Below are 70,644 nucleotides of genomic sequence, written 5' to 3'. Positions count from 1 at the left end.
AGACCTTGTCCAGCAGCGCGATCTCCAGGGCTGCGCTGGTGCCGTGGGGCTGCGGGAGGAGCACGATGCCGTCAGTGGGGCTGATGCCGTGCCGGGGGTCGGGAACCCCTCAGCCAGCCCGGGATGCTCTGCGCCTTGCGCTGGCCCCACGCCCGCTCTCCCTCCAGGTGTCCTGGCATCTCTCACCCTGCTGGGCCCCGGCTCAGCCCCGCCCGGCACGGCCCGGCTTCTGCCACTGCCCCGCTCAATCACCAACTCGCCGCAATGCCGGACACTTTCGCTGCTTTCACCGCTTTCGCTGCCACTGCTGCCGCTGCAGCTGAAGCTCCATGTCCATGTGTCCCCGTGTCCTTAAGTCCCCGTGTCCGTATGTCCCTGTGTCCCTGTGTCCCCGTGTCCATGTGTCCCTGTGTCCATGTGTCCCTGTGTCCATGTGTCCCATGTCCATGTGTCCCCGTGTCCATGCGTCCCCATGTCTGTGCGTCCCCATGTCCGTGTGTCCATGTGTCCGTGTGTCCCCGTGTCCGTGTGTCCCCGTGTCCGTGTGTCCCTGTGTCCCGTGTGTCCCTGTGTCCCCGTGTCCCCGTGTCCATGTCTCCCAGTGTCCATGTGTCCCAGTGTCCATGCGTCCCCATGTCTGTGCGTCCCCATGTCTGTGTGTCCATGTGTCCGTGTGTCCCCGTGTCCGTGTGTCCCTGTGTCCCGTGTGTCCATGCCCGTGTGTCCCGTGTGTCCGTGTGTCCGTGTGTCCGCTGCCCGCTCGCCCCCGCGCCCAGCCCCGCGCTCCCCGGGGCAGCCCCTGAGCCTGTCCAAACACGGGAACTTTGCCGTGTCCAGCCCAGACCCAGAGCCTGGACTCCTGCCCAGGGACACAGGAATCCCCTCGGTCACTGCTGTGTGTTGTCCTTGCTGAGGGTTGAACACTATGGGAGCGCATTCCCTCAATGCTGAATTTGTGCCTGACCCAAGAACTGCACTTAGACCCCAGCACTGATCTCCAAAAAAAAAACCAAAAAACAAACCAAAACAGGGGAAGGCAAACTGTGTGTAGCTCATGGTATTTTACACTGTCTAAAACTTGCCACGTGGTGGATCATAAAAGTGAGATCCACTTGCAATTAGTGGGAAGGAGAAGTAGTGAAAGATAGAAAAAGACAGCCTAAAAGTAAACATAGAAAAACATCTTGGATTGTTTCTTTCCATTTTAATTTCATTTCTTAAAAGCTGTTTCAGTTTTCCTAGAATCTTCTCCACAGTCTTGTTTGCTGTTTCCAAGAACCTTTGCTGGAGAAGGAGGAAGCTTTGAGCAGCTTCTGTCACAAGATGTGCCACCAGCTGCAGCTTCTCTTGGCTTTCCACACCATGTGTGCAGCTCGACTCTTGCAGAAAAGCGGGACAAATAGTTGAAGAACTTTACAATTTGTTCTTTCTTTTCCTTGTGGGCTGGGCAGTTAGGCCATTGGTGAGATTTTCACTGTTATTGTTCTACCCTAAGAAACCATGATGGGCTACCAGGAATTGTCAGGGAATGCAAGCCTGACTGAATGCAGAGAAAGAATCTCCAGAGCCTGCAGCCAGAAATGGGGAGCTGTGTGATAATCATTCCAACATCCCCATGGACAGCTTGAAAGTGATGTAGAAGATGAAAATGGGCTGACAGAGGGAGTTTGTTTCTGTGTTCATTTTAGAAGCTTCCACATCTCATGCACTGATATATATCAAGAGTTCAATCAGTTCATGAAAAGCACCAGAACAATCTGGACTTCTCAGGAGATGACTGTAAGAATCTGAAAAGGAGAAATGCAGGCAATGACTTGATGAACTTTGTCTGGAAGAAGAGTCACTTTTTCCAAATAATTTCTAATCCATCTCCTCTGCATTTGTCTTTCTGAAAAAGGCCATTTTCATCCCAGATTCGCCATGAAATGGGAACCCTGAGCTTGTGGAAGTGCCTGAAAGATGCCCTGTTCCTCTGCAGGGACACTCAGGCTGAACAGGAGCCGGAGCCCTCTCTGGGGAAGCCTCCTCCAAGCTGGAATTTGTGCCGTGCTGGGAGAGGAGGAGGAGGGGAGAAGGCTGGCGCTGTGTGGCAGGAGCAGGAGGTTTGGGCCGCAGGACATTCCGTCTGCACCGCTGCCCTGCAATGGGTGGGAACGCTGTGGGGAAGACTGGGGGACACTGGAGCAGGATATGGATGACACTGGGGGGACTGGGAGGGCCTAGGAATGAACTCAGGTGTATTGGGAGGGACTGGGCTGTACTGGGAGGGACTGGAGGGGCACTGGGGCTGTACTGGGCTGTACTGGGGATGAACTGGGCTGTGCTGGGAGGGACTGGAGGGGTTGAATAGCTGTTCCCGCCCTCACTGCCTCCCATTGGCCGAGGCTCCCGCCCATCACGGCTCCAACCAATCAGCACCAGGGATCATGGCTTTGGGGGCGGAGCCTGGGGCCTGCGCCATCTTTTCTTTTGCCTACAAGTCCCGTCATGCTCTGCGGCCCCATGGAGCCCCATTAAAGCCGGGACTACAACGCCCGTCATGCCCCGCGCTCCACAGAACCCCGGTACCGCCCCCATCTGTCCCATCAGTGTCCCCCAGACCCTCCGGGACCCCCAAGTGCCCCTCAGCGCCCATTCCGGACCCCCAGAATTTTACTGACAAAGTACAAAAGAACAAGGAACTTTGTAAAAGTGTTTAATGCAAATCCAATCCAACTTAAATCACTTGTCACAGCTGTAACTTCATTCCCTCAGCCCATTTAGCCTGCAAAGCCCTAAACACTGAAGTTGTTCAGGTACCCACAAATGTTCCGTATAAAGAGCATTAGAAGGAGAGGAAAGAGAGAGAGAGACAGGAAGACAGAAGCTCCACAGAAAGACACACATGTGGCTCCGAGCTCCTGGGGCTCCAGTGTGGGTGAGACACAAACCCCAGGAGAAGGCAGAGTCCATACCAGGGGCTGACCTTGTGCTCCTTGGTTTTAAGCCCCTGGGCCTTCGTGGGCCTCCCCCCAGCTGGGACTTCTGATATCTCAGGTGTTCAGAGCTGGGTGAGTGCTGTCCCATCTGTGTGACTGATTGACAGCTCAGCCCAAGGTGTCTGGGGACATTGATCTCATCCAGCCTCTGACAGCGACCACGGTGACACTGGGGAACCTAATGGAGCCTCATGGAGCCATGGGTCAGTTGTGACAAGGCAGGTCCAAGGACACCCTGGTGACACTGGGGAACCTCATGGAACCATGGGTCAGTTGTGACACTGTGGGGACCTTGTGGAATCAGAGGGGACCATTGGTAAACTCCCATGGAACCAAGGGCCCAGGGTGACACTGTGCAGCCCAGAGTGTCACGAGGAGCCATTGTGACACTGTGTGTCCCCATGGAAGCAAGGGAACATGGGACAGGCTGATGCCTTAAGTTTTAGCTTTCATATTTTCCAGATTATGTCCTGCATCAGTCTGTAACTCTGAACTTCATGCAGAGTGTCAGCAAGTACTCTTCACAGTGTAGTCAGACAAAACAATCCTTTTACAGCCCAAGAACCAAGGACACCGCTGCAGCTTCGGGCCCAAAAAGTGAAAATAACAGCGAATTGAGGAGAGCAGACTGGGAGGGTGGGGCTGCATAATCTGAAGGTGTAATTGGACAATTAACCCCAACATGTAAATGAACCAAAACTTATAAAAGTGTGAAAATATTGTCATAGTTTGACACTGGCACAATGCCAGCACCCTCATGAAATGCAACCTCTCAATTGAATGCTGAGAAGTGCGATCGGCAAAAGAGCAAAGCAGGCCCAAGCTTAATAACAAGGGAAAAAAACTTATTAAGCTACTACTACTACACTACTATAAAAGGAAATCAGGAGGAAAACACACACAAAATCCAAAATGAAAACCTTACAAAATGGCAGGTCCAAGGGACAATTGTGACACTGTGGGGCACCATGGAACCAAGGAGATCATTGTGACACTGAGGCAACTCATGGGATCATGGAATACATTGGGACACTATGAGGCCCCATGGAATAAGCAGAGCATTGTGACACTGTGAGGCCTCATGGCACCAGTGAGACCATTGTGACCCTGGAGGTCCCCACAGGACCAAGAGGACCATTGTGACACTGTGGGGCCTCGTGAAACCAAGAGGCCTTTGTGGCACTGCAGGGCTGCAGGGAACAAAAGGTCCATTGTGACACTGCAGGGCCTCGTGTCATCAGTGCTCCATTGTGACCCTGTGGAGCACAAAGGAGACCATTGTGACATTGCAAACCCCCAGGGTCCAAAGGTCCATTGTGACATTGTGGCCTCATGGAACAGAGGAGTCCCGTGACATTGTGGGGCCTGAGGAACCAGAGAGACCATTGGGACACTGTGGGGCCCCAAGGAACCAAGGGAACACGGAACAGGTCTGGCTGGTTTGGCCTCCAGGGGCTGCCTGACAGCTTGGCACCTGCAGGGTCTCTTCTCATCTGCTATTGAAACACTGGGGCACGAGGCTTTCCTTCCCATGGAAAAGAACTCTCCTTCTCCTCTAGGCACACATGGCCAGAATTGGGATTTCACCTCCATTTCCTTATATCCAGGGATTGTTCCCATGGACATATTGCCAGGACAAATCTGCCAGGCAGTCATTTGGTAAGGGTCACTGCTTATCTGCCTCCAAAACACAGGGGAAGGCTCCACGCTTTCCTTCCTTTGGGAAAGAACTGTCCTGCTTCTCCAGGTGCTCATGGCCAAAATTGAGATTGTCTCCAAAATTCCCTATCTCCAAAGATTGCCCCCAGACAAAATCTGCCTCTCCTGAAAAGTCTGGCTGGCCTTGGCCTAATGAGGCTCTCACCTGCCTTCCAAACAGTGGGAGTCTGTGCTTTCCTTCCTATGGAAAAGAACTGTCCTTCTCCTGCACGTGCCAATGGCCATATTGGGATTTCACCTCCAATGTTGACTGTTGTGACAGACTGGAGGAGATTGTTGGCTGGAAACATTTCATGTGTGGGGGAGGAAGGGGCAGGTCCAGCCTTGCCCTGCCCTGGAACCCCAGCACTGCCCTGCCCGGGAACCCCAATCCCCCCAGAGCCTCTATCCCAGCCCAGCAGTGTCTGCCAGTCCCTGGCACAGCACAGGCAATGCTCCACAGCCACCTGTGGAGCCCCAGCCCAGCTCCTGAGTGACCAAATGACCCCAGGTCCCACCTGGGGGAAGAGCCCAGGAAGACCAAGGGGTATTTAAGGCTGACCACAAGGCAAGCACACATCTTGACCCTACCTCCTCTTGGAATTTCCATCTGAATATTGCTGGAATCCAGGAGTCGGTAGCTGTGTGTATGCTTCTCTGTATCTCACTTTTCTCTCTTTCTGTATCTATTTCTTCTATTTCTGTATTCTTGCAAATATTGATTAACATAAAATTGAACAGGCTAAGAGTTTGTGAAGTTGAGTGGGCCAAGTTAATGCTTTGAGTTTCTTTGGTTGTTTGAATGCCATATTAAAATGTTTGCCAAAGTTTCACTGATTTTTCTAAATTTCCCAGTAAAGGCAGTTTTGTTGTTTAGAGCTCCTGAGAAACTCTTGATAGTATTGCTCCAGTGCATCCAACTCAGAGGACACAAATTATTATCATTCCTTTCAAATGTCTCCTTGAGAGAGTTTTTTTAATGGATGGGGGTCAGGGCTTGTGTGTCCTGCTTGGCACAGCCCAGGCAGGGCTTTCACAGCCCCATCCCACACTCTTTCCCAGCTGGAGCTGCTGGTGCCTCTGAGTTCTGCTGCCCCAGCCCCAGGGACGCTCTCCTTGTCTGCCCATTCCCCCAGGGTCTCTGGACAGGGATGGCCTCAGTGGGGGCTGTGACATCCTCAGCAACTTGGAGGCTGCTGCTGAATTTTACTGCTCCAGAGGCTTCTTCAGCCTTCAGGAATTCATTTCAGGAATTCAGTGCCCCAGGGCTCATTAACATTCAGAACACCTTAACAAGCTAAGCCTCTGGAAATAATTTGATTTAAGCTTTCAAATCCTTTGTGGTTGGTTAGGCGGATTCCATTAGTGTAGTTGAAATGAATGAATTTTATTTACACAGGGAGAGAGAAACCATTTTTAGGTCCCGTTTTGATTTTTTAGTTAATACATTGATATGTGCCATCTCCAATTGACACTGAATCCAAGTACCTCCTCCTGCAGTTTGAATAGATATGAAAATCAAGACCTTTTATGGCTGACAATCCATCAGATTCTGTCCCTACCCCCACCCCACCATTTCCCCCATCCAAGCCCTGGCACTCAGAGCAGTCTGTGCAAATCTGAGCTCCCTCCAGCCCAGGCTGCACCTGCTGGTTTCAGCTCCTTGGCTCCAGCTCCCACCTGCTTTCCTTGGAGAAGGAGCTGCCCCAGACACAGAGGGATGTTCATTTATTGCCAGCCAACAAAGCCAAGGGAAGGCACAGCTCCATCCAATGCAAAAGTCATTCCTCTGCTGGATATTAAATCCATTGTGCACAGCAGACAGTCTCAGAGCAATGGAAAACACCTTCTGTGCCCAGCACAGATCCCAAAGTCCCCCTAAACCCTCCCTGCCCCAATTCTGCCCAGATTTGCTCTTTGCACACACAAGTCACAGGCTGAAGGCAGGAGCTGCCTCCATGCCCAGAGGGAGGAAAAGAGGGAAAGTGGATGAAGAGCTCTCCTGTGCAGAGCCAAGGTCCAAGTGCCCCTGCGCTGGGAACCACAACTCATCAGGTTTGTGTCCTTTGGGCTCAGGGACTGGTGACACTCAGAGGCACAGAAAGGTTTCTTGTCAGCTAACACAAGTTGAACATTTGAACAATTTAATAATCATCACAACTCTTCCCTCAGCTCTCTGGGATGTCCCAGCAGCATCTGACATGTTCCCCGTCCCCAAGGGATTTCTATACAGGGACAGTTTTAGACAAAGACATAAGAAAAGGCAATTCTGTGATGGACAAAAACACAATTACAATGTTGACTAATGTGATATTTATTTGAACTTCTGAAAGAGTGGACAACTCCCTGAAGCTCAAAGCATGAAACCAGTCAGTGGAGAGGCACTTGAATGACCTGAGAGCACCTAGATGAGGAAATCTGGGAGCACCAGGAAGGACATAGATCCAGTTGGTCTAGTGAAGAGATGTCCTTAGACATACCCATTTCAACAGAAGACTTGGAAAATCCTGAAGGAAGAGGGAGGCGATATAATAAATTGAATATTGGTGATGCAAATAGAAGGCAAGATCAGTATTTCTCCTCATGCCATCAGTACACTTCCAGGAAATTCCTGATCCTTGTGGGAAAACTTTGCCATTTCTTAACCATTCTAAAGTGACCCAGAAAAAAAAAAAAAAATTTGTAATATGAAATGTACAAGTAATAACATCTGTGGCCCTTTTCCAGGCAGACATCAGTTGTGTGCCCATGACCAGGCAGTGCCACTTGTGCCCTGAGGTGCCGAGCTGGGATTGGATCTCTCAGAGAGGAGCTGAGGGAGAGCAGAGCACCTTGCAAGCTGCAGGTCCCTGCCAGCCCCGCAGGGCTCCTGTGCCATCAACATCTGCTCTGCTCCAGTCTGGAACAGGGCCCAGCACGGTGCCGGGACCATCAGAGAGCTGAGGTGTGTGCTGGAATTCCATGCCCTCCCCATGGCTCAGCAGCCCTGCATTTCCCTGCTCCAGCCTTGGTCTCCAGCACAGCCATGGACACTGATGGTTTCTGTGCCAGGCTCTCCCAGCCCAGCCCAGCTCCCTGCCAGCTCTGCCAGCTGCCCTGAGCTCTGGGCAGCACCAAGGGCCTCTCCCCAGCACAGCCCAGCCGGCTCTGGCCCCACAGCTCTGCTCAGCCCAGGCTGCTCTGGGCACTGCCCCACGGCCTCAGCCCCTGCCAAGGGCACAGCAGCAGCTGCAGCTCAGCCAGGACTCAGCCCCACCATGGGGGAAGGGGCTTGGCCAAGGCCAAAGGAGCTCCCTGGCTGCCCTGCTCCCCTCTGCCTGAGGTGCTGAGAGCTCTGCAGCCCCTCCTGCCATCCCATCTGCCCAGGCCAGCACAAGAGCCCCGGCCCTGGGGCCCTCCAGAGCTGCTCCTGCTCCAGGCCCAGGGCCCATCCCAGAGCTGGGGCAGCCACAGAGCTGTGCCCATTTATGCTCATTGCTGCTCTGATGGGGATGGATCCTCAGCCCCTTGGGGGTTGATGATGAATTTTACTGCTCCAGAGGCCCCTTCTTTCTTGAGCTCTTCAGTTCAGGAATTCAGTGACAAAAGGCTTCTAAACATTTGTTCAAAGTGCCATAACAATGAAAAACCCATGGGAATAATTCAAGTCCTCAATTCTTCAGTGGTTAATTAGACAGATTTCAGAAATGTGTACAAAGGGAATATACTATATTGAAAACAGGGCAGAGAGAATTGTTATTTTCCTGTTAATAGACTGATATCAGCAATGTCCAATTTATATTTAGCCCCAGCACCTTTTAACGCTGTCTGAACATATATGAAACTCAAGACCCTTCATGACTGACAATCAGTAACAGTTTGTCCCCACCCCTCCCCACCAATTCCCCCATCCACCCCCTGGCACAAGAGCAGCTGAGGAATGGCATCACATCCAGGGGTGTCCCCAGGGCTCAGGACTGGGGCCAGGTCAGTGAAATCTCTTTATTGCTGATCTGGACGAGGCCATCGAGGGCACCCTCAGGCAGTTCCAGGTGAGCCCAGGCTGGGTGGGAGTGTGGCTGTGCTGGAGGGCAGGAAGCTCTGCAGAGGGATCTGGACAGGCTGGAGCCATGGGCCCAGGACAATGGGATGAGGTTCACCAAGGCCAAGGGCCGGGTCCTGCCCTGGGCTCACAACCACCCCAAATGCCTGGCCGTGCCCTGCCCCTGATCCCCACAGCCTGTTTCCTTCATCCCTGCATTACCAGGGACTTTCTGGGACAAGGGAGCTCTGCTCTGGGGATGGAGGGAGGGCCCAGTGCCACCACTGGAGTGGGAACCACAACTCATCAGGTTTGTGTCCTTTGGGGGTCAGGAACTCGTGAGACTCAGAGGCACAGAAAGTTTCTCTTCATGGCCAACAGACCATGGTTGAACTATGTGCATGATTCCAGCAGTGTCTGATGAGTCCACCATCCACAAGTGTTTTTCATGCTAGAATGAATTTCTGACAAATGTGGTTCTGTGATAGATATAAACACAGTTAGGTTCTTGTATCAGGATGCTCATGCTGAAGTGGGGGCAAAACAGCTCAAATAATTCCTGATGTGCAAAGCTGTCAGTGGTGGATGGAGAAGGGAGGTCAGGCTGCTTTTGGTGCTGAGGAAATGCTGAAACCACCCTGACTCATTTCATCTCCTCCTGGCCTGGCTGATCTCCCCTCTTTCCCCTTACACCCATTGGCTTTTGTCTCCCACCAGGCCACCGGTGAAGAGCCTGGCTCTGTGTTCTCCATCCCCTCCTCGCTGGCACTGCCAGGCTGGGATGAGGAGCCCCTCAGCCTTCCCTGCTCTGGGCTGGACAAGCCCAGGTCCCTCAGCCTCTGCTCACAGCCCAAGGGCTCCAGCCCCACTTTGGAGGCCCTTCCCTAAGCCTGCTCCAACTGCCAGACATCTTTCCTGCCCTGGGGAACGCAACCCAGGCCACAGGCACCTGGATAATCCACGTCCTTGATGTCCTGGTCACACAGCCCTGGCCCCTTGTCCCCATGTCAGGCTCTTTGGTAGATCCTGTGGAACATCCTTTGGTGGAGGCTGTGGCTCCAGGGGGACTGGGGGGATACCGGGGGACAGGGATCCTGCTGGGCATGAACAGCATTGGACTTGTTGGGAGAAACTGTGAGGGGGACCTGGGGCGGAGTGACCAACCCAGTGACCTCACAGAGCCCTCCTGGGATGTCACACAGCCCCTCTGGGATGTCACAGGGCCTCTCTGAGATGTCACAGCCCATTCTGTAATGTCACACAGCTGGTCTCTGATGTCACAGCCAACTCTGTGATGTCACAGTCTGCTCTGCAATTTCAGAGCTCTGTCCTGTGATCTCTAAGCCTGCTCTGTGATGTCACAGAGATGGCCTATGATGTCATAACTTCTTGATGACACCACATTAACCACTCTGTGATGTCATGGACCATTCTGTCACAGATCACTCATATGATGTCATAGACCACTCTTTGACCTCATGTAACCAGATGATAAATTGTCTCCAGCAGGTGAACTAACACCTGGAGCTTGTTCTCCAAAACCCCTGGCCTATGGAGACCACACAATGCCCATTGTGGGACAAGGGGAACTGGAAGTTCACCAGCCTCAGTCTCCTGCCAGCTCAGCCAGGCCCACGGGAACATTGGGGTCCACGACCACCAGGGACCACCAGAGAGACCCCCAGGACAGAAGGACACATGGGTAAAGGGGAGGGGAAATATGTTAATGAGTCTGGGGAAATGATTATCAGATGTGAGTTTAGTCCAGCACAATCAATTAATATGTGTATGTACAGAAGATGAACAGAAACTTTCCTGTACTCAGCATGCTCGGCTTTGGGAGGAGCTATCCCCCGTGCATCCCCCTGAATAAAGAATGCTGCTTCTTAATGCTGCACTGGTGTTAAGGAGTTTTCTGTTTTAGCGATTTTTTGGTAACACTCCACTCCCAAGGAAAGCTCTGTCTGCTGCTGCTCACAAACAGAGAAGGGCTGGTGGCAGATGTGGGGGTTGGAGGCTGCCTGGGGAACAGTGACCATAAAATAATCAAGTTTTCAATGATCTGTGAAAGAAGGAGGGGCAGCAACAAAACTTCCACACTGGAATGAGGAAGGGCAGACTTTGGCCTACTTAGGATGCAGATTTGGGGAGTACCAAATCAGGTACTGATTTTTTTAATGGGAAACAGCCCTTAAAAACCAAGGGGTCCAGGGAGGATGGACACAGTTCAAGACAGTAATCTTAAGGGGGAAGGAGCAGCCTGTCCTAGTGTGGCAAAAGATGAGGTGGTGAGGAAAATGACTGTCCTGGTTGCCCATGGAGCTTTTGTGGGAACTCAAGGGAAGGAAGAAGGTGTATTAACTTATGACAGAAGATCAGGCAGCTTAGGAATTGTTTAAGAATGTTGTTAGGTCATGCAGGAAAATAAAGGAAAGAGGTAAAAATCTCAATAAGAGATTAACCTGGCCACTTCTGTGAAAAATAATAAAAAGTGTGTCTATGAATAAATTCATAAGAAAACGTGGAATAAGAAGAACCTCTACCCTTTTTTGGATGCATTGGAAAATAGAGTAACTAAAGATAAGGAAAAGGTTGAGCTACTTAAGACCTTGTTTGTCTCAGTTTTCAATATTTGGACAGGTTGTCCTCAGGACAAGAGTTCTCCTGAGCTGGTAGATGGGCACAGGGAGCAGAACAGGCCCCTGTAATCCAGGAGGAAGCAGCTGCTGACCTGCTGAGCCACTCAGATGCTCACAGGTGGATGGGATGGGATGGGATCCATCCTAGGGGGATGAGGGAGCTGGTGGATGAGCTCCCCAAGCTGCTCCCCATCATTTGCCATCAGTCCTGGCTCACCAGGGAGGTCCCAGAGCACTGGAGGTGCCAGTGTGAGCTCATCCCCAAGAAGGGCTGGAAGGAGGATCTGGAGAACTCCAGACCTGTCAGCCTGACCTCGGTGCCCGGCAAGGTTATGGAACAGATCACCTTGAGAGCCACCACAGGGCACCCACAGGATGGCCGAGGGGTCAGAGCCAGCCAGCGTGGATTTAAGAGGGGCAGGTCCTGCCTGAGCAACCTGATCTCCTTTTATAACCAGGTGACCCACCTGTGGATGTGGGAAAGGCTGTGGATGTGTCCATCTGGACTTCAGAAAAGCCTTGGACACTGTCTCTGACAGCATTCCCTGGAAAAGCTGCAGCCCACGGCTTGGGCAGGTTCCCTCCTGGCTGGGAGATGGAAGAGCTGGCTGGAGGCTGGGCCCAGAGAGGGGTGGGGATGGTGCTGCACCCAGCTGGTGTCCAGTCCCTGGTGCTGTCCCCAGGGATCTGTGTTGGGCCCAGTCCTGTTTAACATCTTCACCGATGATCTGGGGGAGGGGATCGAGCCCACCATCCCCAGATTTGCAGGTGACACCAAACTGGGTGTGAGTGTGGATCTGCTGGAGGGCAGGACAAGAAGACACAGCCTCCAGCTGCACCAGAGGAGGTTTAGGCTGGACAAGAGGAAGAAGTTCTTCACAGAAAGGGTGAGTGGGCATTGGAATGGCAAGCCAGGGGGCAGGTGGCAGAGTCACTGTCCCTCTCCAGTGGCACTCAGTGGCATGGTCTGGGTGACAAGGCGGTATTAGGGCATTGGTTGGACTTGGTGATCCCAAAGGTCTTTTCCAGCCTATTTTATTCTGTCAGTCTGTGATGACTGGGACACTCTGGGGCCATTGTGACCCTGCAGGGCCTCGTGGAACTAAGAGGACCATGGTGACACTGTGCAGCCCCATAGAACCAGGGCTCCATTGTTGTGCTTTGGGGCCAAATGGAACCAGGGAGTCCTTGTGACACTGGGTCCTGGTGGAACCACAGAGGCCATGGTGACACTGCGGGGCCTCGTGTGACTGAGGCGTTTCACCACTGTGACACTGCCAAACCAAGGAGAGCATTGGGAGAGTCCAGGGCCCAGTGGAACCAAGGGGACATTGTGACACTGAAGGGACTTGTAGAAGCACAGAGAGCATTGTGACAGTGTGGAACCTCATGTGACCATGGGGCCTTTGTGACACCCTGGGGCCCCATGGAACCAAGGGGCCACTGTGAAACTGTGGCACCAACGAGAACATTGTGACACTGTGGAGCTCCATGGAACCAAGGAGTCCATTGTCAAATTTTGGAGCTCCACGGAACCAAGGAGACCAGTGTGACAGTGCAGGGCCTGGTGTAACCAAAGGGACATTGTGACACTGAGGGGCCCATGGAACCAAGGACAGCTTTGCAGATGACACCAAACTGGGTGTGAGTGTAGATCTGCTGGAGGGTAGGAGGGCTCTGCACAGGGACCTGGACAGGCTGGATCCAGGGCCCAAATCCAACAAGGTGAGGTTTAACAAGTCCAAGTGCCGGGTCCTGCACTTTGGCCACAACAACCCCTGCAGTGCTATAGGCTGGGGACAGAGTGGCTGGACAGCAGCCAGGCAGAAAGGGACCTGCAGGGACTGATGGACAGCAGGCTGGACATGAGCCAGCCGTGTGCCCAGGTAGGCAAGAAGGCCAATGGCTCCTGACCTGGATCAGGAATGGTGTGGCCAGCAGGACCAGAGGTGCTGTGCCAGCACTGATCTGCCCCAGCTCTGCACACAGACATTGCTGCTGCAGCTCCAGAGAAGGCAACAAAAGGGCATCTCTACAGAAAACTTTGCTGACAGATCCTTTAGTATCTTGAAACCCACCAAGAGCGCAACCCGTCATTGAAACAATCTGTGGCCACAGGGAAGAGTGAGAGAAACAAAATGAGAAATGGCTCAAAAAATTTCATTTATTGTGGACAAGATGAAAAAACTAAAACAAATAATAAGAATCTGCAAAATGAAGCCAACAAGAAATATCAAAGACAACTTTTATTATACGTGATTTGAAAAAAATGTCCAGCAGTTTAATGTTTCTGAAATGGCAAAGTCATCAGTCTCCACACTGCAGCCTTGAGCTCCTGGTTCCTCAAGCTATAGATGAGGGGGTTCAGGGTTGGAGGCACCACCGAGTACAGAACTGACACTGACAGATCCAGGGATGGGGAGGAGATGGAGGGGGGCTTCAGGTAGGCAAACATTACAGTGCTGATAAACAGGGAGAGCACAGCCAGGTGAGGGAGGCAGGTGGAAAAGGCTTTGTGCTGTCCCTGCTCAGAGGGGATCCTGAGCACAGCCCTGAAGATCTGCACATAGGAAAAAACAATGAACACAAAACATCCGACTCCTAAAGACATACTAACAGCAAGAAGCCCAAGTTCCCTGAGTTTAGAATATGAGCAGGAGAGCTTGAGAATCTGTGGGATTTCACAGAAGAACTGGCCCAGGGCATTGCCATGGCACAGGGGCAGGGAAAATGTATTGGCTGTGTGCAGCATTGAATAGAGAAAGGCACTGGCCCAGGCAGCTGCTGCCATGTGGGCACAAGCTCTGCTGCCCAGGAGGGTCCCGTAGTGCAGGGGTTTGCAGATGGACACGTAGCGGTCATAGCACATGATGGTCAGGAGATAAAACTCTGTGGTAGTGCAAAACACAAAAAAAAAGAGCTGGGCAGCACATCCTGTGTAGGAGATGTTTCTGGTGTCCCAGAGGGAATTGTGCATGGCTTTGGGGACAGTGGTGCAGATGGAGCCCAGGTCGCTGAGGGCCAGGTTGAGCAGGAAGAAGAACATGGGCGTGTGCAGGTGGTGGCCACAGGCTACGGCGCTGATGATGAGGCCGTTGCCCAGGAGGGCAGCCAGGGAGATGCCCAGGAAGAGGCAGAAGTGCAGGAGCTGCAGCTGCCGCGTGTCTGCCAGGGCCAGCAGGAGGAAGTGGCTGATGGAGCTGCTGTTGGACATTTGCTGTGGCTGCACATGGGCACCTGTTCATGGAGAAAGGACAGTGAAGAGAAAAAGGAGATTCCTTCAACCAAAATCAAAGGCATTTCACATACACCTCTTTTATCTATGACACACATGGACATATTTTTGTGTTCAAGAGTCCTGCGGATTACTTTTTAAGCTCCCTCCATGTCTCTCCTGGTGTTCTTGGAATCAGAAACCTTTAGCATTTCTGCTTCCCCCAGGGTGAACAAAGCAATTTCTGTGAGGCAAAATGATAAGTGGAGAGTAAGGGGAGATGGCCTGTCGTTCTCACCTCTTCAGATTTCTCTGGGCTTTAACCACTCTCAGTTAGAGGATGATCACGTTCCCATGCTTCCCTAAAATGTCACCAGGCACGGCTGAGAGCAGATGGATCCACAACAGCTCAGCTCCACATTTGGATCCAAGGACTCACTTTGCTCATTTCACCCACCCAGCAGCATTTTCAGTGTCACAACACCTCTACCTTTCCCCATCAATCTTATAAATTAGAGATGCTCTAGGACATGTTTGAAGCTCCCCGCTTGGACTGAAATCTCAAGGAGACTTCCAAGTGTCCTTCTGATGGCACTGGATGAAGGGAGGTGCAGCTCCTTCCCTGGCTGCACTGCCAGCATTGCCCAGAGCCGGGCACTGGGGACAGCTGTGTCACCCTGAGCCAGTTGTGCCCCCTGCCAGAGCCCCCAGTGCCGGGCAGCTGCTCCCAGCCCTGTGCTCTGCAGAGGGAACTGGGCCCGGGGCTGCAGAGCTGCCCCACGGCTCTGCTGCAGCTCTGCCTGCACAGGAGGGGCTGCACGCCTTGGAGCCCCGGCCCTGAGGGCAGAGGCTTGGCTGGGGCACAGGAGGGAGGGGGCTTGTTCAGAGGGAGGGGCTGCACTGGAGGGGATCCTCTGGGCATCTCTAAACTCTCCCTGCCTCAGCATTTCTGGGTTTTCTTTTCTCTCCTTCCCTGATCTTCTCTCTGCTTCCTGGAGATTTTCCTCCTGCAGGTGTCTCCCTGTGCCTGATCTCTCCGTGCCAGCACTCCCAGACCCCAAATCTCTGTGCACTCTCCTTGGCCTGACAGAACCCTGCCAGTTTGCAGGGCACTGGCTGGGGACAGGTTCTGTTTGCAGCTTGGAGAAAGGACAGCTCAGACTGAGCCTGGTGGCTCCAGCAAAGGTGATGCTGGTGCTGTCCATGGGCAGAGTGGCTGCAAGCACATTAGGGATCTCCTGTGAACTTACTGATCACTAAAAGTAACAGTTCAGATTTCTCAGGCACTTCTCAAAATACAGAATCAACTGCTGATATTTATTCCTCCCTCCCTGCCATTCTGCAATGGTAGGAAACTGAATACAAACTTTTTGGGAATTTCTTCATTTTTATCAATATCCTTGTCTTGGAAATATTCTGTGACTGATCAGAAACCCTCAGCATGTCAGAACACCATGAGCATTTCACCTACCCTACACCAGAACACTCAGAGTTGTACGCACAGGGTCTGTGGGCATTGGGATGTTCCAGCTTTAGGAGATCTCTCCAGGAGCTGCAGCTGCATTGTCCTGCAGCCAGAGGTTCCTGTGCCAAGGGCTGGCAGTGATTCTGCCCCAGGCACTTCTCAGCCCCTTCCCAGCCCTGACTGATTGAAGCTCTCTGTGCCTCTGTACTGTGCTCGGGCTGGCTGCAGGCAATGCCCCAGCCCTGCTGGGCTGGCAGAAGAGCTGCTCAGCAAGAGAAATGTGCTTTTGAAGCTCTGCTTGGTTACCAGGATCACCCTCTGTGCCAGGAGCCCGGCCCAGCTCAGCTGCACAGACATAGCACAAGGACTTTAATGACCCTCTCAGGGATTGCTGTTGTTTTCATTAGTCTCATTCCCAGAGAGTGTGCTCAAAAAACTTCTCAAGAACTCAAAGTGTGATTGAAACACTGAAGTTTCTTGGACTTTTAATGGGTCCCACTGAGGGAAACGACTGAGAAAGTGTCCCCAAGTAGAGCATAATGCTGGAGCAGAGATGACAGCAAGGGACAAGCAAGGGGAAGGTGGCTCTGGTGCTGAGCAAACCTGGATGTGTTTCAGGAATGCAAAGGGCCGAGGCCTGAGCCCCAGCCCCTGGCAAGGCAGATCCTGTCCCTCCCTCATTGCTCAGGGCTCTTCCCGGGATGGGCACTGGCATGTGGGGATGTGCAGTGCCAAGGGCAGGACCATGGGGCGGCCCCTGCCAGGCTGCTGAGCAGGGACAAGGAGGCACTGAGACCCCAGGGCTGCAAGGGTCACTTGTCCCCTGGTGGCCTCAGGCCCAGGGCCAGCAGCCATGGCCAAAGGGCTGCACAGGTTGGCTCTGTCAGGGCCTTGCAGCTGCTGCACATCCCTGATCCCTCTGCAGCCCAGGCTGTCCCACGGTGTCCCTGCCCTGCGCCTCTGTCCCTGTAGGCTGTTGTCACTCCCGGCTGCCCCACCTCGCTGGCCCTTCCTTTGCTGGCAGCTCTGCCTCCTGCTGCCCCTGCCTGGCCACACAAGGCCTTGGGCTGCTCCAGGCTCCTGCTGGGAATGTGTAGCACCACAGCCCTGCCCTGGGAGGGAAATTCCTTTCTCCTGGTGTCCAGTCTGGGCCTCCCCAGCTGTCCTTCGTGCCATTATTTCTTTCTCTCACTGTTTTATACAAGGAAGAAAATCTGCATCCTCTCTGAAACCACCCTTCAATCCCTCCCAGGCTACTCCTGTTCTGTCCTCAATCACCATATCACTGAGACAAGAGCCTGCAGCCTCTACCTGCTGGTTATGTGATGAGGCCTCCAAACCCCATCTTGGGAGTTTTTTGGGTCCTCTACGAAGTCTGTGAAAATGGAAAAACAGTCAAAGTTATTTTTTCCGAAATCTTGCATTGACAGAACAAGGATCAGTATCTTTAAACTGAATGAGGGTGGATTTACATTTGTTAGAAGGACAAAATATATTATAATTATGAGAGTGACACAAAATGGCAACTGTTTTTTCCAGAGAGATGTATTCCCCATCCCAGGAATGCTCCAAAATCAGGGAGTGTGTGCAACCTGACCCAGTGAAATCCCCTCCCCAAGGATGGAATTCCTGTTGTGTGGGTTCTCGGATGGGCTGGGTACCCTCACAACAATTCTGGCCAGAATGTCTGCTGAGGGCAGCCAGGCTGCTGCAGGGCAGTGACCTCACAGCCATCACCATGGCAGCCCTGTCCCCTGGGCCTGGCTCTCCCCTTTCCTCTGCCCCTGCCTTGTCTCTGCTGGCATGAAGAGTTTTGTTGATAATATCTTGTCCCCAAGGTGCTGGGCCAATGGCTTCCCAGTCAGGCTCCTGGAGCAGAAGTGGCTTTTCAGAGCCCAGCCAGAAATGAGCCCCGAGGCAGCAGCTCTGCAGCGCTGGCCACCAGGCCGCGTTGCAAGGGAGGCTTCTGGCCATGCCTTGCAAGCAGCTGCTGTTGCCAAGGTGCCTTTGGTACCTCGGGCTGTCCCTGGCACAGCTCCCAGCATGGCACTCTGCCCTTGTGCCCGAGGCCTTCCCTGTGCTGGGGCTGGCCTGGGGCTGTTCCTGCAGCGGGACCTGCCCTGCTCCTGGCACAGGAAAGGCAGTTCCTGCTGGAGCAGGAGGCTCTGCCTGCAATGGGCTCAAACCACTCCAGCAAGGCCCTGCTGACTTCAAAATTGCTTCCTAGAGCAGAATATCCTAGAATTGTTATAGATTCTGGACTGTGGAGTAAATAACTCTGGTTAAGAGCTTATTGTCTAATCATGATCTGATTGTATTTATATAAATATATCTGGTATTACATCATTAATCCTGTATGAAAAATTGCATTGACAAATTGTTCAATTCTACCTGTCCAATAGTTTATATTCTGGGGCCAGGATTGGATCCAGTCACTCCCAGTCTCTTCTCTTAGAAGGAATTGTAGAAGTCTGGGGGCCCTGCAGGGGTTTGAGGATCCATGGTGGCTGTTGGGTGTCATTTTTCCATCTCATGACTCAGCAGGAGTTTCTCCAATAAAGAAATAAAGGTTTTGCCTGAAGCTCCCACTCTGCACATGACAGGAGTGTGTGTGACATCCCAGCTCTTTGGCAGCCTGGGGACTCCTGGGATGTCACTGTGGAGCCCCCGTGAGTGCCTGTGATAGATCAGTGCCTTTGCAGCCCAAGGTGCCCTGGGAAGTCACCATGGAATGGCTGTGAATGCCTCTGACCACACGGCTCTTTGCCATCCCCAGAAACCCTTGGGAGGGCTCCATGGAGCACCTGTCTCTGTGTGTGACATTCCAGCTCTTGAACAGCCTGGAGACTCTTGGAAAGTCCCCATGGAACCCCTCTGAGGGCCTGTAACAAATCTGATCCTTAGAAGGCAACCATCATCAGTTTCTATGGTCAGTATCCATGGCAACCATCCCCATCCCCTGTTGCTCTGGTCAGTTTCCATGGCAACCATACCAGCCCCTGTTGCTCTGGTCAGTTCCCATGGCAACCATCACCAGGAAACCCTGTTGCTATGGTCAGTTTCCATGGCAACCATCCCCAGCCCCTGTTGCTATGGTCAGTCCCTGGGCAGCTCCATGGAGACCCCATGCCAGGGGTGGTTGCCATGGACACCAGCTCAGGCCTGGAGCCCGTTGCCATGGCAACCATTGGCACTCCCATCCCCAGGCTCATGGGATCCCAGAACCACAGAATTGGCTGAGCTGGGAGGGACCCATCAGGATCCTCAAGTCCAACTGCTGGCCCTGCACAGGACACCCCAACACTGCCAGCCTGGGCCTGGCAGCGCTGTCCAAACGCTGCTGGAGCTCAGAGAGCCCTGGAGCTGTGACCCTTCCCTGGGGAGCCTGGGCAGCGCCCCAGCAGCCTCTGGGCAAAAACCATTTCCTGAGATCCAACCTCAGCCTGCCCCGACTCAGCTGCAGCCGCTCCCTCCACTCCTGTCCCTGGGCACCAGAGTGAAGAGGTTCCCTCAGCCCCAGCCAGGGACCCGCTCCCAAAGCTGCTGCCATGGCCACCAGGGCTGGCACCAGCTGGGATGCTCGGTTTCCACAGGCCAGGGTTCAGGAATGGGATTCCCCAATTTCCTGCTCTCACTAAAACCCTGCTGGCGCTCGTTGCCTTCCCACCATCCATTGAAGGAAAAAAGGGAAAGATCCCAGGCTAGGATAAGAACAATTTACTGGGAACAGCAATGAGATAAGGAACAAACAGAAACAGAAAAAATATTGGCAACAGAAGGGGTAAGAAAAACTATTTACAGACAAAACCACATCACCATCAATTGTATCTTCCTGGCCACGTTTTTCCTCCTGCATGGAAAGGACACCCGTCTCCTCAGGGAAAGAGAGAGAGAGAGTCCCTTTCCTGCCCTGGCAATGACCTGAGGTGGGAGTGAATGTAGTGACAGGGCCATGGCCAGACCCTCATGTTCTTCAATCCCACATCAGGTCATTGGCAGTATCGGGGCGCGGCTCTCCGGTACGGAGGCTCCGCCGATACGGTGGTAATAAGAATGCGTACACCACGGCAGGTCGTCTCTCAGACGCTGCTTTATTCGCTGAGGGCTGGGTGTCAGGGAGGATCCGCGACCCGTCCGCTCGGCAAGGGAGCAGGCTCCGAGAGCCCCGAATAAGGGGCGGGGTGGGGCTTATAACAGGTGGCAAATAGGAGGGACAGGGTACAAAGGGTCCAGTAGGAATGGGGTTCGGAGGAGGAGTTGGGATGGAATAATTGGGGTACAGCAAATGGGGATGAGGGAAGGGGGTGATAACCGGGGAAGAGCCAATTACAGACAGAGAACTTAGGAACATTCTGGAACTAAAGGCAAGTACAAAAAATGATTGACATAAAGATGGACATAACTGACAGTTACATAACATAAGGGGGGTGGTAGATTCGATGGGCAGCTTGGAGGCGGGAATTTATACAACAGCCTCTTCCCAAGGCATATTCGGGGGGGCTTTTCCCAAGTCCCCTACTGCAATTGGCAGGGGCAGGAAAAGGGACAGGTGTTTTCCCAGCATGGATCACAGGGAACATGGATCACCAGGGCTCTTCCCAACATGGTCCTCCAATGGTGGATGAAGCTGGAGCAGTGCACAAAGCTCTTCCTGCAGCTGGGGAATTTGCAGGGCCTCCTTTACTGGTGGCTCCGTTGGTGTTTGGTGAAGTGAGAGCTTTGGGTGAAGCTCTTCCCACACTGGGGACACAAGTAGGGCCTCTCCCTAGTGTGGATGCGTTGGTGGCTGACAAGGTTGCACTTGTGCTTGAAGCCCTTGCCACAGTCGGGGCAGAGGAAGCGCCTCTCCTCGGTGTGAATCTGCTCATGGAGGAGGAGATTTGAGCTGCTCTGAAACCTCTTCCCACAAGTGGGGCACATGTAGGACCTCTCCCCAGTGTGGATGCGCTGGCGTGTGATGAGGTCGCAGTTACGCTTGAAGCCCTTCCCGCAGTCAGGGCAGCGGAAGGGCCTTTCATCCGTGTGAATCCGATGATGTACAAAGAGATTGGAGCTGGTCTGAAACCTCTTCTGACACTCGGGACACTCATATGGCCTCTCCCCAGTGTGGATGCGTTGGTGCTTGATAAGGGCAGAGCTGTAGCTGAATCCCTTCCCACACTCCCCACACTCGTAGGGCCATTCCCCGGTGTGGATCATCATGTGCAGTTTCAGACTGTTGCTCTTCCTGAAGCTCTTCCCACACTCCAAGCACTTGTAGGGCTTCTCCCCATCAGGAAGCCTCACAGGGACAACCAGCTCCGAGCTCTGGCTGAAGCTCTGCCCACCTTCCTGGCCCAGAGTGGGTCTTTCCTCCTCAGAGCATCCATGACTGGGCTTGCAGCCCCTCCTCCTGTGAGATCTCCAGGGATTTTCCTCCCTGTTGGATTCCTGCGCTGTGGAGTTGCTCAAAATTGCCTCTTCCATGAGGTTCTGCCGTGGGGATTTCTCCTTCCTGCTCTCCATCCTCAGCTCCTTGTCTGGAGGAGGAAGGACAAGGAGAGGATGGGATTTGCCTCCATGCCACAGGGAAGGGCAAGGAGATCCCCCCAGTGCGTCCCCGGCAGGAGGGCACCGGCAGCGGGGCTGTCCTGCAGCTGGGGCCTGTGCTGGGCTGGGAGATGGAGCAGGAGAGAGGGGGAAAGGGGCACTGACTTCCTCCTCACCTGCCTCGGTGTCCCAGGGCATCTTCCTCTTCCTTGCAACCTTCTCCATCTGGTGAATGTTTGGGTATGGGAAATCCTGTTTTGGGAGGAAAACAAGTGATGAGCACAGTGAGTTTTGTACTGGTTTGAAGGCAAACCAGGGAGAGAGTCTAAGCCAGAATGACAATTGAGTAAGAAAATTAAGATCAAGGCAATGATACAGAAACACTGCCTTAAACTCACAGAGTGAGGATATAACCTGACACCCCGTTGCTCAGGGTGGTGGTAGCAGTCTGATGAAATGGTGGCTGCAGTCCAGCTGGAGTGATGAACGTGATTCTGTCAAAGCAGTGATCCTGTAGAAGGGTCTGGTCTTCCTCTGAAGGTCCAGTGGTGGTTATGGAGCTCTTGTCCTCTGGGAATCCAGTAGGCAAGGTGGTTGTGGTGTTGCAAATGGTGAGATTATATCCCGGCAGGAATGCTTGGTTCCTCCCCCTGGGCGGAGCATCCCACAATGGGATGATATAATTTTATCAGTGCTGCAGTGACACTCAATGGCCCATTAACAGAAGATGGCCCCTGGAGGGCATTATCAGGGCTGAGGCATGGAAGAGATAAAGAACACTGCCCCACCTGTTGATAACAGTTTATGGAGATGGGGACTGAAAACACTTTTGGTTACATCTGACACTGTAACCTGAAACAGTGAGGCAATCCCTGCTCGGGGTGGGGGGTGAACACCACCCCCCTTACCCAAACTGGCTCAGGTGTAAAACCCCCACCCTGGGAAGGCCACGCACACAGGGGACAATGTCACACTTGCCCTGCTTCAGGGGAGATCTCTGTCCTTGTCACTCCCTTGCTCTCCCCCCTTTTCTCTTTCTTTGCATCTCTCTCTACCTCACATTTACTGTTCAATAAAATCCACTTTGGATTTGGTCTTGTGAGCACCTTAATTGGGGCAGAGGCATCTCTTTAACAATTTTATTACCCAGATTGCAATATTATTTTGCACAGTGAGTTCAGGGCACTGTTGTCTGACCCCAAGCGTGTTTGACAACAGCCTGGTTCCCTCCTCTGAGGAGGTTCTGCCTCTTTCTGGAGGAACTCTTGGAAACTTGGATGCAGCTTCCTCTGAGCAAATTTTGGGAGAACTTATGAGGAAAATGGCTGTTATGGGTGGCCAGTGTAAAGGAAATATTTTCTTGTCATACCTTGAAAAGTCTGTTAAAATCACTGGAAGAAAGGAGCCAAATAATACCAGCAAGACTGACAAGGATCATTCACCCCAAGGTGAGAAATACAAGGCTACCAAAAGTCCTACAGGAAGCCCAGCTCAAGTAAGTAAATCTCAAATAACTTCTGAATTCAGAGGCGTGGGTGCTTTTCCAAATATGAGAATCATTATTTACTTTGTCTCTGTCACCTTTGTGACAGCTACACGACCTTTACTTTTTTTTAATAATTTGTATTGGGCCAAATTTCCACTTTTCCTCTTTGGAGTCTGCCAGCATCTGAATTGGAGCTCTGCTGGAACTGATGAAATTTGGAATTGCCACAGAATTGCTTCTGTTTATGGTTTATTCATGTGTGGGATTTGTTTGGGTTTCCATCACAAGTGACTTTTGGGAAGAGCAAATCTTCCTCAAGGCATTTTATAGAGGGTTAAGTTTCATTTCTGCTGAGTTTGTTTTGTCCAGTGCCCGAGGGATGCTCAAGGGGTCTCTGGTTTTGGTTTGGCCCTAATTTTGTACTGATTTGTCTTTATCACTTAAAAACACCTGAAAAATTACTAAAAAGAGTATTGACCAGAGATGTCAAAAGTCCCACCAATTAAGAGGTATTTGAGGTGGAATTTATGGTTTGGAAATGTATTCTGGAGGATTTGTGTGTTCTTGGAGGATATATGGCAGTATTCTCCATATCTTTGCACTCCAAAATCCAAGGTGGATTGCTCTTTCACCTCAAAATGACTCAATCCCCCTGGAAGCCCCACAGTCTTACTCCAAACTGGCTACAACCCACCTCAAAATGGCTGGTTCCCACCTCACTCCCATGCCAAAATTACATGATTCCACAGCCTCCAGGATGAGATGTAGTTGGAAGGAGATCAGAAGAAGTGAGATCCAAATTTGAGGGTGTGGGATCAGGATTGTGTGGGGACGGGTGGGTGTGATTTATTTTGATAGTAAATAAAACTATCAGAATTATTGATTTCTGTCCCATTCATTTTCTGTCAGTTCTGGTTTGCTTTTCAGAGTGCTGCCTTCTCAGCTGATTTTTTTTGTGTCCTCCTGTCCCAGACTGAAAAGCAAGATGTGTTCTATTTGCCATCTGTATGGCAGTTGTCCTGTGTTAAGTGGGCAGTTTTTCCTTATCTCTTCCACAATCAATCCTCCCTCAGGGGAGACATCTGCTGATAATGGGCTATTGTCACTGCATGACTGATAAGAACTGTAACATCCCATTGTGAGATGCTCTGCCCAGAGGGAGGAGCCAAGCATTCCTACCTGCATCTAGTCTTGAGATTCTGGCCCACCAACACAGCTTTTTCTGGGCTGGATTTCTCAGAGGAACAGCTGCCTCTTCCTCTTTAGAAGAAGATTCCCATTCCTACAGGATCACTTCTCCAACAGAACCACACCTGACACTCCTGGAGGACCGCACCCACAGTTCCAATTAGACTGTGGCCAACACCCTGTCCAACAGGGTGTGAGGTTGCATTCTGACTTTGTCAGTGTTGTTTTAGTTAACTGAAATGTTTATCCTTTTATTTTCTTCCTAATAAAAAACTCTTATTCCTGCTCCCATATTTTTACCCAACAGCCCCCCTTAATTTCCAATTTATTGCAAATTCAGAAAGAGTCTACATTTTTCCATTTCAGGGGAGTCCCCTGCCTTCCTTAGCAGACACCTGTCATTCCAAACTAAAACACCTCCTTTCTCTCCTGCCTCTCTTTGCCTGCTCTGTTTCTCTCTCAGTGTCTCCTTTGAACCAGGGCAGCTCCCACCAAAGGCCCTGCCCTGATTTAATTCCCAATCCATGAGCTGCAACAACTACGGGTGAAATTATGAAGGCTGGCAGTAAAATGTCACTGGCTTTTGGCTCTTCCACAGGAGCTTTGCCTTCAAGGGCAGGAACATCTTTTCCTGGCTGGGAACTGGAATTCCACCCCCTGGGAGTGTGTGCCATGGATTTTAGAGGGGCATTCCTGAGGGTCCCAGGGTGCTGCTCCTGCCGTGCCTCCCAAGGAGCTGTGCAGGGCAGGGGACAAGATGCAGCAGCTGTGTTGGTGCTGCAGTGCCACAACAGTCCCTGGTTCCAGGAGTTTTCGCACTGCCAACAGCGGTTCCTGGGTTCCATGATGCCCTGCTATGTCCCCATGGATATTTGGTGTCATGAAGTTCTTTGGTGTCACAATGGCCACCTCGCTCCATGAGCTTCCACAGTGTCCAAATGGCCTCCTTGGATGGGCAGTGTCAGCATGGACCATTGGCTCCATGCAGCCCCGCTGGGTCACCATGGACTCCTTGGTTCCATGAGGTTCTGGGGGTGTCTCCATGGTCTCCTTGGATCCACAGTGTCACAATGGACCACTGGATCCACGTGGCCCTGCTGTGTCACTTTGGCCCCTTGGTTCCATGGGACCCCAGGGTCACAATTGACTCCTTGCTTCCATGTCACCCCCTCAGTTCCAAAATGGCCCCTTCATTCCATGGGGAACACAAAAGATTTATAGAAACATTGAGCAAATCCTGCTTAACAGACCTGGGAACATCTGTTTGCATTCCAAAGACGGTTAAAGGTGAGGGTGGCACCACCAGCTTCCATCTGCAACAGAGATCCAGGGAAAGGGCCCGGACAGAGAATTCAGCTGGGAGACTCCAAGAATTCTGCTTCCAGAGATCATTTCTAGTCACACTGTCCCTTGTAGAAAGGTGACACCATTCCAGGCAGCCTGTACTAAACAGGTGGCTACTGAGTGGGGTTTGTTGTTTAGGAAACCTGCTCAGGCTTTTCCATTCTTTATTTCCCAAAAGGAAAACTTCTCCTGGGCCTGTGTGCAGGCAGAGCCCTGAGGAGAGCAGGTGGGACACGGTGCAATGGGCTGGGACATGGAGCTGCAGAGCTCAGGGACAAGGTTCTGCTGCAGGGCACAGGGATGTCAGTGCCAGGTGGGCGATGTCAGACATGGTGAGGCTGGGGGTGAGGAGCAGCTTGTCCAAACAGGGTCAGCCCTCAAGCGGCTCATTCTTCTACATGCCCAGACCTCCTAAGGAGACACTGAGCATCAAGGTCACCAGGGGAATGCTTCTATCAGCTCTTCTCTGAACTGGAAACTAAGAATACTCACTTGATTAAAGAAAAAAATTCAGGAGGTGCACTTGGAAATATTCCTCCTTACAAGGACTCCAAACTGACTCCAATCAGCTGCACAAGCCCTGGAGATTTGCAGACAATTGAATGAAGACAAAGCGGCCCTGAAGGATTCCTGCATTTTGATGATCCCCATGGTGGATTTGGGGCTGAGTCCAGAACCCTCAGGCACTGAGAGAAGGCTGAAGAAGCTGCTCAAGGAGTCAGGGGCAAAACTCCAAGTCCTTTGGAGCATCACTGGGCCCCACTGAGGGCAGGGACTTCCAAAGGCTCCCAGGGACTGGTGAGAGCAGATCCTTGAGGCCAGGATTGCAGGGAGCCCAAGGCTCAGAGCAGGGAACTGCAATGCTGAGCAAGGCCTGGGCTGGCTGGGGGAAGCAGAAAGGCCAAGCCCTGAGCCCAGCCTGGCACAGCAGGGCCTGTCCCTCACGGGTGGCTCGGGGCTGTTTGTGGGTAAGGGGGATGTGAGGGGCAGCAAGGACAAATGTCACAAACCTGTGTGACCCTGCAGATCCTCATGGAGCCAAGGGGCCGGTGTGACACTGTGGGAAGTTGTGGATCCAAGGGAATCACTGAGGCACTGTAGGGCCCGTGGAACCAAGGGGATCATTGTGGCACTGTTGGGCCCATGGATCGAAGGGGCCAGGGTGACACTGTGGGGCCTCATGGAGACAAGAGGCCATTGTGAGTGTGCAGGGCTGTAACACCCCAGAACACTGAAATGCTGGGGGTCACCAAAGGTTCCTTTACTTGAGTTTGGTGCACAGGAGGAACACCAACCAGATAATCTCAACATAGCCAGATGCAAAGAATATTCTTGGTAGGAAGGGACCCACCAGGATTGTCAAGTCCAGCTCTTCATTGTACGGCCCACACATGGACTGAACCTACAGCCTCAGTGATACCAGCACCATGCTCTAATGAGCAGAGCTAAGAGCTCAAAATGGCACAAAATTTTATTGGCAAAATATAGACAGTCAAGGAAGTTTAGCAAAGACTTTAATACAACATCCACTTCAACATAAATCTCTTAATTTTGCATTAACTTCATTAACTTAAGCAATTTAACCTAAAAAGTTTAACCCTTAAGATGTTAATTTTTCCAAAAATGTTTCAGGTAAGTAGGATTAGAAGAAGAAACAGAGAACAGCAGAAAGGCAGGAGATCTAAGAAAGACACACACAGGCACCAACTGCTCGGGTTCCAGCATCGCTAACAGAGGAACCCCAGGAGAAGGCAGGATCCAGACCATGGGCTGGCCTCGTGCTCTGGCTTTTAACCCCCTGAGCCTCCATGGGCCCGCCCCTGGGGTGGGACTGCCAGGTGATTGACCAATCAGAGTCAGGGGAGGCACCAGCTGCTGGTGTGTGATTGATTGACAGCTCAGCCAATCAGCACCGGCCCTGGTGTGTGATTGACAGCTCGGCCAGGCCAGGCTGGGGGCGGGGCTCTGTCCCACCACAAACCAAGGCCTGACCCGGCCCCGGCCCCGCACGGGCATTCCGAGCATCCCAAGGTGTCTCGGGACATGGATCTCATCCAGCCTCTGACTGTTGTGGCGCGGCATGCGCTCCTCGCCGCGGCACTCCGAGCCGTGCCAGGCTGGGCGGTGAGGGAAGAGAACGGGCGGCTGCTTTCCCCCGCAAGCTCTGCAGTTCAGTTCGTGGCGCGAGGACAGACGAAGGCGACACGGGACTTGGGGGGTGAACGGGATGGTTTTATTCCATGAGCCCCAAGACCCCGGCGGGCGGGGGGGCAAAGGTTTTATACAGAACTCAGGAGGACAGGTGTAGGAACAGTAACCAATGAGGGAATAGCAGGGGAGGAGTTTAGGGCAGAACTAACATCTGGAAGCTGAGGAGGGGGCTAGAATGAATGACAGGGAAGGTTCTAGGGAAAGGGGCAGGGAAAGGGGGGTTGGGGGGGGGGGAAACAGATATTAAACAAATATCAAATGAAAGAAAAACACACCACCGCATCTCCCTCTTTTCCTTTACAAAAAGAAGGAGAATTTTGTGGTTTAAGCAAATTAATAAAACATGCAAATAATATAAAATCATATGATAACATTGTAAATTACTTAAAGGACATGAAAGACACATTATTACATTTATAGGGCAGGAAGAGTAGTAACAGCCTAAATTAGACACAAGACTGCACAAAACTTGCTGTTTTGCTGCTCTGAGTAACAATCTAAAATAATGTAAATAATGTAAATAATTGAAATAGAATGAAATAATTGACAGAAATTAAACTAAAAAATTTAATTAGAATGATTAAAATTACAACTATCTAATTTGAATAAAATAATTAAATGGAATTATTGGAATTAAATATAATAAAAGATCAACTAAATATAACTAATAAATTTTTAAATTTCGCAGCAATGCAGCAAGCCTGAAGCGATATAGTAGCTGAGTGATTCCTGTAGCAATAATGGTTAAACACAGCCTTTAAGTTAAAAAATATCAGAAAAGACTGAATTAATTATAATTACAACAAAACAACTTAATATAAAATCAAATTGTAACATTACATATTATTAAAAAAACATAAATTGAAAGACATTAAAAAATGATAAACTAATTGTGATTACAACATATGAAACATATAAAAACTTTATCTGGAATATATAAAATTGTCCTAAATCAAAGTCCAAATTAAGGGTACAAAGCACAGCAGGATTTGTGACTTCATCTGATTTAGAATTTGCTTCGTCGCGGTGCTTGCGATGTTTAGCTTTTTAAATTCTTAAAGCAGAGTCAGCGGATAACGGCGCTTGTCTTAAAGTAGAGTTAGCAGATAGCGATGTGGTTTGTTCAATTTGAATGTCCGTTTGAGAGGTGGGCATAATATCTTGAGTATTAATTAACTGGGATGATTTTTTTTTCTATAAAATATAACTCAACAAACAGATTATTCAAAAATAATCAAAAGCAAAAAGAGGAATTCGTAGTTAAATAAAAAGGAGTATTGGGTAGGGTACATTAAGGAATAGGATAGGGGAATCAGACAATCACTTAATTAGTGATTGCCATGATTAACAGGGGGTATCGGTAAGGGGTGGACCGGGGCGCCGCCATTTTAGGGGGAAGACAAAATGACGGATCCCCAGTCCCGGGTTTCGGCTCCATTTCCTCGGGAGAAGATCCCTCCCGACCCTCCCCCCGGAGGACGAGCCCGAAGAAGGATGGGGGAATATCCAACCCCGCCTCCCCACAATAGGGACTAGCCTCGTGCAGGGACGGTGCAGGGCTATTGGGGGAGAAATGGGACTGGCGGGAAACCAGGGGCGGAAAAGAAGGGTCAAGGCGGGAAATGGGTCCCGAGCGGCGTGGCCAGCGCCATCTTGGGAGGGGGTGCCAGATACACTGCACTTGGCCTGAGCAGTGTCCGGCAGGGCACTTGGGGCGGCTCGGCCACAGCAATCCCCAAGGGAGGATAGGAAAGGGTTTTAGGAAAGTCCGACGGGATGGGGGCATAGGGAGCTTCACAGAAGCAAAAAGGGGAAATTTATGGGGGGGGGGGGGGCCGCCCGACGCAGCTGGATGTCGGCGCAATGCGTGGGTGTAAAGGGCCCTTTTTAACAACTCTCCTATAGCTAACGTGTCGCCCTCTTAGCTGATCCCTACTGGTGTCTTTTCTACCCCCTCCGTCCAGCCCAGAATGGGGAGGGGAGGATAGAGAAGACAACTTTTTCGAGGAGAAGAAAAAGCGATCTAATCTAGGTCCCCACAGAAGACTAGGCGAAGGATAGCACTCAGTGCTAGCTTCCCCCAGAAAAAGAAAACCCACCCGCTTGCCAGGGACATGCACGGCTACAGCCCCAGTCTGGGCGCAGACGGGGGTTAAAACGCGAGAAAAAAAAAAGTGGCAGACCCAGCCGCCCGTCGGGGCGATCCCCACCCCGTGTAGCCCACCTTACCTTGCAGGCTCGGACGGAGATGACTTGAATCTTCTCCTCGACTCGATGGAAAAGTCGCGCTAAAAACTGGGGATGTTCCTTCTCTTTCGGTTTGGCCCTTCCGGAAGCCTGGGTGTTCCCGTTAAACCAAGACTCGTCCCCGAAGCTTTGGTTTCGGCCACTATCAGCCTCCGGTGGTCTCACTGCAGATGCTGACCGAGGAACTAACCTCTTCTCGATCAGCCTTTCTTCAGGCTCTCCCGAGCCGCTGCCAAAACCGCTCTCTGTGTCCTCGGGTAAGTCTGCCCGCCAAAAAGCTCTGCAGCCCGGCTGCCCGTGCAGCGCGGCTGCTCCCGGGCGGGAAGATGGCGAGAACAAAGAGGGTCCCGGAGCGTCAGTTTTTCGCTCGGCGCTCAGCTCCTCTTAGCATCAGGCAGAGCTTTTACGGCCGTAGATGTTCCTCTTCCCTCCTTCTTCTTCTGTGAGGCGGGCGCCCCCACGAATCTGCCCGGTTTTTTTACAAGACGAAGGAGGGAACCATCCTCTCGCTACCATATGTTGTGGCGCGGCATGCGCTCCTCGCCGCGGCACTCCGAGCCGTGCCAGGCTGGGTGGTGAGGGAAGAGAACGGGCGGCCGCTTTCCCCCGCAAGCTCTGCAGTTCAGTTCGTGGCACGGGGACAGACGAAGGCGACACGGGACTTGGGGGGTGAACGGGATGGTTTTATTCCATGAGCCCCAAGACCCCGGCGGGCGGGGGGGCAAAGGTTTTATACAGAACTCAGGAGGACGGGTGTAGGAACAGTAACCAATGAGGGAATAGCAGGGGAGGAGTTTAGGGCAGAACTAACATCTGGAAGCTGAGGAGGGGGCTAGAATGAATGACAGGGAAGGTTCTAGGGAAAGGGGCAGGGAAAGGGGGGTTGGGGGGGGGAAACAGATATTAAACAAATATCAAATGAAAGAAAAACACACCACCGCATCTGACAGCGACCACGGTGACACTGGGGAACCTCATGGAACCAAGGGGCCATGGTGACACTGTGCTGCCTCATGGAATCAAGGAGACCATTGTGAACTCAGAGACCCCAAAGAACCAAGGGTCCATGGTGACCTTGTGCAGCCGCAGTGTCACAGAGGAGCCGTTGTGACACAGCGAGGGCACACGGAGCCAAGGGGCTATTGTGACACATCAGGGCTTTGTGGAACCACGAAGCCATTGTGACACTGCAAGGAAGCACGGGGGTCATTGTGACACTGCAGAAGCAAGGGGAACATCGTGACACTCCAGGGCCTGATGGAACCAAGGAGACCATTGTAACACTGTGGGGTCCCATGGAACCAAGGGCACATGGAACAGGTCTGGCTGGCTGGGCCTCCTGGGGACCACCTGACAGGTCCGGCTGACTTTGGCATGTCAAGAGCTGCTTCTCATCTGCCCCTGAAGCCCTGGGGCTCTGGGCTTTCCTTCCTATGGGAGAGAACTGTCCTTCTCCTTCAGGGACCCAGGGACAAAACTGGGATTCCTTCTCCAAATTTCCTTATATTGCAAAGATTGTTCCCAGATGAAATCTGCCAGGAGAAACAACTCTGGGTGCCTTGGCCACCCAGGGAGCCACCTCTTTTCTGCCTTTGAAACTCTTGGACCATGTGCTTTTCTTTCTTATGAGATGAAATCATCCATCTCAACTATGCACCCATGGCCAAAATTTGGCATCTGCCTGTTGGAGGGTGCCGCGGGAGACAAGACTCATGATATCATGATCATCAAGTCTCAGTTTATTGTGACAGATTACACAGTTTATATATGTTCGTTAATTAGCTCATACATATTGCAAAAGCCGAGCTCATGATTGGATGCTATGTGACTTGTACTATTATCTTAAAAGTATCTTTGTGAATGATACTTGCCTGTCCAGCTGGCCTTGCAGTTAGAACAGCTTAGTACTTCTTTGTTCTTCTCTATCTACTTCTACATACCAAGCAGTTTCAATATCCTGCTTTCTGCACACCATCTACTCTTCAGGGTCATGCAAACTTTGCAGCAGTCACATAGCCCTCCCTATTTGGATTAATTTTACAGTATCATGTCCCCTGTTGTACAACCATTCCTCTGTCAGGCTCTCTTCATCTGCCTCCAGAATTTCCTATATCCAAGGATAGCTCCCAGACAAAAGCAGCTAAGATAGGTCAGAGACATGTCTGGCTGGCCTTGGCTTCTGAGGGCTGGCACTCATGTGCCTCTGAAACACTGAGGCTCTGTGCTTTCCTTCCTTATGAAAAGAACTCTTCTTCCTGTCCAGGTGCCCACAGCCAAAATTGAGATTTGCCCTCCAAAATGCCCTGTGTCCAAGGATAGCTCCTAGATGAAAGGTGCCAAGGTCTGGCTGGCTTGGCCTAAGGGGGGCCACCTCTCATCTTCTTCCAGGACACTTGGATTTCACACTTCTTTTTCTTATAGGAAAAAATAATTCATCTGGTCTAGGTGCCCATGGCCAAAACTGGGATTCCATGTCCAAAACTCTGTACATCCAAGGATGCCCCAAGTGAAAGCAGCCAGGACAGAAAGGTCTGGCTGCCCTTGGTCTCTTCTGAAACACACGGGCTGCCTCTCATCTGCTTTTGAAACATTGGGGCTCTGTGCTTTCCTTCCTATGGAAAAGAACCGTCCTTCTTATCTACACAGAAATGGCCGTACTTGCGGTTCTACCTCCCAAATTCCATATATCCAAGAGTTGCTTTCAGACAAAAGCTACCAGAACAGAGAGGTCTGGCTGCCTTAGGGCTCTGGTGGCCACCTTTCATCTGCTCCTCAAACACCGGTGTTCTGTGCTTTTCTTCCCATGCAAAGAACAGCTGTTCCCCTCTGAGTGTCCATGTCTGAATTTGGGATTCCACCTCTAAAATTCCCTATATCCAAGGGTTACTCCCAGGCAAAATCTGTCAGTACCATCAAGGCTGTCTGGCCTTGGCCTCTGGTGGCTGCCCCCACCACACTGGGGCTCGGTTCTTTCCTTCCCATGGAGATCACTGTGACACTGTGGGCACCTCATGGAACCGAGGGGATCATTGTGGCACCACTGGAGCCCATGGAACCAAGGGGCCATGGTGACACCATGGGGCTTCATGGACCCAGAGACCATTATGACTCGGTGGGGCCTGATGGAACCATGGAGACCATTCTGACCCTGCAGGGCCTGGTGTCACCAAGGGGACATTGTGACACCTCAGGGCCTCCTGGAAGCAAGGGACCATTGGGACACTGTGGGGCCCCATGGAAGTGAGGGAACATGGAACAGGTCTGGCTGGGTTGGCCTGCCAGGGGCCGCCTGACAGGTCTGGCTGATCTTGGGATGTCAAGGGCTGCCTCTCATCAGCTCCTGGAGCACTGGGGATCTGCACATTCCTTGCTATGGAAAAGAACTCTCCATCTTTTCAGATGCCCATAGCCAATACTGACATTCTCCCTAAAACATGCCCTATAATCAAGGGGCATGCCTGAGAATAAAATCTGGCAGCTCTGGCTGCCCTTGTCCTCTGGTGGTCAGGCCTCTTCTGCCCCTAAAACAGTGGGGCTCTGTTCCTTCATTCCTATGGAAAAGAACTGGTCTTCATGTGCAGGGTCCATGGCCAAAATTAGAATTGGCCACTGAGCCCAGCCGGGCTCACGGAACCATCTGCAGCCCCGGGCAGATATTGACTCTGCCAATGCTGCCATCCTCCCTCCAGTGAGAGAAAAGGACACAGGGCAGGCACACAGAGGAGCAACATGAACACACCGAGGTCACCGGAGAGGAAGTTGAGTCCCAGATGGGAGGGATGAGGAGATGCCTTGATCTTGGGGCTGAAATCCTCTGCTAAAGCTATGGAGAAGGATGTCATTGATACATCAGACTCTCTTTTTCCCTGTAAGGCATTGAAAACATGGAGAGATGACTTGTTTCAGCAAAGGCCTCTGTGCTAAAGTAAGCAAATGTTGAAATAGCTGCGATCCCATGAGAGGTTTGAACACTGAAAGAGAGAAGAGTGATGAGACCCTGTGTCCTCAGGGAGAGAAGACCTCTGTTCCCAGAGATGAAGATGATTTCAGAAAGAGATGAAGAGAACTGTTGCTCTTAAACAGCAAATCTCAAAACTAATACCCCATAACTTGGCATGGCCCATAAGCACAGCTGTGGGAAAAGATGGGAAAAGATGGGAGGGAGTTAACAATTGCAGATTTTTCCAGTCAGCTGCTATTAGTGGAAATAAAAAGCCATGAGATAACTGTTTTGTTGTGGAGAAGTCTCCATAACATTAACAAGAAGAACTTCTCTCCCTAAGTGAAGTGAAGAAAGACTATTTTAGAGGTGGCAAACTGATTGAAAATTTTAGGTTTTGTTTCTTTACATTGTCAGATTGTATGGAGAGAGGAAGTGTTCTGAAAGTTTTGTTCTAATTCTTATTACTCGTTCTTTAGTTATGGTTAATACAATTTTATTTATACCCTTTTAAAATTCTGTGACTACTTTGCCTTTCTCCTAATCCTATTTCACAGCGGGAAATGAGTAAGTATATTCTAGTGAGTGCACTGGTAATTAGCCAACACTGAACCCACCACACTCATTGAAGCATTGGCCGAGAAATCTCAAAATGGTGAACCAAAACCACTACAGAAACTTCCTGACAAACTGCATGAGAGCAGAGAGAAATTGAGGCAGAGCCATGGTTTGTCAGGACTTGCTTGATCCTAATGAGCCCCGTGGTGCATTTGGAGCTGAGACCTGGAACCTCAGGGCCTGAGAGGAGATAGCACAAACCTGTCCCGGAGTCAAAGTCAGAGGAAAACCCCAAAGTGGTTGGAGTCTAAAGTATTAATGGGAACCACAAAGGTGCATCTATACCACAGGCTCTTCATGGAGTCCTTGGAGGAGAGAACTGGAGGCCAGGATGGCACAAACACCTCTCAGAGACTGAAAATGGCACAAAGAACTCTCAATGTGGAAAGGAAAACCCAAAGTACCTTACAAAAGTTAAGAATCTCAAAGTATTCATGAGCCCCACTGAGTGTCAGTACAAAGATCCAAAGGGACTCATTAAAGCAGATAATTGGAGCCATGATTGCACAAACCTCTCACAGAGTGGATCAAAAGGCAAACACCAAGTACCTTAATAAAACTGAAGTACCTTGAAGCATTAATGGGCCCCACTGAGTGTTGTTCCTGACAAAGGCTCTCCAGGGACTAATTACAGCAGAATATTGGAGGCCATGATTGCACAAAGCTCTCAGAGACTGCAAGGTAAAAGGAAAAGTCAAAGTCCGTTGAAAAACCTGCAGTCCCTGGGAGCATGAAGGAGCCCCCAGGGCCATTCCTGACCAAGGCTCCCCAGGGACTCCTTCCAGCAGATCCTTGAGGCCACTGGGATGTGGGCATGGGGGGGATGCTGAGGGCAGGACCAGGGGCTGACAGTGCCCAGCCTGACTGGGGCTGTGCCAGGAGGCCCCAGGGCCTCCGGACAAGGTGTCTCCTCACAGCCCTTGGTGGCACAGACCCTGCTGTGCCCCAGGGCACCAAGACTTGGCTCCTCTTTGTCCCCACCTGGCACCAGTGCCTCCAGTTCTTTGCTCTGCCTGGGACCTGGGGACACTTTCTCAGTCGTGTCCCTCAGTGGGACCCATTAAAAGTCCAAGAAACTTTGGAGCTGGATTCTGACTTGGAGTTCTGGAGAGGTTTCTGCAGCTCCCTCTCAGGGCCTGATGTTCAGGGCCTGAGCACAAAGCCCCAGAGGGTCATTAAAGTCCTTGTGCTGTGTCTGTGCTGCTGAGCTGGGCCGGGCTCCTGGCACAGAGGGTGATCCTGGTAACCAAGCAGAGCTTCAAAAGCACATTTCTCTTGCTGAGCAGCTCTTCTGCCAGCCCAGCAGGGCTGGGGCACTGCCTGCAGCCAGCCCGGGCACAGCACAGAGACACAGAGAGCTTCAATCAGTCAGGGCTGGGAAGGGGCTGAGAAGTGCCTGGGGCAGAATCACTGCCAGCCCTTGGCACAGGAACCTCTGGCTGCAGGACAATGCAGCTGCAGCTCCTGGAGAGATCTCCTAAAGCTGGAACATCCCAATGCCCACAGAGCCTGTGAGTGCATTCTCTGCTCATCTCCTGTGCAGAGCAGCCAGGGGTGCCCAGGGCTGTCCTGCAGAGCAGGGTCCTGCAGCCCAGGGCGCTGTGCTGGGCCAGGGACTCTGCTGCCTGCCAGGGACAGCTCTCAGCCGGCCCTGGAGCTGCTCCCAGCGCTGGCCAGGAGCTGTGGGGGGAAGGAGCCACCCTGAGCAGGGCAGGTGCTGCTGCTGAGAGGGGCTGGCTGGGGCAGGGCTGCTCCCAGCTCCAGACCAGACTGGGGGCAGCTCCGGAGAACAATTCCCAAAGAAGGTAAGCCTGGGATTGCTGTAAAGTTCAGGAGCTTTCCTGAGAGTGTTTCTATTTCCTGCTTGGAGCAGGATGGGAAAGTCAGGATTTTTGCTTTTTATATATTTTTCACATATTTGTAGTTCTGGAATTTACTATTAAATAGTTTTAAAACTATAATTCTTACCTAACTCTATTAAACTCTTAATGAACTCTAACAACTTTTATATAGATAATATAATAATAATCCTTAAATAACTATAGTACATTTCCTTACCTTTCTTCAAGATTTAAGAACAATAAGCTGATTTTCTAAATACATTTTTAAAATACTACATAGTCTTACTATCAGGAAATGGACCTATAAGAAGAACATTTTGGATTTAGAATGTGAGCAGTGATAACAAAAAGCTGGGCAAAGAAGTCGTTGGACCTACTCCAATGGGTTCAACCAGGGATGTGTAACTGGTGCAATTGAATCTCTTATTGGATGTTCCTATTAAATATCCTAATTAATCAACCATAATAAATTGTTTAAATCGGAGTTTGAATGGTCCTCATCCCCCCTGGGATACCTGGAAACTTCCAATAAAGGTCTGGTTTTTACTTTACTCCTCTAACACTGTTGCAAGGATCCTTTTTTTCTGTTTTGATTATAGACAACAGGGGGATGAGAGAAGCAGAACAGGAATTGTAATCCCAGAATGACAGAACATTCTGGGTTTAAAGGGACACACAGCATCATCAAAGGAATGTTTGAACATTTACAAAGACTCCAGAACTGTGACTTTGACTGGTCAGTCTCTCTGCTGGGAGCCTCCCAAAGGGCCTTCAGCCACTCCTCAGCCCTGGGCAGCAGCAGCATCACCTCTGCAGGGCCCAGCAGGGCTCTCCTGAGCTGCCCTTGCCCAGCTGCACACAGAGCCTGCCCCAGCCAGGGCCCTGCACACAGGCAGGTTTCTGTAGGGTCAGGCCGAGGGCACACAGGGTGGGATGGGCTCTGTGAGCGCTGGCAGGGACAAGGCACCTCTCAGGAGGGGATGTCCAGGCCCAGGGAGATGCTTCAGGGAAGCAGAGGGGGCTGAATAGAGCAGTGCTGGGGGAACAAGCCCATCCAGCCACTCACCTTCTCTCAGCCACAGGGAATCCTTTGCCTCTCACATCTCTCAGTGGCAAACTCTGAGTGCAGCAGGAATTCTGGGGATTTCTGACCTCAAAGAGACAGGAATCGTGTATGGGTAGGAAATCAATTCCTAAATCCAACCCCTGCCATCAATTTCTCTTAGAAGTGTAAGTGCAGATGGTAGCAAGACTTGCTGCAGTAGGAGTGATTCCCCTGACAGATCCTGAATATCCAGCCTTGTCCCTCTGCCACATGGCCACAATCCCAGGGCAGCAGGGCAGGGATGGCTCCTCCAGAGCCCCCACATACAACCCTTGCTGCTCCTGGCACACTCAGCCAGGACAACTGGAGCTCAGGCAGGGACCTGGGTGAAGGTTTTCCCAGAGCAGGAACAAAGGTGGGTGAGTCCCAGCAGGACAGGCTGCAGGGAATGGCCCAGGTTTGGCTCCAAGCAGCCTCTCCTGACTTGTCCCTGTCCTTTCTCCATGAACAGGTGCCCATGTGCAGCCACAGCAAATGTCCAACAGCAGCTCAATCAGCCACTTCCTCCTGCTGGCACTGGCAGACACGCGGCAGCTGCAGCTCCTGCACTTCTGCCTCTTCCTGGGCATCTCCCTGGCTGCCCTCCTGGGCAACGGCCTCATCATCAGCGCCGTAGCCTGCGGCCACCACCTGCACACACCCATGTTCTTCTTCCTGCTCAACCTGGCCCTCAGCGACCTGGGCTCCATCTGCACCACTGTCCCCAAAGCCATGCACAATTCCCTCTGGGACACCAGGAACATCTCCTACACAGGATGTGCTGCACAGCTCTTTTTCCTTCTGTTCTTCCTTGGAACAGAGCTTTCCCTCCTGACCATCATGTGCTACGACCGCTACGTGTCCATCTGCAAACCCCTGCACTACGGGACCCTCCTGGGCAGCAGAGCTTGTGCCCACATGGCAGCAGCTGCCTGGGCCAGTGCCTTTCTCTATTCAATGCTGCACACAGCCAATACATTTTCCCTGCCCCTGTGCCATGGCAATGCCCTGGGCCAGTTCATCTGTGATATCCCACAGATCCTCAAGCTCTTCTGCTCCAATTCCCACCTCAGGGAACTTGGGCTTCTTGTGGTTACTAGCAGTTTATCATTTTGTTGTTTTGTGTTCATTGTTTTCTCCTATGTACAGATCGTCAGGGCTGTGCTGAGGATCCCCTCTGAGCAGGGATGGCACAAAGCCTTTTCCACCTGCCTCCCTCACCTGGCTGTAGTCTCTCTCTTTGTCAGCACTGCAGAATTTGCTCACCTGAAGCCTGCCTCGATGTCCTCCCCATCCCTGGATCTAGCCCTGTCAGTTCTGCGCGATGAAATCCTGCTCAGCGTGGGCAACTGAGCCCTTGAAGGACTTAGTGTCAGGTCAAGGCTTCCTTTCCCTCCCAAAGCCTTCCCTTGGCAGCCTTGGGCAGGGGATTCATCCTCCCTCCCACCTCCTTCCCACAGACCTGCTCGGAACCACTCTGTGGGCACTTTCCATTCTCTGTGTCCGTCCTCAAGTGCAGTGCCAACCTGGGACAGTCCTGGCCCTGTCCTGAGGTCCCAGGAGCTCCCAGGCTGAGATGGAAATGCTCAGCCACACCAGGGCCCTGCCCCTGCCAGCAGCACCCCCACAAGCAGCAGCAGCAGCAGCAGCAGCAGCAGCTGCAGCAGCAGCTGCAGTCGCCTCTCAGCTGTTGGTGCCCCTGCACTGCAGCCCCTCCCGCTGGCACCAACGTTCCCTTGTGGCCTTGGAGACAGTCCTGAATCCATCCATGGGGTCACAGAGCCATGGAATCCCAAATTTCCAGATTCCTGGAATCCTAGAGTCATTGAATCCTGAGAACCACACTCAGAGGAGGAGGAAGAGGAGGAGGAGGAGGAGGAGGAGGAGGAGGAGGAGGAGAGGGAGGAGGAAGACGAGGAGGAGGAGGAGGAGGAGGAGGAGGAGGAGGAGGAGGAGGAGGAGGAGGACGAGGAGGAGGAGGATAAGGAGGAGGAAAATAAGGAGGAAGAGGAGGAGGAGGAGGAGGAAGAGAAGGAGGAAGAGGAGGAGGAGGAGAAGAAGGAGGAGGAGGAGGAGGAGGAGGACGAGGATGAGGACGAGGAGGATGAGGAGGAGGACGAGGAAAAGGATGAGGAGGAGGACGAGGAGGAGGACGAGGAGGAGGAGGACGAGGAGGAGGAGGAGGACGAGGACGAAGAGCACGAGGATGAGGAGGACGAGTAGGTGGAGGACGAGGAGGAGGAGGATAAGGAGAATGAGGATGAGGACGAGGACGACAAGGACGAGGAGGATGAGGAGGACGAGGAGGAGGAGGAGGAGGATGAGGAGGAGGACGAGAAGAAGAACGAGGAGGAGGAGGAGGAGGACGAGGAGGATGAGGAGGACGAGGAGGAGGACGAGGAGGACGAGGAGGAGGACGAGGAGGAGGATGAGGAGGAGGAAGAGGAGGAGGAGGAGGAGGATGAGGAGGACGAGGAGGACGAGGAGGAGGACGAGGAGGAGGATGAGGAGGAGGACGACGATGAGGACGACGACCACAACGATGACGACGAAGAGGAGGTGGAAGATGAGGAGGAGGAATAGGAGGAGGAAGAGAGAGAACAAGGACAAAGAGGATGATGATGAGGAGGAGGAGAACGAGGAGGAAGAGGAGAATGAGGATGAGGAGGAGGAGAAGGAGGACAATGACAAGGAGGATGAGGAGGGGGAGGAGAAAGAGGAGGAGCAGGAGGAGGAAAAGGAGGAGGAGGAAGACGACAAGGACTAGGGCAAGCACAAGGAAGATGAGGAGGAGGAGGAGGACAAGGAAGAGGAGGAGGCAGAGAAGCATGAAGAGGAGGAATAGGAGGAGGAAGAGAGAGGACAAGGACAAGGAGGATGATGAGGATGAGGAGGAGGAGGACAATGAAGATGAGGAGGAAAAGAAGAAGGATGAGGACGAGGACGAGGGGGAGAAGGATGAGGATGATGAAAACGATGAAGATGTAGAGGACAAGTAGGAGGAGGAGGAGGAGGAGGAAAAGGAAGATGAACAGGAGGAGGAGGACAAGGTGGAGAATAAAGAGGAGGAGAACAAGCATGACGAGGACCAGGAGGAGAAGGAAGAGGAGGATGATGATGAGCAGGATGGGGAGGACGAGGAGGAGGAATAGGCGGAGGATGAGGAGGAGGAGAATGAGGAGAATGAGGATGAGGAGGACAATGAGGAGGATGAGGAGGATAAGGATGCGGAGGATAAGGAGGAGGAGAATGAGGAGTAGGACAAGGATGAGGAAAAGGAGGAGGATGAGGAGGATAAGGAGGACGAGGAGGAAAAGGAGGACAAGGAGGAGGAGGATGAGGAAACGAGGAGGAGGAGGAGGAGGACGAGGAGGAGGACGAGGAGGACAAGGAGGACGAGGAGGAGGACGAGGAGGAAGACGAGGAGCAGGATGAGGAGGACGAGGAGGAGGACGAAGAGGACGAGGAGGACAAGGAGGAAGACGAGGAGGAGGACAACGATGAGAACGATGACGAAGAGGAGGTGGAAGATGAGGAGGACGAATAGGAGGAGGAAGAAAGAGAACGAGGACAAGGAGGATGATGAGAAGGAGGAGGAGAACGAGGAGGAAGAGGAGAATGAGGATGAGGAAAAGGAGGAGGAGGAGGAGAATGACAAGGAGGATGAAAAGAGGGAGGAGGAGGAGGAGGAGGACGAGGACGAGGATGAGGATGAGGAGGAGGATGAGGAGGATGAGGAGGACCAGGAGGAGGAGGAGGAAGATGAGGATGAGCAGGATGGGGAGGACGAGGAGGAGGAAGAGGAGGAAGATGAGGAGGAGGAGAAGGAGGAGAATGAGGATGAGGAGGACAATAAGGAGAATGAGGAGGATAAGGATGCAGAGGATAAGGAGGAGGAGGATGAGGAGGAGGACAAGGATGAAGAAAAGGACGAGGATGAGGAAAAGGACGAGGATGAGGAGGATGAGGAGGACAAGGAGGACGAGGAGGACAAGGAGGACAAGGAGGAGGAGGACGAGGAAGACGAGGAGGAGGAGGAGGAATAGGAGGATAAGGAGGATGAGAATGAGAATGTGGAGGAGGACAATGAGGAGGAGGAGGAGGAGCAGGAGGAGGAGGAGGACGAGGACGAGGATGAGGAAAAGGATGAAGATGCAGAGGACAAGGAGGATGAGGAGGAGGAGGAGGAGAATGACGAGGAGGATGAGTATGAGCAGAATGCGGAGGACAAGGAGGAAGAGGAGGAAGATGAGGAGGAGGACAAGGATGAGGAAAAGGACGAGGATGAGGAGGACAAGGCGGACTGGGAGGACAAGGAGGACAAAGAGGAGGAGGACGAGGAAGACAAGGAGGAGGAGGAGGAATAGGAGGATAAATAGGATGAGAATGAGGATGTGGAGGAGGACAAGGAGGAGGACGAGAAGGAGGTGGAGGACAACGACGAAGACGAGGACGAGGAGGATGAGGAGGAGAAGAAGCATGAGGACGAGGACGAGGACGAGAAGGATGAGGATGAGGAAAAGGATGAAGATGCAGAGGACAAGGAGGATGAGGAGGAGGAGGAGGAAGAGGAGAAGGAGGACGAGGACGAGGATGAGGATGAGGAGGAGGAGGACGAGGAGGAGGACGAGGAGGAGTACAAGGACGAGAATGAGAACGAGGAGGACGAGGAGAATGAGGAGGGGGAGGAGGACGAGGAGGAGGACGAGGACGAGGAAGTCCTCCTTGTACTCTGCATCTTCATCCTTTTCCTCATCCTCATCCTTCTCCCACTCGTCCTTATCCTCATCCTTCTTCTCCTCCTCCTCTTCCTTGTCCTCCTCCTCTTCATCCTCATCATCCTCCTTGTCCTTGTCCTCTCTCTTCCTCCTCCTATTCCTCCTCTTCATGCTTCTCTGCCTCCTCCTTTTCCTTGCCTTCCTCCTCCTCCTCATGTTCCTTTTGCTTGCCCTAGTCCTTGTCGTCCTCCTCCTCCTCCTCTTCCTCCTCCTGCTCCTCCTCTTTCTCCTCCCCCTCCTCATCCTCCTTGTCATTGTCCTCCTCCTCCTCCTCCTCCTCATCCTCATTCTCCTTGTCCTGGTTCTCTCTCTTCCTCCTCCTATTCGTCCTCCACATCTTCCACCTCCTCTTCGTCATCGTCGTTGTCGTCGTCGTTGTCGTCGTCGTTGTCGTCGTCATCCTCCTCGTCCTCCTCGTCCTCCTCGTCCTCCTCCTCGTCCTCCTCCTCGTCCTCCTCCTCGTCCTCCTCGTCCTCCTCCTTGTCCTCCTCCTCCTCCTCCTTGTCCTTGTCCTCATCCGCGTCCTCCTCCTCCTCATCCTCCTCCTCCTCCTCCTCCTCGACCTCCTCGTCCTCCTTGTCCTCTGCATCTTCATCCTTTTCCTCATCTTCATCCTTCTCCTCCACGTCCTCGTCCTCATCCTTCTTCTCCTCCTCCTCCTCGTTGTCCTCATCCTCCTCATCCTCCTCATCCTCCTTGTCCTTGTCTTCTCTCTTCCTCCTCCTATTCCTCCTCTTCATGCTTCTCTGCCTCCTCCTCTTCCTTGTCCTCCTCCTCCTCCTTATTTTCCTTGTGCTTGCCCTAGTCCTTTTCGTCTTCCTCCTCCTCCTCCTCCTCATTTTCCATGTGCTTGCCCTAGTCCTTTTCATCTTCCTCCTCCTCCTCGTCCTCCTCCTGCTCCTCCTCCTCCTCCTCCTCCTCTGTGTGTGGTTGTCAAGATTCAATGACTCTAGGATTCCAGGAACCTGGAACTCTGGGATTCCATGGCTCTGTAACCCCATGGATGGATTCAGGACTGTCTCCAGGGCCACAAGGGAACGTTGGTGCCAGTGGGAGGGGCTGCAGTGCAGGGGCACCAACAGCTGAGAGGCGACTGAGCTGCTGCTGCTGCTGCTGCTGCTGCTGCTGCTGCTGCTGCTGCTGCTACTGCTGCTGCTTGTGGGGGTGGCAGGTGGAAAAGGCTTTCTGCCGTCCCTGCTCAGAGGGGATCCTCAGCACAGCCCTGACGATCTGTACATAGGAGAAAACAATGAACACAAAACAACAAAATGATAAACTGCTAGTAACCACAAGAAGCCCAAGTTCCCTGAGGTGGGAATTGGAGCAGAAGAGCTTGAGGATCTGTGGGATATCACAGAAGAGCTGGCCCAGGGCATTGCCATGGCACAGGGGCAGGGAAAATGTATTGGCTGTGTGCAGCATTGAATAGAGAAAGGCACTGGCCCAGGCAGCGGCTGCCATCTGGGCACAAGCTCTGCTGCCCAGGAGGGTCCCGTAGTGCAGGGGTTTGCAGATGGACACGTAGCGGTCATAGCACATGATGGTCAGGAGGGAATACTCTGCTCCAAGGAAGAACAGAAGGAAAAAGAGCTGTGCAGCACATCCTGTGTAGGAGATGTTCCTGGTGTCCCAGAGGGAATTGTGCATGGCTTTGGGGACAGTGGTGCAGATGGAGCCCAGGTCGCTGAAGGCCAGGTTGAGCAGGAAGAAGAACATGGGTGTGTGCAGGTGGTGGCCGCAGGCTACGGCGCTGATGATGAGGCCGTTGCCCAGGAGGGCAGCCAGGGAGATGCCCAGGAAGAGGCAGAAGTGCAGGAGCTGCAGCTGCCGCGTGTCTGCCAGTGCCAGCAGGAGGAAGTGGCTGATTGAGCTGCTGTTGGACATTTGCTGTGGCTGCACATGGGCACCTGTTCATGGAGAAAGGACAGGGACAAGTCAGGAGAGGCTGCTTGGAGCCAAACCTGGGCCATTCCCTGCAGCCTGTCCTGCTGGGACTCACCCACCTTTGTTCCTGCTCTGGGAAAACCTTCACCCAGGTCCCTGCCTGAGCTCCAGCTGTGCTGGCTGAGTGTGCCTGGAGCAACCAGGGCAGTGTGTGGGGGCTCTCAAGGAGCCATCCCTGCCCCGCTGCCCTGGGTTTGTGGCCATGGGGCAGAGGGACAAGGGTGAATATTCAGGATTTTTCAGGGGAATCACTCCTACTGCAGCAAGTCTTGCTACCATCTGCACTTACACTTCTAAGAGAAATCAATGGCATGGGTTGGATTTAGGAATTGATTTACTACCCACACACGATTCCTGTCTCTTTGAGGTCAGAAATCCCCAGAATTCCTGCTGCACTCAGAGTTTGCCACTGAGAGATGTGAGAGGCAAAGTATTCCCTGTGGCTGAGAGAAGGTGAGTGGCTGGATGGGCTTGTTCCCCCAGCACTGCTCTATTCAGCCCCCTCTGCTTCCCTGAAGCATCTCCCTGGGCCTGGACATCCCCTCCTGAGAGGTGCCTTGTCCCTGCCAGCGCTCACAGAGCCCATCCCACCCTGTGTGCCCTTGGCCTGACCCTACAGAAACCTGCCTGTGTGCAGGGCCCTGGCTGGGGCAGGCTCTGTGTGCAGCTGGGCAAGGGCAGCTCAGGAGAGTCTTGCTGGGTCCTGCAGAGGTGATGCTGCTGCTGCCCAGGGCTGAGGAGTGGCTGAAGGCCCTTTGGGAGGCTCCCAGCAGAGAGACTGACCAGTCAAAGTCACAGTTCTGGAGTCTTTGTAAATGTTCAAACATTCCTTTGATGATGCTGTGTGTCCCTTTCAACTCAGAATGTTCTGTCACTCTGGGATTACAATTCCTGTTCTGCTTCTCTCATCCCCCTGTTGTCTACAATCAAAAGAGAAAAAAAAGAACCCTTGCAACAGTGTTAGAACAGTGAAATTTAAACCAGAACTTCACTGGAAGCTTCCAGGTGTCCCAGTGGGGATGAGGCACACCCAGCCCCTGATTTCAACAATTTGTTAATGTTGATTATTTAGGATATTTAACAGGAACATCCAATGGGAGATTCAGTACCCAGTTACACACCCCTGGCTCAACCCACTGGAATAAGTCCAGGGCCTTCTTTGTCCCAGTTTTTCTTAACACTGCTCACATTCAAAACCAAAAATACTCTTCTTGTGGGTTCTTTCTCTGATAAAAAGATTATATAGCACTTTAAAAATGTATTTAGACAGGTTATAGTTCTAAAATCTAAGAGAAGGTAAGGAAACATACTAGAGTTAATTAAGGAACATAAATACATTAAATATATAATAGTAGTTAAAAGGAGTTATTTAAGAGTTTAATAGAGTTAGTTAAGGATTATAATTTTAAAACTACGTAACAGTAATTTACAGAACTATGAATATATGAAAAATATATAAAAAGCAAAAATATTTTTATCATCATCACAACTTCATCATCCTTCTTCAAGAAGAAAATTGAAAACACTCTCAGGAAAGCTCCTGACCTTTACAGCAAACCCAGGCTTACCTTCTTTGGGAAGTGCCCTCTGGAGCTGGTCTGGAGCTGGGAGCAGCCCTGCCCCAGCCAGCCCCTCTCAGCAGCAGCACCTGCCCTGCTCAGGGTGGCTCCTTCCCCCCACAGCTCCTGGCCAGCGCTGGGAGCAGCTCCAGGGCCGGCTGAGAGCTGTCCCTGGCAGGCAGCAGAGTCCCTGGCCCAGCACAGCGCCCTGGGCTGCAGGACCCTGCTCTGCAGGACAGCCTTGGGCACCCCTGGCTGCTCTGCACAGGAGATGAGCAGAGAATGCACTCACAGGGTCTGTGGGCATTGGCATGTTCCAGCTTTAGGAGATCTCTCCAGGAGCTGCAGCTGCATTGTCCTGCAGCCAGAGGTTCCTGTGCCAAGGGCTGGCAGTGATTCTGCCCCAGGCACTTCTCAGCCCCTTCCCAGCCCTGACTGATTGAAGCTCTCTGTGCCTCTGTGCTGTGCCCGCGCTGGCTGCAGGCAATGCCCCAACCCTGCTGGGCTGGCAGAAGAGCTGCTCAGCAAGAGAAATGTGCTTTTGAAGCTCTGCTTGGTTACCAGGATCACCCTCTGTGCCAGGAGCCTGGCCCAGCTCAGCAGCACAGACACAGCACAAGGACTTTAATGACCCTCTGGGGCTTTGTGCTCAGGCCCTGAACATCAGGCCCTGAGAGGGAGCTGAAGAAACCTCTCCAGAACTCCAAGTCACAATCCAACTCCAAAGTTTCTTGGACTTTTAATGGGTCCCACTGAGGGACATGACTGAGAAATTGTCCCCAGACCCCAGGCAGATCAGAGAACTGGAGGCACTGATGCCAGGTGGGGACAAAGAGAAGCCAAGTCTTGGTGCCCTGGGGCACAGCAGGGTCTGTGCCACCAAGGGCTGTGAGGAGACACCTTTTCCTGAGGCCCTGGGGCCTCCTGGCACAGCCCCAGCCAGGCTGGGCACTGTCAGCCCCTGGTCCTGCCCTCAGCATCCCCCCCATGCCCACATCCCAGTGGCCTCAAGGATCTCCTGGAAGGAGTCCCTGGGGAGCCCTGGTCAGGAATGGCTCCTTCATGCTCCCAGAACGTCAGTTCTTTGCAGGTAATTGATATTTCTCATTTCATATAGACTCTGTGAGAGGTCTGGGCAATCATGGGCCCAATTATCCGCTTTAACAAGTCCCTTGAGAGTTTTGTACTGACACTTAGTGGGGCTCATTAATGCTTTGAGATATTCAACTTTATTAAGGTATTTTGGATTGTCCTTTCAAAACTGAGGGGTTTTTGTGCCGTTTTGAGTCTCTGAGAGGTTTTTGTGCAATCCTGGACTCCAATTCTCTCCTCCAAGGAGTCCATGAGGAGCCTGTGTTGGGGATGAACCTCAGTGGGTCCCATTAATGGCTGGAGATACTTTGGGGTTTTCTTCTGACTTAGACTCCGGGAAAAGTTTGTGCAATCTCCTCTCAGGCCCTGAGGTTCCAGGGCTCAGCTCCAAAGGCACCACGGGGCTCATTAAGATCAAGCAAGTCCTGACAAACCATGGCTCTGCTTTGATATCCCACTTGTCTGGGGCAGTTCATCAGGAAGTTTCTGTAGTGGTTTTGGTCCACCAATTTGAGATTTCTCGGCCAATGCATTAATTAGTGTAGTGGGTTCAGTGTTGGCTAATTACCAGTGCACTCACGAGAATATACTTACTAATTTCCTGCTATGAGATAGGATTAGGAGAAAGGCATAGTAGGCTCAAACTTTAACAGTATAAGGAAAATTTTGTTAAAAAAACTAAAAGAAAGAATGATAAGGATCAGAACAAAACTTTCAGAACACCTCCCCTCTCCATACAACCTTTTTTTACATACTGATTATATAAAAAGACAAACCAAAAAATTTTCAATCACTTTACCACCTCTAGAATAGTCTTTCTTTAGTTCACTTAGGGAGTGGAGTCTCTCTTTCTTGCTATGGAGACTTCTCCACAAGAAAACAGTGCTCTTGCGGCTCTCAATTTCCACAAAGAGCAGCTGCCTGGAGAAATCTGCAATTTCGAAGTCCCTCACATTTTTTCACAGCTTTTCCCAAGGCTGTGTTTATGGGTCGTATCAGCGTATGAGGTATTGGTTTAAAGATGAGCTGTTTAAGAGCAACAGTTCTCTTAATCTCTTTCTGAAATCATCGTCATCTGTGGGAAGAGAGGTCTTCTCTCCCTGGGGCACAGGGTCTCATCACTATGCTCTCTTTCTCTGTTGAAACATCTCATGAGATCACAGCTATTGCAATATTTGCTTAATTTAGCATGGAGACCATTAATGAAACAAGTCATCTCCCCATAGTTTTCAATGTGTTATAGGGAAAAATAGAATCTGATGTATCAATGACATCCTTCTCCACAGCTTTACCAGAGGATTTCAGCCCCAAGATCAAGGCATCTCCTCATCCCTCCCATCTGGGACTCAACTTCTCCTTCCCTGCCCTCGGTGTGTTCATGCTGCTCCTCTGTGTGCCTGCCCTATGTCCTTTTCTCTCACTGGAGGGAGGATGGCAGCACTGCAGAGTCAATATCTCCCGGGGCTGCAGATGGTTCCGTGATCCCGGCCGGGCTCGGTGCTTGCGGCCGGAGCTGTTTTGCCATGGAGGTTTCTGCAGCGGCTGCGCTGGGGCTGTGTCAGGCTGGGCCGCGCTGGGGCAGGGCCAGGATCTCAGCAGCCAGGCCAGAGCCCAGCAGCAGCACGGGCGGGGCCGATGGCTTCTCCTGCCCTGCCCGCCGGCTGCGGGCGAAGCCCAAGGGCGGCAGAGCCTTGGCCGAGCCGGCCCGGCCCGGGGCTGCTCCTGGGGCCCGGTGGATCCTGGCCGGGCCCGGGCTGGCGGCGGGCCAGGGCTCGGCAGGGCCAGATGTCAGCACCCGCAGCCACGGCCCGGCCTCGGCCCCGTGGCCTCCCCTGCCCTGCCCGGCAGCCGATGGCGCCTGGCGGCTCCCTGGGAAGGGGCCCGGCCCCACGGCAGGAGCCGCCCGGCCCCACGGCCGAGACGGGGCTGGGCCGGCCTTGGCACCTCTGTGGGGCCAGAAGGGAGAGAGATCCAGCCAGGCTTTCTCATCTACAACTTGTCCATATGTAGCGGTCATGTGCTTGAGCCCCCAAAACCTCTCATTGGGAGATCTCTGGGTCCTCTCCAAGGTATTTTCTAATAAAAATATTAAGCTCATGGTCTGTGAAAATTACCAGAGGACAGGGCTAACCCATCCTGTCTGTCCTGGCTACTTTTGTCTGGGGGCAATCCTTGGATATACGGACTTTAGGAGGCCACATTCTATATTTGGCCATGGACCATGGACAAGAAGACCATTTCTTTTCCACAGGAATGAAGGAACAGAGCCCCAGTGTTTCAGAGGCAGATGAAAGGTGACCACCACAGTGCAAGGACAGCCAGAGCTGGCTGTTTTTTCCTAAGACATAGCCTTGCATACAGGAAATTGTTTAGGAAGAATACCAGTTTTGGCAATGGGCATCTGAACACAGACAGTTCTTTTCTATAGCAAGGAAAGCACATAGCCCCTTTGCTCCAGGAGCTGATGAGAAGCAGCCCTTGACATCCCAAGATCAGCCAGACCTGTCAGGTGGCCCCTGGCAGGCCAACCCAGCCAGACCTGTTCCATGTTCCCCTCATTCCATGGAGCCCCACAGTGTCCCAATGGTCCCTTGCTTCCAGGAGGCCCTGAGGTGTCACAATGCCCCCTTGGTGACACCAGGCCCTGAAGGGTTGGAATGGTCTCCATGGTTCCATCAGGTCCCACAGAGTCATAATGGTCTCTGGGTCCATGAAGCCCCACGGTGTCACCATGGCCCCTTGGTTCCATGGGCTCCAGTGGTGCCACAATGATCCCCTTGGTTCCATGAGGTGCCCACAGTGTCACAGGGATCTCCATGGGAAGGAAAGGACCAAGCCCCAGTGTGGCAGGGGCAGCCACCAGAGGCCAAGGCCAGAAAGATTTGATGGTACTGGCAGATTTTGTCTGGGAGCAGCCCTTGAATATAGGGAATTTTAGAGGTGGAATCCCAGTTTCAGACATGGACAGTTGAAGGAGGATGGTTCTTTCCATAGGAAGGAAAAGATGGAACACCAGTGTTTGAGGGGCAGATGAAAGGCAGCCGTCAGAGGCCAATGGCAGCCAGACCTCTCTTTCCTGGTAGCTTTTGTCTGAAAGTAACCCTTGGATGTAGGGAATTTGGGAGGTGGAAGCCAAATTTCAGCCATTTCTGCATAGATAAGGATGGTTCTTTTCCATATGGAGGAAAGCACTGTTGTGTTCCGCCACAGCAAAGGGCACAACAACTGCCCCAGGACCCAGAGTCTCAGACATCAGGCAGACACCAATAACCAACAGCATAAGGAAGGCAACAGGACAGGTCTTGGTTTAAAAAAAACGAGGATTCTTCATTTTCCCACAGACCAACACAAGAAACAAGGTGGTAGGGTCAAGATTTTCTATTACAGGGTAGGGGTGGAGTTTAGGATCAAGGTCCAATATTAAGAGGAGCAGGAGACTGCAAAGGGGTGGATCGAGGAGGACAATCAATGGAAAAAACTACAGTGGTGACATTGCAGCAAAATTGAAACCAATAAGGGTACAGAAAAAGAATATTCTGGGGCCTTTCCTCATTTGATCAGATAGGGTGGAGTGTCTTTTCCCAGGCTTTCAGGGGCACACCCCACAGCGTGGAGGGGTGGAATCTTCTTTAAGTCATGCTCTCACCGGATGCTGTGTCTGGGTAGAATTCCTACCTCATTGGGCAGGGGCACTCTACACCTTTGGTGCCATTATTTCTTTCTCTGGCTGTTTTATACAATGAAATGAAACTCCAGCATTTGTGGAACCACCCTTCAATCCCTCCGAGGCTACTCCTGTTCTGTCCTCAGTCTGCACACAACTGAGCCCAGAGCCTGCAGCCTCTACCTGCTCGTTATGTGATGCAGCCTTCAAACCCCATCTTGGGAGATATTTGGGTCCTCCCCAAGATCTGTGAAAATGGAAAAATAGTTATCAAAATTATTTTCTCCCAAGTCTAGCAGTGGTCAATATTTCTAAAGTGAATGAGAGTGGATTTAAATTTGTTAGAAGGAGGAAATATTTTACAGTGATGAGAGTGTCACAAAATGGCAAATGTTTTTCCAGAGAAGTGGATTTTCCATCCCAGGAATGCTCAAAAATCAGGGCATGTGTGCAACCTGACCCAGTGAAATCCCCTCCCAAAGGATGGAATTCCTGTTGTGTGGGTTCTCGGATGTGCTGGGTGCCCTCACAACTCTTCTGACCAGAATGTCTGCTGAGGGCAGCCAGGCTGCTGCAGGGCAGTGATCTTACAGCCATCACCATGGCAGCCCTGTCCCCTGGGCCTGGCTCTCCCCTTTCCTCTGCCCCTGCCTTGTCTCTGCTGGCATGAAGAGTTTTGTTGATAATATCTTGTCCCCAAGGTGCTGGGCCAATGGCTTCCCCGTCAGGCTCCTGGAGCAGAAGTGGCTTTTCAGAGCCCAGCCAGAAATGAGCCCTGAGGCAGCAGCTCTGCAGCGCTGGCCACCAGGCTGGGTTGCAAGGGAGGCTTCTGGCCATGCCCTGCAAGCAGCTGCTGCTGCCAAGGTGCCTTTGGTGCCTCGGGCTGTCCCTGGCACAGCTCCCAGCACGGCACTCTGCCCTTGTGCCCGAGGCCTTCCCTGTGCTGGGGCTGGCCTGGGGCTGTTCCTGCAGCGGGACCTGCCCTGCTCCTGGCACAGGAAAGGCAGTTCCTGCTGGAGCAGGAGGCTCTGCCTGCAATGGGCTCAAACCACTCCAGCAAGGACCTCTTGACTTCAAAATTGCTTCCTAGAGCAGAATATCCTAGAATTGTTATAGATTCTGGACTGTGGAGTAAATAATTCTGATTAAGAGCTTACTGTCTAGTCATGATCTGATTGTATTTATATAAATATATCTGGTATTCCATTAATCCTGTAGGAAAAATTGCATTGACAAATTGTTCAATTCTACCTGTCCAATCATTTGTACATAAACCTTTGACAAGTTCTGGGGCTGGGTGTGGTTTCAGTCACTCCCAGTCTCCTCTCTTAAAAGGAATTTTAGAAGTCTGTAGGCCCTGCAGGGGTCTGAGGATCCATGGTGGCTGTTGGGTGTCATTTTTCCATCTCATGACTCAGCAGGAGTTTCTCCAATAATGAAATAAAGGTTTTGCCTGAAGCTCCCACTCTGCACATGACAGGAGTGTGTGTGACATCCTGGATCTTTGGCAGCCTGGGGACTCCTGGGATGTCACTGTGGAGCCCCCGTGAGTGCCTGTAACAGATCGGTGCCTTTGCAGCCCAAGGTGCCCTGGGAAGTCACCATGGAATGGCTGTGACTGCCTCTGACCACACGTCTCTTTGCCATCCCCAGAAACCCTTGGGAGGTCTCCATGGAGCCCCTAGCTCTGTGTGTTACATTCCAGCTCTTGAACAGCCTGGAGACTCTTGGAAAGTCCCCATGGAACCCGTCTGAGGTCCAGTGACAAATCTCATCCTAAGGAGGCAACCATCACCAGGAAACCCTGTTGCTATGGTCAGTTTCCATGGCAACCATCCCCAGCCCCTGTTGCTATGGTCAGTCCCTGGGCAGCTCCATGGATACCCCATGCCAGGGGTGGTTGCCATGGACAGCAGCTCAGGCCTGGAGCCAGAATCTGTTGCCATGGCAACCATTGGCACTCCCATCCCCAGGCTCATGGGATCCCAGAACCACAGAATTGGCTGAGCTAAGAGGGACCCATCAGGATCCTCGAGTCCAACTGCTGGCCCTGCACAGGACACCCCAACACTGCCAGCCTGGGCCTGGTAGCGCTGTCCAAACGCTGCTGGAGCTCAGAGAGCCCTGGAGCTGTGACCCTTCCCTGGGGAGCCTGGGCAGTGCCCTGTAGTAGATAGGGACAGACAAACGGAAGATTTCGGGATGTGACGGAAAGAAAGACCCCTTCCCCCTCTCACCCTGCAACATGTTATCCATTACCCCAAAGAATGTAACCACACCTAACCCAGTAGTTTTCCACTCCTGACTAACCCTAGAGACCCTGCCAACCCCCCCTGACGTAGCAGAGTCCCCCAAGACTATTTAAACCCATGAGATAAGATAATAAACGCTTTTGACCGTCCACCACATTGGTGTCCAGTGCGTGTTGTTAGCCCGAGTGGCCCAGGGGAGACTGGGCTGCCGTGCTGTTCCTTGAAACCAGGTCGCCTTGCCTTCCCCTGAAGGCAACAGTGCCCCAGCAGCCTCTGGGCAAAAACCTTTTCCTGAGATCCAACCTAAGCCTGCCTCGACTCGGCTGCAGCCGGTCCCTCCACTCCTGTCCCTGGGCACCAGAGTGAAGAGGTTCCCTCAGCCCCAGCCAGGGACCCGCTCCCAAGGCTGCTGCCATGGCCACCAGGCCTGGCACCAGCTGGGATGTTCGGTTTCCACAGGCCAGGATTCAGGAATGGGATTCCCCAATTTCCTACTCCCGCTAAAACCCTGCTGGCACTCATTGCCCTCCCACCTACCACTGAAGGAAAAAAGGGAAAGATCCCAGACTGGGATAAGAACAATTTACTGGGAACAGCAATGAGATAAGGAACAAACAGAAACAGAAAAAATATTGAAAACAGAAGGGGTAAGAAAAACTATTTACAGGGTAAACTCCATCACCATCAATTGTATCTTTTTGGCTACATGTTTCCTCCTGCATGGAAAGGACACCCTTCTCCTCAGGGAAAGAGAGAGTCCCTTTCCTGCCCCTGGCAATAACCTGAGGTGGGAGCGAATGTAGTGACAGGGCCATGGCCAGACCCTCATGTTCTTCAATCCCATATCAGGCCATTGGCAGGGGCAGGAAAAGGAACAGGTGTCTTCTCAGCATGGATCACAGGGAACATGGATCACCAGGGCTCTTCCCAATGTGGTCTTCCAATGGGGGATGAAGCTGGAGCAGTGCACAAAGCTCTTCCTGCAGCTGGGGAATTTTCAGGACTTCCCTTACCGGTGGCTCCGTTGGTGTTTGGTCAATTCAGAGCTCCGGGTAAAGGCCTTCCCACACAGGGGACACAAGTAGGGCCTCTCCCTGGTGTGGATGCGCCGGTGCCTGACAAGGTTGCACTTGTGCTTGAAGCCTTTGCCACAGTCGGGGCAGAGGAAACGCCTCTCCTTGGTGTGAATCCGCTCATGGAGGAGGAGATTTGAGCTGCTGTGAAACCCCTTCCCACAGGTGGGGCACATGTAGGGCTTCTCCCTGGTGTGGATGCGCTGGTGCAGGATGAGGTGGGAGTTTTGCTTGAAGAGTTCCTGCAGACAGGACAGCTGAAAGGCCTCTCATCCGTGTGAATCCGCTGGTGTCTGAGGAGACCGGAGATGCTGTGAAACCTATTCTGACACTCAGGACACTCATAGGGCCTGTCCTCAGTGTGGATGCGTTGGTGGATGATGAGGTCAGAGCTCCGTCTGAAGCCCTTCCCACATTCCCCACACTCATAGAGCCATTCCCCGGTGCGGATGTGTTGGTGTCTGACAAGGTGAGAGTTGGAGCTGAATCCCTTCCCACACTCCCCACACTTGTAGGGCCTCTCCCCAGTGTGGATGTGTAAGTGGCTGACAAGGTGGGAGTTGCAGGTGAAGCCCTTCCCACACTCCCCACACTCGTAGGGCCATTCCCGAGTGTGGATCATCAGGTGTTGTTTCAGATTGTTGCTCCGCCTGAAGCTCTTCCCACACTCCAAGCACTTGTAGGGCTTGTCCCCATCAGAAGGCTGCTCAGGGACCACCAGCTCCGAGCTCTGGCTGAAGCTCTGCCCACCTTCCTGGCCCAGAGTGGGTCTTTCCTCCTCAGAGCATCCTGGGCTGGGCTTGCAGCCCCTCCTCCTGTGAGATCTCCAGGGATTTTCCTCCCTGTTGGATTCCTGTGCTGTGGAGTTGCTCAAAATCGCTTCTTCCATGAGGTTCTGCTGCAGGGATTTGTCCTTCCTGGTCTCCATCCTCAGCTCCTGCTCTGGGGGAGGAAGGACAAGGAGAGGATGGGATTTGCCTCCATGCCAGAGGGAAGGGCAAGCAGATCCCCCCAGTGTGTCCCTGGCAGGAGGGCACCGGCAGCGGGGCTGTCCTGCAGCTGGGGGCTGTGCTGGGCTGGGAGATGGAGCAGGAGAGAGGGGGAAAGGGGCACTGACTTCCTCCTCACCTGCCTCGGTGTCCCAGGGCATCTTCCTCGCAGCCTCCTCCTCCATCCAGCCAAAGTTTGGGAATGGAAAATCCTGTTTTGGAAGGAATACAAAGGATGAGCACAGTGAGTTTTGTACTGGCTTCAAAGCAAACTAGGGAGAGAGTCTAAGCCAGAATGACAATTGAATAAGAAAATTAAGATCAAAGCAATGATACAGAAACACTGGTTTAAACTCACAGAGTCAGGATATAACTTGACGCCCCGTTTCTCAGGGTAGTGGTAGCAGTCTGATGAACTGGTGGCTGCAGTCCGGCTGGAGTGATGAACGTTATTCTTTCAAAGCTGTGATCCTGTAGAAGGGTCTGGTCTTCCTCTGAAGGTCCAGTGATGCTTATGGAGCTCTTGTCCTCTGGGAATCCAGTAGGCAAGGTGGTCATGGTGTTGCAAGGGTGATATTATATCCAGGCAGGAATGCTTGGTTCCTCCCCCTGGGCGGAGCATCCCACAATGGGATGATGTAATTTTATCAGTGCTGCAGTGACACTCAATGGCCCATTAAGAGAAGATGGCCCCTGGAGGGCGTTATCAGGGCTGAGGCATGGAAGAGATAAAGAACACTGCCCCACCTGTTGATAACAGTTTATGGAGATGGGGACTGAAAACACTTTTGGTTACATCTGACACTGTAACCGGAAACAGTGAGGCAATCCCTGCTCGGGGTGGGAGGTGAACACCACCCCCCTTACCCAAACTGGCTCAGGTGTAAAACCCCCACCCTGGGAAGGCCACGCACACAGGGGACAATGTCACACTTGCCCTGCCCCAGGGGAGATCTCTGTCCCTGTCACCCCCTTGCTTTCCCCCCTTTTCTCTTTCCTTCCATCTCTCTCTCTACCTCACATTTACTGTTCAATAAAATCCACTTTGGATTTGGTCTCCTTAGCACCTGAATTGGGGCAGAGGCATATCTCTAACAATTTTATTATCCAGATTGCAACATTATTTTTGCACAATGAGTTCAGGGCACTGTTGACTGACCCCAGGTGTCTTTGACAACAGTCTAGTTCCCTCTTCTGCGGAGCATGTGGCTCTTTCTGGAGGAACTCTTGGAAACTTGGATGCAGCTTCCTCTGAGTGACTTTTGGGAGAAATTGTGAGGAAAATGGCTGTTCTGGGTGGCCAGTGTAAAGAAAATATTTTGTTTTCCTTCCTTGAAAAGTTTGTTAAAACCACTGGAGGAAAGGGAACAAATGATACCAGAGAGACTGATAAGGATCATTCACCCCACAGTGAGGAACACAAGGCTACTTAAATCCTACGATTTAAGTTACGATTTTAGCTACCTAGCTCAGGTAGCTAAATTCCCAAGTAGCTCCTGAATTCACAATCTTGTGGGCTTTTCCAAATATGAGAATCATTATTTCTTCATCCCTGTCCTTTGTGACACCTACACAGACCTTTCCCTTCCTTTTATAATCTGTATTGGGCCAAATTTCCACATTTCTCTTTTTGGAACCTGCCAGCATCTGAGTTGGAGCTCTGCTGGAACTGATGAAATTTGGAATTGCCACAGAATTGCTTCTGTTGTTGGTTTATTAATGTTTGGGATTTATTTGCATTTCCATCACAAGTGACTTGTGGGACGAGCAAATATTCCTCAAGGCTTTTTATGGAGTGATAAGTTTAATTTCTGATGAGTTTGTTTTCTCTAGTGCCCAGGGCATGTTCAAGGGGTTTTTGGTTTTCATTTGGCCCTAATTTTCTTCTGATTTGTATTTTTCACTTAAAAACACCTGAAAAATGACTAAAATTATTATTGCTAGAGATGTCAAAAGTCCCACCATTTAAGAGGTATTTGAGGTGGAATTTATTCTTTGGGAACATATTCTGGGGGATCTGTTGGTTCTTGGGGGATATCTGGTAGTATTTTCCATATCTTTGCACTCCAAAAGCCAAGGTGGATTTGTCTGTCACCTCAAAATGACTCAATCCCACTCGAAACCCCAAAATCTTTCCCCAAAATAGGTGAACCCTACCTCAAAATGGTTGGTTCCCACCTCAGTCCCATGCCAAAATTACTCACTTCCACAGCCTCCAGGGTGATATGGGGTTGGAAGGAGATCAGGAGAAGTGAGATCCAAATTTGAGGGTGTGGGGTCAGGATTGTGTGGGGCTGGGTGGGTGTGATTTATTTTGATAATAAGTAAAACTATCAGAATTATTGATTTCTGTCCCATTCATTTTCTGTCAGTTCTGATTTGATTTTCAGAGTGCCGCCTTCTCAGCTGATTTTTTTTGTGTCCTCCTGTCCCAGACTGCAAAGCAAGATGTGTTCTATTTGCCATCTGTATGGCAGTTGTCCTGTGTTAAGTGGGCAGTTTTTCCTTATCTCTTCCACAATCAATCCTCCCTCAGGGGAGACATCTGCTTCAACAGATAATGAATCATTGAATGTCACTGCATGACTGATAAGAACTGTAACATCCCATTGTGAGATGTTCTGCCCAGAGGGAGGAGCCAAGCATTCCTACCTGCATCTAGTCTTGAGATTCTGGCCTACCAACACAGCTTTTCCTGTGCTGGATTTCCCAGAGGAACAGCTGCATCTTCCTCTTCAGAAGAAGACTCCCTTTTCTACATGATCACTTCTCCAACAGAACCACACCTGACACTCCTGGAGGGCTGCAGCTACAATTCCAATTGGACTGCGGCCAACACCCTGTCCAACAGAGTGTCAGGATGTATTCTGACTCTGTCAGTGTTGTTTTAGTTCACTTCATTGTTTCTTTTATATTTTTATTTTCTTCCCTAATAAAAAACTGTTATTCCTGCTTCCATATTTTTACCTGACAGCTGCCCTTAATTCCAAATTTGTAACAATTCTGAAAGAAAGGGTCTACATTTTTCCAATTCAGTGGAGGCCCGTGCCTTTCTTAGCAGACACCTGTGTTTCCAAACCAAAACACCTCCTTTCTCTCCTGCCTTCCTTTGCCTGCTATGTTTCTCTCTCAGTGCCTCCTTTGACCCAGGGCAGCTCCCACCAAAGACCCTGTCCTGATTTCATTCCCAATCCACGAGCTACAACAACCATGGGTGAATTTATGAAGGCTGGCAGTGAAATGTCACTGTAGGATCTTGGTCCACTTGGCTTTTGGCTCTTCCATATGAGCTTTGCCTTCAAGGGCAGGTACATCTTTTCCTGGCTGGGAACTGGAATTCCAGCCCCTGGGAGCGTGTGCCATGGATCCCAGAGGGGCATTCCCGAGGCTTCCAGGGTGCTGCTCCTGCTGTGCCTCCCAAGGAGCTGTGCAGGGCAGGGGACAAGGTGCAGCAGCTGTGTTGGTTCTGCAGTGTCACAACAACCACTGGTTCCAGGAGTATCTGCACTTCCAACAGCGGTTCCTGGGTTCCATGATGCCCTGCTGTGTCCCCATGGATATTTGGTGTCATGAAGTTCTTCAGTGTCACAATGGCCACCTCGCTCCATGAGCTTCTGCAGTGTCCAAATGGCCTCCTTGGATGGGCAGTGTTACCATGGACCATTGGCTCCATGCAGCCCTGCTGGGTCACCATGGACTCCTTGGTTCCATGAGATTCTGGGGGTGTCTCCATGGTTTCCTTGGATCCACAGTGTCACAATGGACCGCTGGATCCACATGGCCCTGCTGTGTCACTTTGGCCCCTTGGTTCCATGGGACCCCAGGGTCACAATTGACTCCTTGCTTCCATGTCACACCCTCAGTGCCAAAATGGCCCTTTCGTTCCATTGGTGACAGAAAAGATTTATAGAAACATTGAGCAAATCCTGCTTAACATATCTGGGAAAATCTGTTTGCATTCCAAAGAGAGGTAAAAGGTGAGGTTGGCACCAGCAGCTTCCATCTGCATCAGAGATTCAGGGAAATGACAGGGACAGAGAATTCGGCTAGGAGACTCAGAGAATTCTGCTTCCAGAGATCATTTCTGGTCACACTGTCCCTTGTAGAAAGGTGACACCACTCCAGGCAGCCTGTACTAAACAGGTGGTTCCTGAGTGGGGTTCGTTGTTTAGGAAACCTGCTCAGGCTTTTCCATTCTTTCCTTCCCCAGAGACAAACTTCTCCTGGGCCTGTGTGCAGGCAGAGCCCTGAGGAGAGCAGGTGGGACACGGTGCAATGGGCTGGGACATGGAGCTGCAGAGCTCAGCAACAAGGTTCTGCTGCAGGGCACAGGGATGTCAGTGCCAGGTGGGTGATGTCAGACATGGTGAGGCTGGAGGTGAGGAGCAGCTTGTCCAAACAGGGTCAGCCCTCAAGGGGCTCATCCTTCTAGAAGCCTAGACCTCCTAAGGAGACACTGAGCATCAAGATCACCTGGGGAATGCTTCTATCAGCTCTTCTCTAAACTGGAAAACAAAAAAATATTGCCTTTATAAAAGAAAAAAATTCAGGAGGTGCACTTGGAAATCTTCCTCCTTACAAGAACTCCAAACTGGCTGCAATAGCTGCACAAGCCCTGGAGATTTGCAGACCATTGAAGGAAGACAAAGTGCCCCTGAGGGCTTTCTGTATTTTATGATCCCTATGGTGGATTTGGGGCTGAGTCCAGGAGCCTCAGGCACTGAGAGAAGGCTGAAGAAGCTGCTCAAGGAGTCAGAAGCAAAACTCCAAGTCCCTTCGAGCATCACTGGGCCCCACTGAGGGCAGGGACTGCCAAAGGCTCCCAGGGACTGGTGAGAGCAGATCCTTGAGGCCAGGATTGCAGGGAGCCCAAGGCTCAGAGCAAGGAACTGCAATGCTGAGCAAGGCCTGGGCTGGCTGGGGGAAGCAGAAAGGCCAAGCCCTGAGCCCAGCCTGGCACAGCAGGGCCTGTCCCTCACGGGTGGCTTGGGGCTGTTTGTGGGTCAGGGGGATGTGAGGGGCAGCAAGGACAAATGCCATAAACCTGCAACCCCTGCCATCCTCCTTAGGGAGGGGCAAGGGAGAACCAAAGTGCAGCCCCACCAAGGAAAGTTCCTTCTGTGGGGCCTCCAGAGGTGCTGCCTGAGCCTAGTGACAAAGGCCTGGGTGCCTCTGTCCCTGCCCAGCCCTGCCCAGCCCTGCCCATCTCTCCTATGGGCTGTGCCCCCTGTGCGCGCTGCTCCTCTGCCCTGGCTGGCTGCACTCGCCCATCTCTCTGTGCCCCAGCATTTCTCACCCAGCGTTTCTGTGCCCTCCCTGGGCTCCCTGCACTCAGCGCTGCCGGCTCCTGGCACACAGAGCCAGGCCAGGAGCCCACCCTGCCAAGGGTTTTTGGAGCAGGGCGGTGGCTGCGATGGCTTCTGAGCTCAGCAGCTGCTCCTGGGATGGCTCCATGGAGACCCGGCACAGCAACGCTGCTGTGCATTGTCCTGCTGAGGGTCACACACCGGCGGGGCACATTCCCTGGCTGCAGGACTTGTGCCCGACCCAAGCACTGCTCTTATGGCTCCAGCACTGCTTTCCAGCAGGCACAGGGGAAGGCAAACTGTGTGTAGCTCATGGTATGTTAGAGTGTCTAAAACTTGCTAAGTCACCAGTCTTAGAGGTGACATGCATTTGGAATTTATGAGATGGAGAACAAGATGGAAAAGGGGAGCATAGAAATAAATAGGGGAAAACATTTCAGATTGTTTCTTTTCATTTCCATTTCACTTCTGGAAAGCTGTTTTAGTTTTTCAGGAATCTTCTCCACAGTCCTGTTTGCTCTTCTCAAGAACCCTTCCTGGAAAATGAGGTTGAGCTCCTGTCAAAGGATGTGCCACCAACTGCAGCTTCTCTTGGCTTTCCACACCCTGTGTGCTGCAGGATTCTTGCAGCAGAGCAGGACAAAGGTTTGGAGAAGTTGACAGCTTGTCCTTTCTTTAACTGGTGGACTGGGAAGTTGTGCTGGGGGTAAGGTTTTCATTGTTACTGTTCTAGGCTAAGAAAACAGGAGGTGGTACCAGGAATTTTTAGGAAATACAAACCTGGCTGAATTCAGAGAAAGAATCTCCACAGCCTGCAGCCCAAAGTTTAGAGTTGTGTAATAATAATAATTCCAGCCTGTCAGTGGACATCTTGAAAATTATCTGGAATGTGAAAATGCTCTGATAGAGGGAGTTTGTTTCTGAGTTCAGTGTAGATGATTCCACATCTGGTGCATTGATGCATAAATCAAGAGTACAATCAGTTCCTGATAAGCACTAGAACAAGCTGGACCTCTCAGAGTAGCCGACTGAAAGAATCTGAAAAGGAGAAATGCAGGCAATGACTCGGTGAACCTTGCCTGGAAGAAAGGTGTTTTTCTTCTAATAATTACTAGTCCATTCCCATGGCTTTTGGCTTTATAAACAAGCACATTTCCATCCCGGATTCACCATGAAATGAGAAGCCTGAGCTTGTGGAAGTGCCTGAAAGATGCCCTGTTCCTCTGCAGGGACACTCAGGCTGGAGCAGGAGCCAGAGCCCACTCTGGGGAAGCCTCCTCCGAGCTGGGATTTGTGTCGTGCTGGGAGAGGAGGAGGAGGGGAGAAGGCTGGCACTGTGTGGCAGGAGCAGGAGGTTTGGGCCGCAGGACATTCCGTCTGCGCCGCTGCCCCGCAATGGGCGGCCGTGCCCGGGGCTCTGGGCCTGGCCCCGCGTGCGCTGAGCTCCCTGGGCTGGGCTCAGGCTCCCACTAGGACTGGGCACAGGCTGGGCTCTCACTGTGCTCACCAGCAGGGAAAACACCTCTGGGCATTGACATTTCCTGCTGCTGGGAAGAATAAATGAAGCAAATTGAGAAGTTCTGGTTTCTGTTTCTTTTGGTGGATGTTTAAATTTAGTTCCACACTGCAGAGGCAATTTCTGTAATGGCCTCTGTCAGTTTATTCTATTTCATCAGCACCAGCAACAGGGCTGTGTTCGAGTACTGCAAATGTGACCTGTGTGGCTTTAATTCCCCTCACCTTAGTGCTCAGGAACTGGTGGGCATTCCAGTATCTGCTGATCTTTATGCCTGCAAAAAAAATACTGACTTTGCTGTCATGAAAGCACTGTGGGTAGCACCAACTGAAAGAGGCACTTGCAGTTTTATGGATAAAATTCAGGTGTTAAGTAGCAGGGCAAGAGCAGCTGTGATCTGCAATTCCCAAGGCAAAGGCAGCAGCAGCCTCCTGCTGTCAGCTCAGGGTGAGTAAAACAGCGCTGAAAACAGCGCTGGAACTCGATCCTTCCTTTCCCTGAGGGCTGGCTCGGGGCAGCACAGGCGGGCCCTGGGGAGCCAGGGCTGTGTGCGGGTGCTTGTTGCTCTGCTCCAGAATCCAGCTGGAAAAGCCCTTGGCAGCCGAGGCAGGAGCAGGAGGGAAGGGGCCGGCACTGCTGCTGCTCCTGCCCGGGAGCCGGGCAGGATCGGGACAGGGACGGACACGGCACAGCAAAGGCCGGGGCTGCAGGTGTGTTGGTGCTCAGCGAGCGCCAGCACAGAGCTTCAGCCCGCAGCCAGCCCAGAGCGAAAGGCTGGGAAAGGCTCCATTCCAGCCTTTCTTTGCTCGGCATGGGGAAGGGACTGAAATTAAAGAACAGCAGGGCCCGACCCCTTCTCCTTTGGGAGGAGCCCCACGGCTGGGGCTGTGAGGGGCCATGAGGGGCTGTGAGGGGCCATGAGGGGCCATGAGGGTCTGTGAGGGGCTGTGAGGGGCCAGGCACCTCATGGAACCAAGGGTCCATTGTGACACTGCAAAACCAAGGAGATCATTGCTGACAGTACTGAACCTCATGGAACCAAGGGGCCATTGGCACAGCAAGGCCCTGTGGAACCAAAGGGACCATGGTGGCACTATGGAACCTCATGGTACCACAGGTCCATTGTTACACAGCAGCCACAGCAGGGCCGCAGAACCAAGGAGATCATTGTGACACCACACAACCTCATGGAATCAGGGTGTCCATGTTATGCTACTGAACCTGATGGAACCAAGGGTCCATTGTGACACTGTGGAACCAAGGAGCCTGTTGTTGGCAGTACAAAAGCTCATGTGTCTTGGTTCGACAAGACAGGAGTCTGTGAAAGAGGGCAAAGCCTCCTGTGCAATGGAGAACGGCAAACCCCCCTCCCTCTGAATTACGAGGATCTTTAAATTAAAAGGCTCTCAGGCAAAGATATGGGAGTGGGAGTAACAATTCTTTACTAGGAGAAAACTAGACAACAATTTAAAAAGGCAAATGCAATCGGTACAAACAAAACCAGTGAAAGAAAAAAAAAAAGTCCAGAACCTGCGGGGTGCCAGTATCAGTTCTACTGGGACAATTTGCTTCCCTTGCAGTGGCTGGTGAATCGTAGCTGCAGTGGTGATCTCTAGAAGGGTATAGTTTCCCTCTGAAGATCTGGTGGCAGTGGGGGCCGGTCTTCCTCTGCGCCGGGGTTGCCTCTGAGCTCCGCCGCCGTCGGCTCAACGCGCCGGCTGCTTCGCTGCGAGTGCCGCCGAAGAGAGAGCGAGAGAGAGCTGCTTCCCCAGGAATCCCGCGAAGAGAGAGAGAGAGAGCTGCTTTCCCCGGGAATCCCGCGCAGAGAGAGAGAGAGAGCTGCTTCTCTCGGAGTCCCGCGAAGAAGAGGGAGAGAGCTGCTTCTCCCGGAGTCCCGCGAAGAAGAGGGAGAGAGCTGCTTCTCCCGGAGTCCCGCGAAGAAGAGGGAGAGAGCTGCTTCCCCCCTCTGGGTGGGACCCCCTTCATTGAATCAGTCGAAGGTGTATACACAAACCATTGTCTCTGAGAGAGATAACAAAAAACCTGTCCAACCGGTTCGCCTTCGACAGATGGCAAATGGAATACAAGCTTATCTTACAACCCAGGACATTATCCACCCCTTATTCTATTTCCATCTGCACACCATGAAATCTTACACCCAGTTCTCTCTTAAGACCAAGTTTCCCTGTGGTACACAGCGGGTCTCCCCATCTTCCTGCATTACCCACCAAGTGTAACCAGGTCCTTGAGCAAAGACAATCCCACGAATGGGTTGGTCTTTGCCTGAGGTGGGATTAATCCAAACAGTTTTCCCTAAAATACCTTTCATATGTACTACAGGGACCTTATCTCCATCTACTGCGTGTAAGGGTTCTGACTGAGCAGGGCCAGCTCGATTGACAGACCCCCGGGTGTTGACCATCCAGGTTGCTTTTGCCAGGTTAATTTCCCAGTTTCTAAATGTTCCCCCACCGAGTGCCTTCAGGGTAGTCTTAAGGAGTCCGTTGCACCGTTCAACTTTGCCGGCAGCTGGAGCATGATAGGGAATATGATATATCCATTCGATACCATGTTCTCTGGCCCAGGTGTTGATAAGGCTGTTCTTGAAATGGGTGCCGTTGTCAGACTCAATTCTCTCAGGGGTGCCGTGTCTCCACAGGACTTGTTTTTCCAAGCCTAAGATGGTGTTCCGGGCAGTGGCATGAGGTACAGGGAAAGTCTCCAGCCATCCAGTGGTGGCTTCTACCATGGTCAGCACGTAGCGCTTGCCTTGGCGTGTCTGGGGCAGTGTGATGTAGTCAATCTGCCAGGCCTCCCCATACTTGTACTTGGACCACCGCCCACCATACCATAGGGGCTTCACTCTCTTGGCCTGTTTGATGGCAGCACACGTCTCACAGTCATGGATAACCTGGGAAACACTGTCCATGGTTAGATCCACCCCTCGGTCTCGTGCCCACTTGTAGGTGGCATCTCTGCCCTGATGACCTGAGGCATCATGAGCCCATCGAGCCAGGAACAACTCCCCCTTATGGTGCCAATCTAAGTCTATCTTTGACACCTCTATTTTTGCTGCCTGATCTACCTGCTCGTTGTTTCGGTGCTCCTCATTAGCCCGACTTTTGGGGACATGGGCATCTACATGACGGACTTTCACCGTCAGCTTTTCCACCCGAGAGGCAATGTCTTTCCATATATCAGCAGCCCAGATTGGCTTTCCTCTACGTTGCCAGTTGGCCTTCCTCCACCTTCCCAGCCAGCCCCACAGAGCATTGGCTACCATCCATGAATCAGTATAAAGGTAGAGCTTTGGCCACTTCTCCCTTTCAGCAATGTCCAGAGCCAGCTGAACGGCCTTGAGTTCGGCGAGTTGGCTCGATCCACCTTCTCCTTCGGTAGCTTGTGCAACTTGGCGTGTGGGGCTCCATACGGCTGCTTTCCACTTCCGGTTCATCCCTACAATGCGACAGGAACCATCAGTGAAAAGAGCGTAGCAGGTCTCTTCTGCTGGTAGTTGGTTGTATGGTGGAGCCTCTTCAGCCCTTGTCACTTGTACCTGCTCCTCATCATCAGTGAGACCAAAGTTTTCACCTTCTGGCCAGTTCGTAATTATCTCCAAAATCCCAGGGCGATTCAGGTTTCCAATACGGGCGCGTTGAGTGATGAGGGCAATCCATTTGCTCCATGTGGCATCAGTGGCATGGTGGGTAGTAGGAACCTTTCCTTTAAACATCCACCCCAGCACCGGTAGTCGGGGTGCCAGGAGGAGTTGTGTTTCTGTGCCAATTACCTCCGAGGCGGCTTGAACTCCTTCAAAGGCAGCCAAGATTTCCTTCTCTGTGGGAGTGTAGTTGGCTTCAGACCCTCTGTAACTTCGGCTCCAGAATCCCAGTGGTCGGCCTCGAGTCTCCCCAGGCACTTTCTGCCAAAGGCTCCAGGACAACCCATGGTTCCCGGCTGCAGAGTAGAGCACATTCTTGACCTCTGGTCCCGTTCTGACTGGGCCAAGGGCTACAGCATGAGCGATCTCCTGCTTGATCTGGGTGAAGGCTTGTTGCTGCTCAGGGCCCCAGTGGAAATCATTCTTCTTTCGGGTAACCAGATAAAGAGGGCTCACAATCTGGCTATACTCAGGAATGTGCATTCTCCAGAAACCTATGGCACCCAGGAAAGCTTGTGTTTCCTTTTTGCTGGTTGGTGGGGACATAGCTGTGATCTTGTTGATGACCTCAGTGGGAATCTGGCGCCGTCCATCTTGCCATTTCACTCCCAGGAACTGGATCTCTCGGGCAGGTCCCTTGACTTTGCTCTTCTTGATGGCAAAGCCAGCTTCTAGTAGTATCTGGATGATCCTCTCACCTTTCTCAAACACTTCTGCCGCTGTGCTCCCCCACACAATGATGTCATCAATGTATTGCAGGTGTTCTGGAGCCTCACCCTTTTCCAGTGCAGCCTGGATCAGTCCATGGCAGATGGTGGGGCTGTGTTTCCACCCCTGGGGCAGTCGGTTCCAGGTGTACTGCACGCCCCTCCAGGTGAAAGCAAACTGAGGCCTGCATTCTGCTGCCAGAGGAATGGAGAAAAACGCATTAGCAATATCAATGGTGGCATACCACTTTGCTGCCTTGGTCTCCAGCTCGTACTGGAGTTCCAGCATGTCCGGCACAGCAGCGCTCAGCGGTGGAGTCACTTCATTTAAGCCACGATAGTCCACAGTCAATCTCCATTCTTTGTCAGATTTGCGCACAGGCCAGATGGGGCTGTTGAAGGGTGAGTGGGTTTTGCTGACCACCCCTTGGCTCTCCAGCTCCCGAATCATTTTGTGGATGGGGATCACGGCATCTCGATCCGTCCGATACTGCCGGCGGTGCACTGTCGAGGTCGCAATTGGCACGCGTTGTTCTTCCACCCTTAGGAGTCCTACTGCAGAGGGGTTTTCTGACAGTCCAGGCAAGGTGTTCAATTGCTTAATGTCTTCTGCCTCTACAGCGGCTATTCCAAAAGCCCACCTGAGTCCCTTTGGGTCTTTGTAATATCCGTTCCGGAGGAAGTCTATACCTAGGATACACGGAGCATCTGGGCCAGTCACTATAGGGTGTTTCTTCCACTCCTTCCCAGTCAGGCTCACCTCGGCTTCCACCAGAGTCAATTGTTGTGATCCCCCTGTCACACCAGCAATGGAAACAGGCTCTGCCCCCACATGTCCCGATGGTATCAGAGTACACTGTGCACCAGTATCAACTAAAGCATCATATTTTTGTGGCTCTGATGTGCCAGGCCATCGGATCCACACTGTCCAGAAGATCCGGTTTTCCCGTGCCTCTCCCTGGCTAGAGACAGGGCCCCTCTAACACTGGTTATCATTCCTTCCCTGGGCATACATACTAGAGGTCCCCTCAAAGGGGGTCTGACAGATCGTACCCACAAGCTTGGTCACGGGAGGTTGAGGCTACCTTCACTTTGGTGGAACTCCCCCGGTTAGAGTTTCCCTCCTTGAGTTGACGGACCCGTGCTGCCAGGACAGAAGTGGGTTTCCCATCCCACCTCCCCATGTCTTCCCCATGGTCACGCAGGAAGAACCACAGATTAGCCCTTGGGGTGTACCCTCTCTCTCTAGCTGGGGATTGTTGGGTGCTGATTCTGGGGCCTGTGACTCTCACGGGTGCTGTATTAACCTTCCTTATCTCCTCCCTCATCTCCTCTTTAAACTCCTTAATCACAGCTGAGATATGAGCCTGCATTGGGCCATTAATCATACTCTCATAATTCCTAAGTTTGTTGGCAACAGAACCTATTGTCTCCCGGTGGGTGTCAGCATTGATCGTTGCAATGAAGGTGGCGTATTGAGATGGCCCAAGATTTGCCAGACTCCACAGCATTTGTCCCGTACACCTGACCTTGTCAGGATCATTATTGTGTCGTCCATCCCTCCCAAAGAGTACCTCCAATACTGCCACTTCCCTCAGCTGTTGGATCCCTTCCTCGAGGGTCTTCCAGCGCATTCTATGATGGTGCTCTTGCATTCTCTCTCTGTGGATAAACCTCTCCCTGACACTCATTAAGAGCCGCTCCCAGAGAGAAAGGGACCCTGGTTCCCTTACAAAAACCTGATTTATACCTGAGTCCTGGGTCAAGGGTCCCAAGTTCCTTGCCTCACCACCGTCCAGCTGCACGCCTGTACCCATAAGATCCCAAACCCGGAGTAGCCAGGTAGCATAAGCCTCACGCCCTCGTCGCACAATGTCTTTATGCAGATTGCGAAGACTTTCGTACGTCAGGGACTCGGTGATGATAGCAATCTCTGGCTCCCCTGTGGGTTGTGAGGTTCCTCCATTCCTGTCCCTATCTGCAGGGTGCTCTGCTTTCACCTTAGACTTCCTTGTTTCTACCGGGGCCACTGCTGCTGACCGTGACTGCCTTTGTGGTTCAGCTGGAACCTGGACAGTTGTAACATCTGTGGGTTCCACAGCTGTACTATTAGACTGTCCCTCCTCAAGGCAAAGGGCCGGTTTCTCACCAGCTGGGGAAATGCACTCCTTCAGCATCTCTCGTATCTCCTTAACCAGAACCCTCACCCAATCTGGGCGGTTCATTTCTGAGGTGGGCTGTGGGGCAGGGTCAGGCTCTGGAGCAGCAGCATCTCGAGTCTGTGGTGTAGGTGTGAGGGTAGTTATCCAGGTTAATCTTCCCTTATCTCTGAATGCTAAATATAACAGGACTATCAGCAACACCACCCATTGTATGGTATCATTAGCACTTATAAAGGATCTTAACCCTTTGAGAACTGGTGGAGCAGACCCAAAAAGATGGTTAAAAGGTTGAGAGAAAGTTTGCCCAGGTGCTATTTCCTCGCAGTAGGTACCGTTATTAAAGTAACCCCAAAAACATACAGTTAACGTGTGATAGCTATGAATCCATGTACCTGCCTTCCAGAGGAAATTAACGATCCATGAATTCCTCACCCAATTAACCCAGAAGCCAAACTTGATAACAGACACCGTAGCCTTAGTTATAGGACCCATTTTTAGATAAGGGTCTGCAAATGGGAAAAGTATAGCTACGATCACATGCCACCCAAACCAAGGTAAACTAGACCACATGGTGATGCTGAAGATGTTTTTACACACAACAAAACCAAATTACTTAAGAACTGTTAATCCTTTTTCCCTCTCAATGCCCTCGGGCCCCACGTTGGGCGCCAAATTCTGTCTTGGTTCGACAAGACAGGAGTCTGTGAAAGAGGGCAAAGCCTCCTGTGCAATGGAGAACGGCAAACCCCCCTCCCTCTGAATTACGAGGATCTTTAAATTAAAAGGCTCTCAGGCAAAGATATGGGAGTGGGAGTAACAATTCTTTACTAGGAGAAAACTAGACAACAATTTAAAAAGGCAAATGCAATCGGTACAAACAAAACCAGTGAAAGAAAAAAAAAAAGTCCAGAACCTGCGGGGTGCCAGTATCAGTTCTACTGGGACAATTTGCTTCCCTTGCAGTGGCTGGTGAATCGTAGCTGCAGTGGTGATCTCTAGAAGGGTATAGTTTCCCTCTGAAGATCTGGTGGCAGTGGGGGCCGGTCTTCCTCTGCGCCGGGGTTGCCTCTGAGCTCCGCCGCCGTCGGCTCAACGCGCCGGCTGCTTCGCTGCGAGTGCCGCCGAAGAGAGAGCGAGAGAGAGCTGCTTCCCCAGGAATCCCGCGAAGAGAGAGAGAGAGAGCTGCTTTCCCCGGGAATCCCGCGCAGAGAGAGAGAGAGAGCTGCTTCTCTCGGAGTCCCGCGAAGAAGAGGGAGAGAGCTGCTTCTCCCGGAGTCCCGCGAAGAAGAGGGAGAGAGCTGCTTCTCCCGGAGTCCCGCGAAGAAGAGGGAGAGAGCTGCTTCCCCCCTCTGGGTGGGACCCCCTTCATTGAATCAGTCGAAGGTGTATACACAAACCATTGTCTCTGAGAGAGATAACAAAAAACCTGTCCAACCGGTTCGCCTTCGACAGATGGCAAATGGAATACAAGCTTATCTTACAACCCAGGACATCATGGAACCAAAAGTTCATTGTGGGGACTCATGGAACCATGGAGACCATTATGTGACGTGGGCGGTGGGGAAAAAGGCACACAATCAATATGATTGATAGCAAGCTCCAACTTTAATCAAAAAGCCACTTAGCTTATATAGGTATTCTACAAGCATAATCAGCAGTAAGCTCTCATTAGTTAATTTACAAAGGTCTTTGTTTTATTTCTCCTATGTGCAGTTACAACTGCAGCTAAGTTTCTCAAGGTAAATTCTCATCTCTAAGTCACATCTTCCAAGGACATTTCATCTTTGTTGAACATGTCTTACAGCCTGTTCTTGTACAAGCATATCTTCAAGGCTATGCCTGTCCTTATTATCTCATTCCTAGACCTTGTACAGAATGCGGTTTCCCAGGCCTAGACACAGAACCTGGTTCCCAAGCTCTGTTCCCGGGTCAGACACAGCCTGATTCTGGAGTCTTAAACAGAGGTTTTTCGAAACAAGTATTCCATAGACTCATGGCCTTGTTCCAACAACCATTCTCCAAAAATTATGACATTTCATGACTCACTAGAACCAAAGGGGCCATTGTGATACTGTATAACCGAGGGGTCATTGTAGCATGGCATGGTCTCATGGAATCAAGGGGATCACAGTGACAATGTGGGGCTCCATAAGGGGCCATGGGGCTCCATAAGGGGCTGTGGGGCACCATGAGACCACGGGGCCATTCTGACTGTGGAACCAAGGACACCATTGTTACACTATGGGGCATCATGGTACCAAGGACATTGTGAACCAGTGGGTGAACCCACAGAGACTATGGTGACACTTTAAGGGCCATTGTGGAACTGCAGGGCCTCATGGAACCAATGAGACCATTGCAACATGGCCCAGCCTCATGGGAGCAGGGGGCATTGTGACACTGTGGGGCCTTGCAGAACTGAGGGGCCGTGGTGACCC

General features: G+C 51.9%; 1 protein-coding gene and 1 pseudogene across 1 annotated transcript; both read right to left on the bottom strand.

Annotated features, from left to right (window-relative positions):
• Positions 1-20,087: 20,087 nt before the first annotated feature.
• LOC110483898 (uncharacterized) lies at positions 20,088-51,143 on the bottom strand. Its single transcript, XM_085564440.1, has 2 exons — positions 51,071-51,143; positions 20,088-21,534 (listed from the first exon to the last, which is right to left on the bottom strand). Exons 1-2 carry the CDS (start codon positions 51,141-51,143, stop codon positions 20,696-20,698), a joined length of 912 nt encoding a protein of 303 aa, XP_085420566.1. The 3' UTR covers positions 20,088-20,695.
• Positions 51,144-53,032: 1,889 nt separating this feature from the next.
• On the bottom strand, positions 53,033-60,308 carry LOC146764438 (uncharacterized; annotated as a pseudogene).
• Between the last annotated feature and the right edge of the window lie 10,336 nt (positions 60,309-70,644).

Source organism: Lonchura striata, chromosome 33 (genome assembly GCF_050655825.1).
Source record: "Lonchura striata isolate lonStrDom1 chromosome 33, ASM5065582v1, whole genome shotgun sequence".
NCBI classification, from domain to species: Eukaryota; Metazoa; Chordata; class Aves; order Passeriformes; family Estrildidae; genus Lonchura; species Lonchura striata.
The sequence above is the reverse complement of the archived record's forward strand: the minus strand, read 5'-3'. Positions and strand labels throughout refer to the sequence as shown.

What these genes read in the sequence shown, in the direction of transcription:
- LOC110483898 (XM_085564440.1), bottom strand. Translation starts at nt 51,143, where the DNA reads ATGGTGATGGCTGTAAGATCACTGCCCTGCAGCAGCCTGGCTGCCCTC. An exon ending in ACATTCTGGTCAGAAGAGTT is followed by an intron (nt 21,535 to 51,070) that starts GTGAGGGCACCC and finishes TTCCTCCTCCAG; the next exon opens with ACAAGGAGCTGAGGATGGAG.